This window comes from Ochotona princeps, chromosome 28 (assembly GCF_030435755.1).
Source record: "Ochotona princeps isolate mOchPri1 chromosome 28, mOchPri1.hap1, whole genome shotgun sequence".
In the NCBI taxonomy this organism is placed as follows: Eukaryota; Metazoa; Chordata; class Mammalia; order Lagomorpha; family Ochotonidae; genus Ochotona; species Ochotona princeps.
The window spans coordinates 20,109,068-20,181,156 of record NC_080859.1 but is presented as its reverse complement, the minus strand read 5'-3'; the positions used below and the strand labels follow the sequence as shown (position 1 = coordinate 20,181,156).

The window sequence follows — 72,089 nt, the reverse complement described above, 5'->3', positions numbered from 1 at the left end:
TGATAGATGTGGGTCTATTTTTTTGTTTCTGCAGGCTATCAACCAGTTGTCCCAACAGCATTTATTGAACAGACCTTCCCATTTGCTTGGGTTGTCGTTTGTCTTTTTGTCAAAGATTATTTGGCTCTGTCTGTGTGGGTTCCCTTCTGGTGTTTCTATTCTGCTCCATTGATCTTCCTCTCTATCTTTGTGCCAGTAGCCTGGTAAGATTTTCAGAGTAAATCTCCAGAAACTAGTATGAGGGTTACGCAAGCCGACTTATTAGCAAGAAGGAAACGTTTTAAAGTTGCAAAGACATGATCATTGGTCACATGTGTTTTGCAGAAGTTTTATAGGGGATGGGAGTGAAGAAAGTATCATTCTATGAGGTTTATATATAATCTACATTAAGTCTGCCCCTTTCATATTAATATGGCAATAGTTTTCTCAAAGGGAATGAATTTGTGCGAAGTATAATTATTTTGATAACCTAATAAATTTCACAAAAGTATCTTAGGAAAATCTTATATGTAAAAATCTGATTAATAATTTGTTATATTTACTTGTTACATGACACGCAAGCATTCTTTTTACAATTTCTCCAGTTTTATGTTGTTACTATTTGTCACCTTAGTAATAATAATGTTTAAGGAAGAAAAAGTACTTTAGCCAGACTATGAATATTTAATAGTGTTGTTTGAATTATTTTTAGAGGAATTTACCAACCTGATATAAGTCATGGAGAATTGCATATTTTCCACAGTAGAATATATGAAACAGAGCGATACGTGAATGTGACTAGCAAGAAAATGGTTGCCATGATAAACCAAGGAATAAGAGATGTATAAAAGTAGAAGTTGGGGATTGAAAAAATAAGTCTGTAGATGACAACTATAAGCAAGAAGTTTCATAAAAATCATTATTTTGATTTTAGATTCTGTGTAGTGGCAACATATATCAGACCATATGATAGTTCTGTGAAGAAATGACTTTCAAGTTTCCCTGTGAATTTGGGAAGCCACAAATCACAATAGGATGCAGTATTCAGACTTTTATTGAGTCTGAACTAGCATTTATCGAAATTAAGCAATGTGGTTTGCCCAAGAAAGTACCAAGACATTTCTCTCCTTATAGCTTTAAAAATTGTATTCAGGTTTACAATTGTCTTGCAAATCCATTGTGCGTTTTTTTTAGTGGCCTTGAAAATAAGTTCTGTTTTCCCTGCTTAAAGCTATCTTATTCTCCTCTACTACAGTGGGTTTTTTTCTCCCAGATTTAAGACATTAAATCACATTAACCTTTGGCATCATTATTCCAGCACTTATCATATCCATTATATTTTTAAGTTACCTGCATTTATAAATGTACATTATTGTAACATCATCAGTAAATGTATAGAAAAGAAATTGATGATTACATAGCACTAAATTAGAAATATTGCATATGTGCTCATTACTGCAGGTTATACAGGAAAAAAAAGTTGTTAACATTTATGAGTGCTAATATGGTGCTACCTTCTGAGATGCACTCCTTAATCAATTATCTAAAGCATATTCACTGAAGACTTCTTATTGCCTTATATTACATGGAGTGATGGAATTACAGGGACAAATAAATGTAGACCTAATTGTGAGGAACTTAAAGTTCAGTGATAAAAAGAGACTGATAACTATTTAAAATTCATATATAATTTTTCACAGTAATGTTAGATTATGTAATCCAGATAATAATATAAAATGTGTCATGTTTCTGAACTCTAATTAAATACACTGAGATTCATTATTTTCCGATAGTAAAAAATTTGGGGAATAATTGAACATGTTTAAGGGATGCATGTGACATTTGAATACATGTGTGCAGTGTGTGAGGATGCATTCAGAGAACTAGCACGTCTGTTTATGTCATTTCTGATGGGAATTTTCGGGAAGCTCTTTTCTATTTGCTTAAAATAGATATGGTATGCTAGGTCACGTTTGGGCTAAATTCTCCCGTTTAACTGTGTTGATTATCCAACTTCCCTCGATGTACTCTTCTAACTCAACCAAGACTGCATTCATGTCTGACTTGTATCCAGATGCACATTTCTGATGCTCCACATAAGAGGAAAAAAAGGAGACATTGGCTTTTCTGTGTCTCATTTACTTCATAAAATCCTCCAGATTTATCTGTTTTGCTGCATAAATCTATGCATTTTGGCAGTAGAATTTATTCATTTGAAATTTCTAGAATTGTATATTTGACTTTCTAATGTTTCAAATTTGGTATAGCAATTTTTGTAAGTTAAAAAAAAACCATTTTATTGCTTGACTATTCTGCATACTTTAAATAATGACATTCAGATTTTTCTCAAAAGTAATATCAACTTCACATGATGACAACATTTTATGTCTATCTCTCTTTGATGGTTTACCAACACATTAACTGTTAATTTGAGGGTTTCTTAGAGATATGGAATTCTGTGAGATATAAAATATGAATTAAATAATTCAAATTCTCCTGAATCCTTTACTGATCTTAAGCAGGGTCTCCTGAACTGATGCAGTGGCCACATTTATTACATAGAAGAAAGCAGTATATGCAGAAATCAAATATGTGATCTTATCTTATGGATTTGTTGATTAACTGGTTGAAAAGCCAGCTTAGTAGACCAAGGAAAGAGAAACTTTAATAAATTGCAAAATTACTTTTACTTACTTGCCCTGCTATTGTAAATAATAGTTTCTACAATAGTGAATTTTGCTGTCAGTAATAATGCTTGAAGCAGGTAGTGTATTAGCTCTATTTATGATAAAGAAGCATTAGGCTCAAAGAGTGGCTTGACTAAAGTCATGAGACAAAAGGACGGTAGGAATATTGTTCAAACAAAAATGACATCGGTCCTAATCCACCAATTTCCAGTAAAGAAGAAGAGGTAAGAAGTTAAAGTAAAAGAAAATAGGGGAAAAAGGCATAATATATAATAAAATGACTGATATGGGAGTAGTTGCAAATGCTGCAGGAACAAAAAGTTTCAATCCTTGTTCTTCATGAGAGATGTAATTGTCTTCTGGTATTTCCACAGGCTGAAGGCTATGAGACATGTTAACACCAGTTTCATAGAAGGCTTTATTTTGGTGGGCTTCTCAGATTGGCCACAACTGGAAGTTTTTCTTCTAGTCTTTATTTCGATTTTCTATTCCCTTACGCTCCTGGGCAACATCACCATCATCACGCTGTACCAACTGGATCTTCACCTACACAAGCCCATGTACTTCTTCCTCTGTCACCTCTCATTCGTGGACCTCTGCTACACCACCACTACCGTGCCCCAACTCCTGGTCAATCTTCAGGAACATGACCAGACCATTACCTATGGAGGATGCGTGGCCCAGCTCTTCATCTTCCTCACCGTAGGCTCCGCTGAGAGTGTGATCCTGGTGGTTATGGCCTTCGACCGCTATGCAGCTGTCTGTCGTCCACTCCACTACACAAACATTATGCACCCCTTTCTCTGTCACACAATGGCTCTATCCTCCTGGGTGATGGGCTTCATGAATGCTCTGATTCAAACAGGTCTCATGATGGCCATGCCTCTCTGTAGCCATACACTGAACCACTTCTTCTGTGAGATGCCAGCATTCTTAAAGCTGGCTTGTGAAGACATAGAAGGAACAGAGGTCAAGATGTTTGTGGCTCGAATCATAATCCTGGCTGTTCCTGCAGCATTAATTCTCGTCTCCTATGTACACATTGCTCGGGCAGTGCTCAGAGTCAAGTCAATGGCCGGGCGTAGAAAAGCCTTTGGTACTTGTGGATCCCACCTTCTCGTAGTCTCCCTCTTTTATGGTTCAGGTATCTACACATACCTCCAACCCAAACACCATTACTCAGAGAGTAAGGGGAAATTTGTTGCTCTCTTCTATACTATAATTGCCCCCATTCTCAATCCCCTAATTTATACTTTAAGGAACAAGGATATAAGTGGGGCTTTCTGGAAGGTGATAGGGAGAGGTAGAAACTCATCATAAGAAAGACAAAGTGGGCCAACAGAATTTTGTAATTTTTGTGTTATAACACCCATTCAAAATAGTGTTTCAGTAGAAAACAGCTCTCAGCCATATTTGCTGCTTGCCTCAATCTGAGGTAGAAAGTAGTGATCTATTAGTGATCTCTTACCTAGTAGTACTTCTGAATATTATACAATAGAGAACATTGATTTATATGGTAGGTCTGAATGAATAGAATTATGAAGATATATTTTAACCACATATGCAGAGCATATATTGTATTTAAGGTGAATCTGAAAATGATGGAAGACAATAATCAAAGCTGATCCAAAGTCAGTGACTCCCAGCGTAGTGCCATATTTCAGACTGTCCAATGGCAAGTGGTGTAAGTTCTCCAGTTTTGTTCTCATCAGCATTGTCTTGGCCATGCTTTCTAATGTTGTAGGACCTTTTACTAATATATTTCCCAGTGGTTGCCATTCTCTTATACTTAGGCAAATAAGAAGGACATTGTAAAAGCATTTAGACCATCAGGTATGAATGTCATGTACTCATTGAAGAAGAAAGAGAAAGTAGGTTACAGCACCAAGATTAACACACATCAAAATCCCATTAGCTGTATGAACAGCCATCCGGCTTGGTGTCTTGTGAAAATTTCTTTTAGTGCAAATAAGAGGAGAAAAAAAAAAGAATGAAGCATGAAAATAATGAGTTAACTCAAACTGATATGCAAAATAGTCAGTGAGGAAAAAGTAGCAGAAAATGAGCAGTGGAAGTTTAAGGATACCTAGATGTCAGGGAGATACAAATGAAAACCACATTGAAGTTCCATCTAACTCTAGTGAGATGGGTCTCTATTCAGAACTCTACTAGCAACACCTGCTGGTATGGATGTGGGAAGAAATGTACCCTCCCTCACTGTTGTTGGGAGTGTAGGCTGGTACAACTACTATAGAATTCAGTAAGGAGAGTGCTAAGAAACCTGAAAATTGATATGCTGGATCACCTAGCTATCCCACTTCTGAAAATATATTCAAAGGAAATAAAATATGTGTATGAGAAGTGGATCTGTACCCCTATATTTACAACAGCACAATCTACAATAGAAAAGATATGGAAACAACCCAGATGCCCATCCAAAGGAGTGCATAAAGAAATCATGGTACATCTACTCTATGGAATATTACTCAGCCATTAAAAGGAATGAAATTCTACCATATGCAACAAAATGGTCCCAACTAAAGACCATTATGTTCAGTGAAAGAAGTCAATACCAAAAGGAAAAAAATATCAAGTTCTCTCTGATATCAGGCAACCTTCATGCAATATACAAGATCAACAGCCCTTTAGTACGGTTTTTGCTGCATTTCATGGTTTTTGATATTTTTTTTAAGATTTATTTATTTTATTACAAAGTCAGATATACAGAGAGGAGGAGAAACAGAGAAGAAGATCTTCCATCCGATGATTCACTCCCCAAGTGAGCCGCAACGGGCCGGTGCTGCGTCGATCCGATGCCGGGAACCAGGAACCTCTTCCGGGTCTCCCACGTGGGCGCAGGGTCCCAAAGCTCTGGGCCGTCCTCGACTGCTTTCCCAGACCACAAGCAGGGAGCTGGATAGGAAGTGGAGCTGCCGGGATTAGAACCGGCGCCCATATGGATCCCGGTGTGTTCAAGGCAAGGACTTAGCTGATAGGCCACGCCGCCGGGCCCGATATTTTTGTTTTTATTGTCATTCATTCAAAGAAACGTTTTTGTTTTTCTTACTAATCTCCTCCCTGACTCATTGGTCACACAATAGCATTGTTTGCTTCAAATTTTTAAAATTTTCTTTTTTATTTGTTCAGTGACACATTGGTCAGTCAGTAGCATGTTATTTAACTTCATGCTGTTGTTAACTTTCTATTTTCCTCTCTGTTATTGATTTTGTTTTATGAGTTTCATTTATAGGGATGTATAGTAACTGTGTAGTAGAGACTATCAGATACAGATGTAAAGATGCAATGCGCTCTATGATGGACTGTGACAATCAGTGGATTCTTCAATGACCTCTTTTTGGGAGTGGTGAGATTGGCAGCGATCCATAACTGGAGAACTATTAAGTATCTCAGAGCATGCCCCACATCGGGGACTTTGGGCGGGTGGGAAACTGGGTGGGGCTTCTCCCTCAATATCCCCTTTTACCTCAGATACATGAAGGAAACAATATGGACATAAAAGTCTTACCCACTTCCCTATAGCCCCTGAACCTTTATACCATAATTAACTATGTAAAGAATAAAAATAAATAAATAAATAAATAAATATAAGATGCAATGTGGTACGCATCTCTACATACAAATCAAATATGGATTCCCAATGAAACTGTTGAATGTATCTTGACAGTAGGATGTGGTTTCTTTGCCAGTGTTCATGCCTGCAATATGGAGATACACGTAAAAATAGCAGAATGATGGACTCATGACTGCTTGTGAAGGACTATACTATTTTAATGACGTGGGGGAAATCAATGTGCTGAATGGGGTTTTGAGGAAGGGGGAAGGGAAATCTCGGAGCCTATAGAACTGTGTCATGGAACAAAATGAATTAATTTTTTTAAATGTAAAGGAGGCAGTTATATTATTGCTGTTTGCCAACGACATGATTCTTTGTATAAAGGAAGCTGCCACGAAAATAACCTGTCTAGAAAGGATCTGCCAAGAGGACTTTAGAGAATTCATCAAAACTACAGGACATAAGATCAACTCAGAGGCTGGCATGGTGGTGCAACAGGCTAATCTTCCACCTGTAAGTGCTGGCATTCCATGGGCACTGTTGCTAGTCCCAGATGCTCCACTTCTGATTCAGCTCCCTGTGTGCGGCCTGGGAAAGCAGTGAAGGATGGCCCAAGTCCTTTGGACCTATAGGTAATTCGGAGACCTGAAGGAAGTTTCTGGATCCAGCGTTCGGATCTGTTCAGAACCTGTGGCCATTTGCTGAGTGAACCAATAGTTGAAAGATCTTTTGGTCTCTCCCTTTGTCTGTAAATTTACTTTTTTTTTTTTTTAAATCAGGGCTCACACTACCAATACCAATTTACAGATTCATCACAATCCCCACGAAAATCCCAAAAATGTGCACAAAAACAGAAAAACTATAAAATTTCATATGCACCAAAAAGGCTGAATATCTACAGCAATCCTAAGCAACAAAAAGAAAACCAGAGATATCACAATATCCAATTTCAGAATGGACACTGAATTCAATATTTTATGGATAATATGATACATAAATTATGTATCATAATTTTAGAAAAGTACATGTCAAATAAAACTGTTATTTAAAAAAAATACATCACTCTCTGAACTCCTTGTTTATATTCAAAATTCTGCATACAAAGTACATCAGAATTACACTTAAGGTTCCATCTTTCCATATAGATCCACGTATACACTTGCATACAAATAAAATTTTCCATTAGTCAAATTTCTCTCCCCATTTTTTTTGTTTTGTCCAGAAATAGGAGAGCAGTATCAATTTAGCCCTCCACTTGTTCACATTGGCTAGAATTTGACACTGGATAACTTTGTAACTGGAAACTTAATAACCCCATGTGTCGCAGTGCTCTGCTCTGTGCAATGATAATATCAAGGATAATTACCATGCAAGGCTATTTTGAGATGAGTTGGTTTAATATGCACAGAGTTCTTAGACTAGTGTCTGGCACAAGATACGCACTATAAATTTAATGCATTGTTTTTCTCTAATAGATAGTTAATTTTGGAAGATTTTCCTCTCCATTTGGGAAGTAAAATTATCTATTGTGATTGTAATACAATTTTGTGACTCTGTATTAGTTAAAATAAGATCCTATTTTAATATTTCACCTGGTGGTTTTACACCCTTTGAAGGAATGGATATGTGAAATTCCTACACTGACTGCAACTATTTTAGGTAATGTCTGTTTCAATAGTATGAACTTTCATGGAGCAAAGTATATTTATTTATTTCATTTATTTAGATAAAGAAAGGTACCAAGTAAGTTACTGTGTCACAGTAACAATGCTGCAAGTTAAAGTCACACAGGTCAGGCCTCTGAATGTACTGCGTCATTAACCTGCTAAGCATTGTACAGGTATCAGCATCATCTTTCTATAGGAAACTGAGTCTCTAGAAGGTCTAGAAAATTTCTCTAGATTGCAAATATAGTAGCTTCAGAGCTCTTTCCTGTACACCTTATTATCTACTATGTGTAGGTAACATTAAAGGTTGATTTTTATTTTATTTCATAACATATGCAACAATGCCCATTGTTCAATAAATATGAATTTATTTGTATGCTTCAATTTTACCACAAATAAAAATGGGATAAAAGACAAATGAAATCATAACACAGTAAGGTTTTATGAAATATGAAACATGTGAGAAATTAATATTTTGTTGGTGTCACTGATGTAAATTAGTAAGATTTACAGTATTACACAAGAAGTCTAGAGAAAGAATAAATCTGATATGTGGTGACTGTGGTAGACTTCAAATGAGACATGGAATTTCCTTTGATGGGTGAAGAGATAAAAGGATTTAGATCAAAGTTTGGATTATCAAAGTATGATGGACCCAGGCTGGCTCATCCCTTGAATCAAATGAGAAGGTGGACATTAAACATAGCAGTTTGGTTTAGGAAGAGTATGGGGAATACAAAGAATGGGATCTTCAGGGCAGATATTGCAATGTCACTCAGTTGAGTTTAATTACCACACTGGAGTCCCCAAATCCCCATGCCCTCACCTGATGAACACTTCTCACTTTGTTGCTCAGAAGGGGGCCCTAAATAGTGTCCCCAGGGCAGAGGCACTGAGCTCATCCTTAAGGTCAGAGATGATTTGAGAATGAATCAGTTCTTCCTTGGTTTCAACCAGGGAATGTAAAAGCTGTATCTGGGAGGCTGCTTCCACGTCCTAGGTTATGAGAAACTCAGCAGTCTGTTCTGAGGAACAGATGTCACCCTGGGATCTCCAGGACAGCAGCTCTAATTCAGGCCCTCCACCATCCTAAGAGGAAGTCAGGAACCGCAAGATATAAGCTTTTTTTCTGATTTCTCTACATTCCATGTGTCCAACCAATCTCAAATTTTTTCAGCAGGGGAATTGAAGAAGGTAATTGCAATTTAATGTGGGTGAAACCTAACTGGATGGGCTACTCTGTCTACAAAATTAAAATTATTCCATTAAGTAATTGGCACTGGGTTATTTTATGCTGTGTCCCTAATTTAAGTGCATAGAAAAGCTAAATCCCTGGGAGAGAATGTTTTATCGGTAGAAGAGTTTCTCTCTTTTCCTCCACGCCTCCATATCCACCTACCTTCTCATTGCAGATACGTTCCAAAAATATTTTCATGCACATCTTTTTTGCTTTAACTGCCCAAACTTAAGAAAATTAATGTCTTTATGTAAGTGTGAGGATTAAGATCATTGGGAAGTTTTTTTGCAAAATTAAAATCATATGAAACACAGGCTTGAAAGTTCAGAAAAAGTATAGATATCAGAATCAGAAATGAAAGAACAAAGGCAGGATCAGAGTTGCTGAAGACAAATCAAGGCTTTTTTGCGTGAACAACAGGAAGGATTCTATTTCATTTTTGGAGATACTGGCCTGTTCCAAGAGTCGCGGTTCATATAAGCAACTTGTTAATTCATCTTATAGGTGTGAATTACTTAGACTGGACTCAAACCGTAGTTCTCTTACCATACAATACAATAATTAGGTGAATTAATATTAGATATTTTATAAAAGAGTTTATAGATGATGTTAAGGAAGTATGGAATTTGGATTAGGTAGGATGTGATTTCTAACATGACAGAAATAGAGTCAGATTAAGAATTAGCAATTCTGTATAAGTAAAGCCTGTAATTGGAGAATGGGGGAGTTGTTGCCTGATCAGCTTTTGCAAAGTTGAAATCTCTACAAATCAGTAGGAGAGCTACACTACTGATTTCTTAGCAAGAAGACATTAGGCCACTTCTGTTTGGTGGAACCAGGATTGAAGAGAGGAAAGCATCATTCTATGCCTAGGATTGCAATTTTGAGCTACATTAAATCCATTTTCTTTATATTAAATGACTTTTTAAAAAACCAAATCGATTGGTAAAAAGTATATACATTTTTATGATCTAAATAAAATTTCACAAAACTGAAATTTACTAATGTGACATTGGGGGACTATAAAAAATTGAGTATTTCCAGAAGAGTAATGGCACAATATGATAATAAGTGAAGGGTATTAATAAGAAATTGACTGATTGAATAAATCAAGGAGCAAATGGTGTGTAAAAGTAGAAGTTGGGAGGTGAAAGGAATATAAGAGTGAAAGTCCATGGATGAGAAATGCTGGTAGGGGAAGGAAGAAGGAAGGAATGAAGGCAGGCAGGCAGGCAGGCTTTCTAAAAAACAGTGTTAAGGTTTGCAACTGTCTTTCAGATTCATTGTGCATTTGTTTAGTTGAAGTTTGGGAAGTAAACACAGCTTTTCCTGCTTAATGTTATATTAATCTCTTACCAATTATTAATTAACTATCATTATTACCCATAATGGTTTTTAATTGGTTTATGGCTCACTTATCAACCATATTAAAATCTGTGCATAATTATTCTGCATTTATCATAGTCATTATATTTCTTTTTAAATTATAAAATAATCCTTAGAACATCACCAATGAGTATACAGAGAAGAAATTGATAATGGCTACAAACCATTAAATGAGAAATATTGCAAATATATTGGTTCCTACATTGCTATACATGAATCAATTTTGTTACATTTATGGGCAATTGGCATGGTTCCACCTTTTGAAATGCATTGAATAATTAATTAAAAATATGAATTGAAAACTCTGTACGCTTTCCTCTCTATTTTGTGACAAGGTTACAGTGGTGAATAAAGGTAGACTAGTTGCATGGAACTTAAAGATTAGTGATACATAGAGATAGATAAATACTTAAAATATACATACAATATTCTCTTTGTTTTACAAAGTATGTCAGATTATTTCATTCCAGACAAAACTCTGGAAATATTTCATTTTTCTATTTTATGTTAAATATAGACACATTTGTTAATGATGAGAAATTATGTAAAGAATTTCTTTATTATTGGATCCTTGGAGCTTCTCTTTTCTGCTTGTTCAGAAAACACGTATTGTGTCGGGTTATATTAGGGCTTTTTCCTCCTATTTAACAATGCTTTGGTTTCTGTTTTCCAATTTCTCTCTACTACTCCAAAATTTTCCTAGTCTGTATTATTATAATATCTTCCAGTTGCATCTATTTTGCTTGAAAGTACAGGATTTTACTCCTTTATGGCTAAATAATAGTCTATTATGCATATGTAGCACATTTTATTCATTCATCAATCAATAGGAGTATTGGTTGATTCGATATTTTCAAGATTTATTTGAAAGGCAGTGTGAGACAGAAGGAGAGAAGGAATGATAGAATCATATCATAGGTCTTCCATCTGCTGGATCACTCCAAATGGCTAGCAGCCAAGAGCCAAGAGCTTCATCTATGCTTTCCATGTGGGTGTAAGGCCCCAAGCCTTACCATCTTCTGCTGCTTTCCCAGGCACATTAGCAGGGAGCTATGTAAGAAGCAGAACAACTGGAAATCCAACCACCGTTCATATAGGATCCAGAACTGCAGTTGGTGACTTAAATCATTAAGCTACAATGCTGACCCAATTCCATATCCTGGCTATTGTAAATAATGCTACAATGAGCATGATGTACGTATGTCATTGATATGGTCATTTCTTTTTGATACATACCTATAGTGCAACTGCAAGATTATGTGTCCGTTCACTCTGTGTGGTTTTGCTTGTTTTTGTTTTTTGAGGATCTACATATATACTCTTATCTATAGTGGCTGTATTAATTTGTATTCCCATAAACCATAAGAATATACCCTCTCCAGCATTTGTTACTTTTGACCTTTTTGAAAATAGCCATGCTAACTGGAGATAGATGATGACTCATTGCGCTTTTGATTTGAATTTCTCTAATGACTTCTTAGGTTGTGCTTTTAAAATATATTTGTTGGTCATTTGTATTTCTTTTATAAGAAATGAATTTTCTGAGTCTTTGCTCATTCTTAACTAGCTTTCTAACTTTTAAGTTACTGAGGTTTTGTTTTTATTAAAGATTTATTTATTTTTATTGGAAAGGCTGATCAGATATACAGAGAGGAGGAGAGACAGAAAGAAAAATCTTGCATCCACTGGTTCACTCCCCAAGTCGTGGCAATTGCCAGAGCTGAGCCGATCTAAAATCAGGAGCCAGGAGTCTTTCCTGGGTCTCCCAAGCAAATTCAGAGTTCGAGGGCTTTGGCCCACCCTCTATTGTTTTCCCAGGCCACAATCAGGGAGCTAAATGAGAAGTGGAGCAGCCAGGACATAAACCAACGCCCATACGAGATCCAGTGCTTGAAAGGAGAGATTTAGTCATTGAACCATCATGCCAGATCTTGCTGAGTGTTCTTAATGTATTTTATATTCTGGATATTAACCCTTTGTCATATAGATGAATTTAGATGCCTTTTTACTCTGTTGATTATGGTCTTGGCTTAGTAGAAGGTCTTACTTTCATAAATCCACCCATCAAATTTGGCTTTTGTTGATTACATTTTTGTGATCTAATCCAAAGATCTTTGCCTACATTTATGTCTTGAGGTGTTCCCTTATGTTTTCCTCAGCAATTTCATAGATTACTGTCTTCCTTATGTAGTGTTGATTCATCTTGAGGTGTTTTTATATACATAACAGATTAGGATCTAATTTCATTCTTCTAGTTTTATCTGTATTCCATTTTATAAGCACTATCTATTGAATTGACCATTCTTTCTCCAATAGACATTAATTTATTAATATTTTATGTCATTCAAATTTATTGTATATTTTACATAGTACTTTCTTATTAGTTTATTTTTAATGATTTTATCATTTTACTATTTTTTATATACTTTGCTTTGATAATGTTTAGATTTTCAGTTTCAAATAATATAAACAAACAAGAGAGCAATCTTTTAAACCAATCCCTCTTTGGTAGTTTATCAGTGTATTAACAGTTAATATGCTGGGTTCTTTAAAGAAACGGGATCTCTGGGGAGGCATTATGGCATAGCAGGTTAAGCTTATTCTGCCTTGCCAGCTTCCCATAATGCCAATTCACATTCCAGTTCTGTTTTCAATCCAGCTCCCTGCTAATGTGCGGGGGGAAGCAGAAGGCCGACCAAGTCTTTGGACTTCTGGACTAACGTGGAAGACCTAGAAGCTGTGGGCTCATAGTTCAGGCCATTTGAGCTCTGGATATTGAGAAGTAAACCAACAGACAAAAGATTCTTTTCTCTCTGTATCTCCTCCTCTATGTAACTTGTATCTCAAGTAAATTAAAAATTAATAAACCTGATTTTGAAAAAGAAAGAAAAGAAGCAAGATTTTTTGGTGCTTAAACAGAGTTAAATGTTTCACATTTGTCTAAATCTTTTGCTGTACATGAGTATGACTTGCTAGATGGATGTATAAACCATATACATTGATCAAAAAGATGCAGAGAACTAAGAGGTCCAAGACATGTGACAACATTTGTAGTCCTGTTTAATAGCTGAATGAAGTGAATGCCTATCAGACCAACAAAACATAAACCAGAAAAACATAGAATATTAATAATAGCTATTTATGTTCCAGTTTTTTAGAAATAGTTCCGATGACAGGTCAAGGCTTTAAGGGAGACAGTATACCAGCCCTTCCTTTTGAAAAGAAACATTAGACTCAAAGAGTGACCTGACTAAAGTCATGAGACAAAAGGATGGTAGGAATATTGTTCAAACAAAAATGACATCAGTTCTAATCCACCAATTTCCAGTAAAGAAGAAGAGGTAGGAGAAAATAGGAAGAAATGGTAAAATACATTGTGAAATGACTGATATGGGAGTAGTTGCAAATGCTGCAAGAACAAAAAGTTTCAATCCTTGTTCTTCATGAGAGATGTAATTGTCTTCTGGTATTTCCACAGGCTGAAGGCTATGAGACATGTTAACACCAGTTTCATAGAAGGCTTTATTTTGGTGGGCTTCTCAGATTGGCCACAACTGGAAGTTTTTCTTCTAGTCTTTATTTCGATTTTCTATTCCCTTACGCTCCTGGGCAACATCACCATCATCACGCTGTACCAACTGGATCTTCACCTGCACAAGCCCATGTACTTCTTCCTCTGTCACCTCTCATTCGTGGACCTCTGCTACACCACCACTACCGTGCCCCAACTCCTGGTCAATCTTCAGGAACATGACCGGACCATTACCTATGGAGGATGCGTGGCCCAGCTCTTCATCTTCCTCACCCTGGCGTCCACTGAGTGTGTCCTCCTTGTGATGATGGCTTTCGACCGCTATGCAGCTGTCTGTCGTCCACTCCACTACACAAACATTATGTACCCCTTTCTCTGTCACACAATGGCTCTATCCTCCTGGGCAGTGGGCTTTGTGAATTCTCTGATTCAAACAGGTCTCATGATGGCCATGCCTCTCTGTAGCCATACACTGAACCACTTCTTCTGTGAGATGCCAGCATTCTTAAAGCTGGCTTGTGAAGACATAGAAGGAACAGAGGTCAAGATGTTTTTGTTTCGAATCATAATCCTGATTGTTCCTGCAGCATTAATTCTCGTCTCCTATGTACACATTGCTCGGGCAGTGCTCAGAGTCAAGTCAATGGCCGGGCGTAGAAAAGCCTTTGGTACTTGTGGATCCCACCTTCTCGTAGTCTCCCTCTTTTATGGTTCAGGTATCTACACATACCTCCAACCCAAACACCATTACTCAGAGAGTAAGGGGAAATTTGTTGCTCTCTTCTATACTATAATTGCCCCCATTCTCAATCCTCTAATTTATACTTTAAGGAACAAGGATATAAGTGGGGCTTTCTGGAAGGTGATAGGGAGAGGTAGAAACTCATCATAGGAAAGAAAAGATTAGGGGAACCACACAAATATTCTATTGTTCATGTTATAAAATCTGTCTTTTTTTTCCTTGCAGAGTAGTTGATCAAGGGAAACAGTGCTCAATAGTCCTCAACATTTTATTGTTTCCTTTAGCTTGGGTGTAAGCGTCTCTTAATATTCTATGTCATTGAGTGTTCATGACCCCTATGCAGTAACACATTGATCATTATAGCTTTCTTAATAAATAAGATAAAAAAGGTTTATATAGTCACATGCAGAGTCTATACTACATTTGAGCTAAGTCTGAAAATGATGAAAGACAATTTAAATTAGCCATCATTATTCCAAAGTCAGTGACTCCCAGCATAGAGCTACATCTGGTGTCAACCAGATGATGGAAAATCTCTCCATCTCTCCTTCTCTCTGTAAATATGTCTTTCCAAGAAAAATAAGCAAATCTTTAAAAAAATACAAATACTTGAGAGTGAATAACACAAGAGAAAGAAGTGGTGGGACAAGGACTAACGAGCCAGGCACAAGAGCCCAGGGCAACTCCCTGGGTCCATTTTTATTCTGTGTGTGAAAATCAAACGTGGTATAAATATGAGGGTCTGAGATTAGTTGCAGGTCACAGCAACAATTATTAGCCAACACATTCATTGATTAATTATTTAGTTGGTGTCCCCCTAGGTGCCAGGCAGTCTGGTGCTAAGTGAAGGACGCCCTCATTAACACAAGCCTATGATCCCCTACCTCCATGGTCTTTATGGCAATCAGGCCTCAATGCCAGCATTCCAAACATCTATCCCTTTCCATGGTATGCACCTTACCAGAAGAAGGCATGCCTCCACCCTGATCTTATGCCCATAAATAACCATGAGAGTTAAGGACTTGGTCTCCATTAATAAGGTGAGGTCACCTATCCCGCCTATTGTAGCTACTCAACTCAGGCCTTATTGGAGCTTAAATCAAACTGGGGCTAAAGCTAAAAATCCCTACAAAGAGTAACAGGGAACAAGGAAAATGTTAATGATAGAAAAATGGTGCCAGAATTTAATAGTTTCTAAGAACAAGTGTCAACACACTGGAAGTTTGAGATGTTACCAGTGTCATTCCATTCCACTCACTTCATGTTTTCATGTCAATGTTCAATTAACCCTATTAATCAATTCTTACTATATCAAAAACACTTTAGAGTCAAATATTCATCTTTTGGTACAACAAAAAAGTAATATTTGTCTTACACTTAGGAAAATTTCCTGTAGAATTTACCATTTATTCTTTCAATAGCATTCTGAAACTTTGTGATGCTCTGTTTACTATCTATTCACGATGAAGCTGACATTCAACGTAATATTTTCCTTATCCTAGTTTACATAGCAAATGTGTGTTTAGGCTTTGATTTGACTTTCTGTATTCCTAAATCTAATCTTCAGTTAAAGATTTTGCCAATTCCTTGTTTCTGAGAATGAGTTTTTAATCAAGAGAAAATTCAGTTGGAAAGAAAGTTGTGGCCATAATGATCATCCCAATTGCTTTTTTGGATGATTCTATCCAGAGTAGTAAACATTCTTGAGTAAAATATTATTTCATCACAGGACATACTTTCTTCCTTGCATAAAGCTAATTCCTGTTACAACAGTTCCTGCACATCGAATCCTTGTTTTAGGAGCACCAAGCATACCAGACACTAATTCTCTTTATTTCATTTGATATGAAATGTGGGTATTATTCTAATTCTCTCTCATCTCAGGGTCAGAGCAAAAGAACTTTTTTTCTCCTACATGAACAACATATTATGGTACACAAATTAATGAATATTCATTAACCTAATGGAGAAATGATAATGTTGGCATAAACAGCATGGAGTATAATTATTTTTAGTAATGTTTTATGCTTACCTTTATAATGCAGAGAATGTTGGCACCCTGTTACATTAAATGGAATATATTCTAAAAACCCTGGTTCAATTAGACATACACAACCAGTTTTGGGGGAATTTGTTTATTTTTTGCGATATTTGGGTTGCAAATACCATCTCCAAGGGACTGCATGCTGCCTGCATTGCTTTGACTATATACTTCATGTCACTGGCTAACTGATCATCCGAGAGAGTGACTGCTCAGATCCCTTCAAATCGAGTTTGTTCCAGTCTCTCAATTATTCGCCCTGGCGTGGAAAAGTTGACTCCTTGTATAAGTAGAACTATTTTTGTTAAGAGTAGAATAACACCTTGATGCCCGTTTCCTATTTCCCATGCTGGACTAAACAACCAAATCTGCTGGTGCATGCATGAAAGAGTAAGTGCAGGCTGGTACAGCTTTGCCACAGCATCAGCCCAGGGACAAGTCCTGTCAGGCTAGATGGGAGAACCACATGAAAAGTACAAGACCCAGAGCTGGGAGGGGGTCCAGTAGGGAAATTATGGGCGCCTCTCTAATGGGTTGTAGCTCCCACTGGTAAACATGAGAACCAGGGCTTGGGGTGGGCCTGGCTAGACAGCAGTGGCATCCGCTGGCATAAGTGTGGGCTGGATAATGGAGCTGATTAGGTTGAGTCGTGTTCCAGTGCTCACTGATGTATACTAGATGTAAGGCAGAGTGGACCAGTCTGCTGCACATACCAGCATGCACAGGAAACAGGCATGTCTGGCAGGGGGACTGGAGGGTTGATCTAATTAGACTGCAGTTCCTGCTAATGTACATAAGAGCAGAGTGTGTAGTGGACAAGGTTAGGCTAGGCCTCAGTATCCATTGGTTTGTGTATAAGATGGAACTGGGGTCAAAACTGACCAGATGACTATAACCACCAGGGTGTGTATAGGTTGGTATGAGCGACAGACTGAGCCAGATCCTACACTGGCTGGCACACACAGGAATCAGGTTGGGACCACATCTGGCAAGGTTTCCTTGGGGACCTCCATAACTGGACCAGTGGACTCAGAACTCCAACCATGGTGAAAATTGCAGGTCCTATGGTCTGACCATGGAGTTCATGTGTCAGAACTGGATCTCCACAGTTGCTGAGGCCTGTACAATGGATAGCATGCCCAGATCAGATACTGAAGGAGGACATGACAACCAGTTCACTGAGACCTGCAGAGGATGTCTAGTACCACGGAGGGCAGAACAAATTGGACAACTCTCCCTGTCAAGCTTTAACAGTGAGTATCTAGGCTAATTGAGATTAAGGTGGACTATGTCAGTCAACGGACCTTGAAGGATTTTCTCTACCTAGGAACAACGATACCAGCAGCAACTCAGAACTATTAAAACCACTTGAACAGTATCCTCAGAACATGCTCCACAATGGGGACTTTAAGATGACATTGGGTGGCCTCCCCCCATTCCCAATTTGCCCAGCTACTCAGTAATCCATGCCAAGCATAAGCTCCTAACCTCAATACTAGCGTGGATAGCACGTACCCCAGTTGGCATGGGGAATGAGGAACAGTGGCATTTGTGGAGACAGAGACTGGAGTCCTGCATATTTTAGGATGTTTAACAATATGTCTGGTCTCTACTCACAAGATGCCAAATGCAATGTTACCATGTCACCTCCCAGTTTAGACAGACAATAGAGTCTTTTCTCCTACCTCTCGTCTCCTCCTCCCATTCAAGAGGAATTACTGCACTTAAGTATCCAACCTGAACATCCACTACAATCCAATTGATTGATAGTAGTAGAAAACTAGACACAGTTCAAATGGACATCAATAGAAAGGGTACACTGGAATACAATGAAAAAAAAATGAAGAATTTCAGCAACTCAGGCCAATCATACTGCAAAACTTATAAAAATGTACCTCATGATTTCACTTTATAAGAACTGAAAAATTAAGCAAGACCAGAGATATATTGTCTAGTGACACACTTACATTTACAAAGTAAAACCATAAAGACATGCAAAAGGAAGGTTACAAGGAACTTCAGGATAGTGGTTACCCTGAGAACACTGTGACAGACACACAGAGACATGAGACAATCAAAGGGTTTTTTTTTCCCAAAGATTCATTTATTTTTATTGGAAAGTCAGATATACAGAGAGGAGAAGAGATAGAGAGGAAGATCTTCTGTCCACTGATTCACTCCCCAAGAGGCTGCAATGGCCAGAGCTGAGCCTATCCAAAGGCAGGAACCAGGAGCTTCTTCTGGGTTTCCCATGTGGGTGCAGGGTCCCAAGGCGTAAGCATGAAGCTGAATGGGAAGTGGGACTGTCAGAATACAAGACTGCACCCTGGGAAGAAGCCCAGGTGGCCAGAGACAACGGTAACCAAAGGGCTGTGTAGGACATTTGCATCACCTGTGGGAATGCAAACGGAGGAATGAGAGGTCAGCTACGTGCAAGAGTCCAATCAGGAGGCAGGAAAGCCTGCATAGACTAGGACACACTGGGTGTAGGTGTTCAGGATGAGCTCCTGCACTGGCCAGAGGCCTGAATGGAGGTATCCTGCTGGCCTATACACACAGGCAAAAAAAGAAGGAGGAGAAGAGGAAAAGAAGGAGAAATGTGTATTGACCTGCAACCTGGAATTATCGATAGCACCAGACAGGTCTGAGACAAAGGAGATAAATTTCATGTTCTTCTAAGAAACACACAACACCCAGCAGCAGCTTCAGCCATTGCCAGAGACACTGGCATACAACAGAAGCCCCAGCTTGAGTCCCAGCTGTTCAGTTTCAACTTGAGCTCCCTGTTTGTGACCTGAGAAAACAGCCAAGGCTCCCATGGGAAACCAAAAAGAAGTTCCTGGCTTCAGATGGGTTCAGCTCCAACCATTGTGACCATTTGGGGGAGGAACTACTGGATAATTCACTATGTCTCTCTTCTCGGTGAATGTGCCCTTCAAATAAAAATGAAACAAATCTTTAAAAACATGCCCAGGAGGGGCTGGCATGGTGATGTGGTGGGTACAGGCACCGCCTGAGATGCCAGCACCTCGCATGAGCTGTGGTTGGTGTCCACGTTGCTCTGCTTCCAATCCAGTTGCCTGTTAACGATTTGTGAAAGCAGCAGCACATGGCCCAAGTGCCTGGTCTGGGATCAGACTTCTGGCTCCGTAGATTCTACCTTGTCCAGCCCTTTCTATTGCAGCCATCTGGAAAGCAAACCAACGGTTTCCCTCTCTGTAACCTCGCTGTTTCTTTCTCTGTATTTCTTTCAAATACGTAAATCCAAAGGCTTTTATGAGCTGTTATCACTCTCCTTTCACTTCATTTTAATATCAAAATTTGAAGAAAGAAAAACACAAGCCCAACGTGAAACTTGCAGCTCCCCACGGGAATGAGGCACGGTGCCTCCTCCTGCCCATCCACCTTTCAGATTCTCGCAAACCTCACCTTTGTCCTGACCATTCCTCTACATCCGTATGACTGTCACCTGTGCAAGGTGCATTTGAAGAAAAGCTACGTCAGGGCCGGTCGCTTTCACACTCAGACAACAGCCTGACTCAGGTGCACCAAAGGCTGCGTCCACCAGGGCTGGGCAGGTGAGTGGCTCCTGAGGCTACACTGGATGTCGGGGGTCTGCACCAGCTTCCAGCTTTGGGGACCACCAGCCGCCGGCAGTTGGGGGGGAGAGGGATGGGGTGCTGGTCTTGCCCACTCAACTTCCTCCTCCTGATCATCCTCTAGCTTGACTCAACAAATCAGTCCCACTCCAGAACCTCCCAGGCCCATAGAAGGAGCTGAGCCTTTCCTCCGAGCCTGGTGGCCAGAACGGCAGAGGTGCCTGCTTCATGGGCCAGCCTCTCGTCTCTGTTAACCCTCAGTCCTATCATGCTCTTTGCTAACCATGAGCACGGAAGACTCCCTTTTCTTGGTGGAGGCTGTCAAACTAAGGGCAGTTTGTGGAGAAAATTCATGCAAGTGACTGCTGTGGTCCTGCATCCTAGGCCCAATGAATCAAACTGTAAAAACCCAGGCCTTGCCAGCCCTGGACACAAAAACAACTGTAGGGCAAAGCTGCTCAACTGCCGTGCCCTTTACACTTAAGTCTGTATAATTCTTGTTGCTGTAGAGGTGAGTGGCTGTCCTGTGTATCTCGGTTTTCATTTGAATTTCAGATGACAGCATTGTTAATCTAATATCACATTTATCTGGGAGTGCTGTATTTCATCTGAGAACCCTGCCTGTAGTTTTACTTGCTAAAATACAACCTTAATTTTGGATATTGACCCTCTCTGTAGCAAGCCCCACTTCTGCCACTACAGATAGGACAACCGTATCAACTTCGGAGATACTAGGTGCTGTTGTAACCATACCGCACATACCTTTTGCTTTCCGTTTCTGAACCTTCCTCTGATTGTGGAAGGCTGGGGGCTGAGGATTCTCTTCTGCTTCTTTATGTATTTATTTACCAGGGTGATGGAGAGGGGGTGTGAGGAGGAGAGACAGAGTTCTTTGATCCGCCAAATGGTTCACTTCCCGAATAGCCACAACAGATGGAGCTGGAGTGGCTGGAAGCCAAGAGCTTCTTCTGTTTCCCATACAGGTTGCAGAGACCCAAGGATTTGGGACATCTTCTGTTTCTTTTCAAGGCACATTTGTAGGGAGCTGTAACAGAAATGAAGCAGCTGAGATAAGAACTGATGCCTCTATGGGATATAGGCCTTACAGGCAACAACTTCACCCATCTTCCTGGCCTTAATGGGGCTTGTCCTGCCACAACACTATCCTCCCCTTGCTGTTGCTTCTTCTGTCCTCCCATCTGGGAAAACCGTGGTTGAGATAGCTTTGGTACAATAAGCTTGTGCCTTCTAATGGCCTTGGATTCGTGAAGGCTGTGCCTCTTCGGGATTGACAAGATTACCTCTCTTCAGTCCTTTGAACGTACTAGAACAGTCCCAATAGAACTTGAAAGTTAACTAGGGAGAGCTTTGGCAGTTCAATTTATATCAATAAGCCCATGACTCAGCGGGGGAAATAATGATACTGGGAAATAATGAAAAATAAATAAATAAATCCGCTCAGGGACTCGCCTTGGTCTCTTGAAGTCAGTTGTTACTGTAATTCCCTGTTGTGGGCCCTGGCCATTGACAGTGGAGAGCAGGAGCCCCAGGAACAATGCAACAAGCCATTACAGAAAATGCTTTGTCTGATTCATGATATCTGTTAATGTATGTGCTGTAAATGTGTCCATGCTGTATGTTGTGTCTATGTAGTTAAATAGATAAGATAATGAGGTTGCTGGGTTAAATTAAAAACAAGATACATTTAAATTTGTTAACATCACATATGTTTGTCCTGGGTTTGTTGGCCTGGGATCCAATGCGGGTGTTCTGTGTGTCATGTATAACAATTTGGCTATGAAATGTGATGGTCCTTATCTAAGTCTGTTAGTTTTCATAAGTAGTCTGAGTGAAATTAATCGGATGATTGTGAATGAGATAATTTTTTTTAAGTTTTTCATGTCAATTTTTCTCAGATTTAGTTTCAAAATGTAGCTCTTACCTTGTTCTTGCCTTTTGAATATTTAGGCTTTTTTTTTTTTTGAAAGACAGAGTTATAGAGAGAAAGGAAAAGCGAGAAAGAGGTCTACCATCTGCTGATTCATTCTCCAGACAGCCGTAGTGACTGGGTCGAGGCCAGGCCATGTCTGGAATGAGGAGCTTCTTTCAAAGCTCCTTCACAGGATTCAGGCACCCAGGGACTTGGACCATCTTCCACTGCTGTCCCAGGGAGCTGGATTAGCAATGGAGCAACCAGGACACAACCGCGCCTACACGAGACATCAGTGCTTCCCGCCATGGCTTCCCCCACTGCACCGCAGCAGGCCCCAGGATTATTATCTTAGGATTGAAATTCTTGCCAAAAATAACACTCTCTGTTTAGTGAAGAGACAGCACCTGACAAACCCAAACTGAGAATAAATGAGAATTCTGAATAGGTCTCAAGATCAAAAGAGACACAGAAAGGTTGAGAAACTGTCAGAGATGGAAAAGTAACTGAGAAAATATATCAATTAGATCCAATGTGAGTGAGAAAGCTCTAGAAATCTGACAAGTCCTTTTGTTAATTATGTCGTACCAATGCAAATAGTCTGATCTTGGAAAGTACAATGATTAAGTAATATGTTAACCTTCAGAAGGGCATATCACACTGTTTTTATAACTTTTATGTAACTCTGAAATATTTTCAAAATAACAATGGAGGCTGGTCCTGTAGTATACCAGGTTGATAAACTGCTTGTGGTGGTACTGGCATCCCATATTAAAGCTATGGTCTGAATCCCAGATGCTCCATTCCATTCCAACTTCCCACTAATGTACCTGAGAGGGAATGGAGAAAAATTCAAGCACTTGGGCCCCCATCATCCATGTGGGACACCAGGATGGAGTCCTTGGCTCCTGAATTCAGCCTGGCCAAGGGCTAGCTATTGTGGCCGTCGGAGGAGTAACCCACCACATGGAAGCATGGAAGACTGATCACTGTCTTGCTCTTATTCTCTCTTTCTCTTCTCTATCACTCTGCCTTTCAAATAAACAAATAAATAAATCTTAAAAAATAAATAGTAAATTAGTGTATATGTACACAAAAGCACATATATACATACAGTGATATTTCAAAATGTTCATAAAATGGAATGTTAGAAGATAATAATGATAACAAAATGGACTAGTGAAAGATCAATTTATTCTACAAAAAAATTTGAAAACCATGTGTAGTTTTTACATCAGATGCATTTCCCATTAACTTTTTGACCACGTCTTACATGTGTTAAGAACCTTTTTTGCTACATAATTACTCTCAAAGATTTCCGCTTGAGATTTATGTTTGACTGCCAACTCTCCAGCATGCCAGAGTTTAACCTCTAGAGATTTTCTGATTAGCTGCACTTTGAAAAAAGTGTGATCTTTCCATTTTAAGTTTCTTGTTGATCGCGTTCATTACCAAAGGAAGAGAACTTTTTTTTCTCTTAAGTTTCCTTTGAACCCTCCCGGGAGAAGGAGCTCAACAAACACCGGTTAATAAGGCCTGATTACAATGATCCCTCAGCCTTTGCTATCTCCGCTAACCCCATTCCAGGGTGGCACAAAGGGACTGCCTGTTCACAAAGAGTCATCACTCCAACAAGTGCCGCAGGCACAGGAGCCCTCAGTGGACTCCGCAAGTACACTTCTCCAATATGGGAAGCAGGACCTTCAACCTCAGGCTCTCATCCCAGTGTCTAGGAAGATATCTTTCTCTGCTTCTGTTCTACTTTTGTTTCAATATCTGAATCTGTACAGTTTGATTTCCAAGGGTTTAGACTTTCAGAGGGAATAGAAATGATTCTTGAAAGAGCCTTGAAAGTAATAACTCCCTTGGTGGCAAATCAACACTCAGCTTCATTTCCCAGCACAAAGGATTAATTAATCCCAGAAGTTAAGACTTGTTGAGGTGATCACAATAGCATACCTAGACACTAGTAATTCCAATGGGTGCTTACTCAAGTGTTAGACAGTGTTTGCTATGAGAATTCATATATGTAGGTTACTCAACTGTTGCTGAACAAATCCCCAAAACTGGAGATAACCCCAACCTGGTTCTATACGCCTCTCTGACAGAGAAAGCCAATCATTGACATTGAGGAGGTAGAAGAAAATAGGTAATTATTGCGAAGCACAAAGCAAGGAGCTGAGCAGCTATTGTTTCATTCTCAGGCTCCCTGAAGAATTAGGAGTGTGGGTTTTTACAGGTTGAAATTGGGCCTGAGAGGTATGTGATCAGCTTATGTCCTAGTTCCTGGTTGGTCATTAGAGTTCCTGACCTTTCTTTAATTGTTTGGTGATGCTGTGCTCTCTAGCAAATTTATGATGAATTGATGAGCTCCAATTGGTCTGGGGGCTATGTGAATGTGGCAGTTACATTCTGCCCAGATCTGGAATTCCCCTATCCAATCTCCCTTGAACAATATCGGCAACTGGTGTTCCTATCTATTGGAAAAGTAGGTGATTCATTGAGTCCAGTGATCAGAACATTTTAAGGCCAGATGGATCACTCCCACAAGTCACTGAATTCCTTTTGATATAGGGGAGAATACCTTGTGCTAAAGGCTCGGTCCTGCTTTTCTATTATAGGAATTTGGTTTAAAAACTCTATCGTCTGTCATTATGGTAATAAAATGTAAGACTCCCTGAAGAATCCCCACAGAGTAAATCTCACGTACAAGCCTGCTCTGGCCAGTGGAGCCAGTAGCGTAAACAGAGAGAGGGTCTGGGGATGAAGCACTGCCAGGAGACTGGTAATGGTTAGAGGTCTCTCTCGTCTCTCTCCTTTTCTTTAGTACTACTTCCCTTCATCTTATGTATCTTACCTCACCTACCCTCCCCTCCCCCGCCCTCCCCACCCATCCATTCCATTTTTCCTTACCTTCCGTCTTCCCTGCCCTTGCCGTCCGTCTTATCTTCCCCCCACTTCCCGTCAGTCTTCCCTCCCCTTCCTGTCCGTATTCTCTTCCCTTCCCGTCCGTCTTCCCTTTCCTTCCCATCCGTCTTCCCTTTCCTTCCTGTCCATCTTCCCTTCCCTTCCCTGCCTGTCCGTCTTCCCCTCCCTTCCCTTCCGTCTTCCCTTCCTTCTCTTTCTGTCCGTCTTCCCTTCCTTTCCCTTCCTGTCCGTCTTCCCTACCCTTCCCTTCCTGTCCGTCTTCCCTTCCCTTCCCTTCCTGTGCATCTTCCCTTCCCTGCCCTTCCGTATTCCCTTCCTTCTCTTCCTGTCTGTCTTCCCTTCACTTCCTTTCCTGTCCGTTTTCCCTTCCCCTCCGTTCCGTATTCCCTTCATTCTCTTCCTGTCTGTCTTCCCTTCACTTTCCTTCCTGTCCGTCTTCCCTTCACTTCCCTTCCTGTCCATCTTCACTTCCCTTCTCTTGCTGCCCATCTTCCCTTCTGTCTTCCCTTCTGTCTTCCCTTCTGTCTTCCCTTCTGTCTTCCCTTCTGTCTTCCCTTCTGTCTTCCCTTCCCTTCCCTTCCCTTCCCTTCCCTTCCCTTCCCTTCCCTTCCCTTCCCTTCCCTTCCCTTCCCTTCCCTTCCCTTCCCTTCCATATTCAATTCCTTCTCTTCCTGTCCGTCTTCCCTTCCCTCCCTTCCGTCTTCCCTTCCTTCTCTTTCTGTCCGTCTTCCCTTCCCTTCCTGCCCATCTTCACTTCTCTTCCGTATTCCCTGCTTGCCTGTCCATCTTCCCTTCCCTTCCGTATTCCCTGCTTGCCTGTCCATCTTCCCTTCCCTTCCGTATTCACTTCCCTTCGCTTTCCTTCCTGTCCATATTCCCTTCCCTTCCCATCCGTCTTCCCATCGTTTCTGTCTTACCTTCCCTTCCCTTTCGTATTCCCTTCCTTTCGTGTCCGTTTTCCCTTCCCTTCTGTATTCACTTCCCTTCCTGTCTGTCTTCACTTCCCTTACATCTTCCCTTCCCTTCCTGTATGTCTTCCCATCCCTTCCCTTCCGTATTCCCTTCCTTCTCTTCCTATCCATCTTCCCTTCCCTTCCATATTCCCTTCCTTTCGTGTCCTTTTTCCCTTCCCTTCCGTATTCACTTCCCTTCCTGTCTGTCTTCCCTTCCCTTCCTCTCCTGTGCATCTTCCCTTCCCTTACGTCTTCCCTTCTCTTCCTGTCCGTCTTCCCTTTCCTTCCCTTCTTTTTTTCCTTCCCTCAGCTTTCCATCCGTCTTCCCTTCCATCCCCTTCCCGCCCATCTTTCCTTTCTTTCTGTCCGTCTTTCCTTCCCTTCCCTTCCCTTCCCATTCATCTTCCCTTTCCTTCCCTCCCTTCCCACCTGTCTTCCCTTCCCTTCCATTTTTTGTAGTTTGAAAATTTTTCTGTGTTTCTGCTGTAGCTGCAAGCCCAGTTCCTGTTACTGCTCAGCTGAACAAGCACCATTATTTCCTAGTCCCCAGCACAATCCTGTTTTCTGGGCTATTCGTTTCTATTTAGCAACTACTTTTTGTATGTAATTTTGAAAGGAGTCATTGTATTTCTTTATTGTTTTTAAGAATTTTACATTTGAAAGTCGGAGTGTCAGAGTAAGGGGAACAGACTGAGAGGGAAAGAGATCTTCATTCCTTCACTTCACTCTCCAAATGAGCACAATAGTCAGACCTGGAACAGGCTCAGGTCGGGAGCCAGTAACTCCATTCAGGACTTCCGAGTGGATGGCTGGCTAGTGGCCCAGGCACTTCAGCAACCTACCGTTGCTTTCCCAGGTGTGTTAACAGAGTTCTATCAGAAGTGGAGCTTCTGGGACTCGAATGGGCCCTCTGATTTGTCATTGTTGCTACCTGGTCTAATTGCTTTACCATGACACAAGCTCCCTCTAGCAGGATATAAAAATGGAACTCATACTGCTTTAATGCAAACGGAGTTGCCAGTTGGAGAGGCTACAGGTAATATAATCAATGTAGATCTCTAATGCAGAATTTGTGATGCAAATGACAGGGGACCTTGTCCCCAGCTCCTTCCATCAGTTTCAAATACATGAGGAATCAGGAACAGGAGCTAAATCAACAGCAGGAGCAGTAAGATTAGCAAGATTTTCTCTGTCCAACATGGTTGCTCCCTGGCAGTCCTATGCCCTCCACTTCCAAGCATACACCATTAGCTGTTGTTTTTTTTTTTAAAGATTTATTTGTTTTTATTACAAAGTCAGATGTACAGAGAGGAGGAGAGACACAGAGGAAGATCTTCCATCCGATGATTCACTCCCCAGGTGACCGCGACGGTCGGTGCTGTGCCGATCCGAAGCCGGGAACCAGGAACCTCTTCCGGGTCACCCTCGCGGATGCAGGATCCCAAGGCTTTGGGCTGTCCTCGACTGCTTTCCCAGACCACAAGCAGGGAGCTGGATGGGAAGTGGAGCAGCCGGGATTAGAACTGGCACCCGTATGGGATCTCGGCGAGTTCAAGGCAAGGACTTTTAGCCGCTAGGCCACGCCGCCGGGCCCCATTAGCTGTTTTTATATCATGGTCTTCATTTCCCGGTTCATTTCACAGTTCCTATTAGACATGACTTTCTCTTACCATTCTCAGCACTTACAAGATGTACAGCCTTGAAGCCCTGATAACTTAAACCATGGAGTCATAAGGGCTGTGTGTAAAACAACAGTTCACTGTATGTGCTAAATAAATATGATTTACTGTTACAGGCATCATTATAATCCCTCCCACTTTGCTAATAGTGTATTGGCCAATTTTTAAACAAAACTACTGAATGATGGATCAGAAACTGAAAGTTCTGTTCTTTGTAACCATTTCCTTCAAATCTGAATACTCACACATGCACCAACACAAATCCCATTCTGTGGAAAAACTTAAAAGCAAATCTATGACAACTACTCTGATCCGTTTATTCATGCAGTGCGTGTGGCCAAGATATGGCTGCAACATATATATGGAAAGTTCTTTGACTTCCCAGGAAGAAATCTTTAAGATATTTCAACACATACCCTCAACTCACATTCTTGATCTGCCATGTTTGGTTTCTTTTGAGGATACAAATATTCCATATTGAAAATAACTTTTATTTGTCAAGACATTCTTACCTGCTAAAGGTTTTTAATTTGTTCCTTTACTTATTCTAATGTACCAGAGCAGTAAACTAACATCCCACTCAGGAAGTTATTTCAATTCTATTTGAGTTTTCAAGGAAAGAAGAAATATCTGTATATTCAAACAATGAGCAGAAGTGTGAGCATTGTCATTACAGAGTTCAAATAATAGAAATTTATGTACAGATATCAAGTAAACTTTCACATGGACCAAGTATTCAAAGACAGTATCTGATCACACAGATATGCAAAAATGAAATTCTTGGCTTATTACAAGCAGAAAAAAAATTGGCTGTCTAAACTGGAAGCAAGTATTTTTAAAGGAATAAACAGAGTTTTTACAGAGCAGGCAAGGGGCTGGCAAATTGAACTTGGATGCAGTGGAAAAATCGGGACAGAATTTAAGAGCAACCATACCGCACAGATGGTGTCCCTGCACCACTTATGTATATCTTAGCAAACTCAAAAGGAAAGGAATTAACAGGACTAATTAGGGTCAAGTGCACAGAGAATGGCTTCTGATTTGCAGCCCAATACTACAGAGGATGAATAACTCTCCCACAAGGAGATCTGGTTTCTCTCGGGGAGAAGAACGAATGTTGAAAAGTCAGACAAATCCGTAGGTGTCCATTCTCGAGTGGCCTTAGTTAAGAAATATAGAAAGTTATCTGACCACTCCGTAAGCTGGAGGGTTGTTGAGAGAATCAGATATAGATCATATAAAATAATACAATGCCTCCTTTTCCTAGTAATTTAGCACTGAAGGAAGTTACTGAGCACTTGGGATACAGACCACAGCGAAAACAAGTGGGGAGTGGACCCGTGAATGGAAGCCTTTGTGTGCTTCTGTGTCAGTCTGAACTTCAACGAGATACATGCTGAATGTTTGTTTGGAAAGCACAGAGGGAGAGAGTTATCTACCATTCGATGTTAACCGAGGCAGAGCAAGGCTGAAGCTGGAGTTACAAGCTCAGTCGGCCTCCCTGGATGGCAGGAGCTGAACACTTAGGACTTGCTGGGTACGTCAGAGAAGGCAGCTGGAATCGGGAGTCAGGACCGTCTCAAAGGTTGTCTAACGCGGGGTGTCGGAACACCAGGCAGAGTCCAAGCTGCTACACTTTCATGTGCCCCATACATGTGTATTATAAACTTCCAAGTAATAACAAATAGAAATAAAATCAGCTTACTTTCTTGAAGTCATTAAGATCGGTTGAGGAGTGGACATGAACAAGAGGAGCAAAGTACGTTGGTTGGAACCCCAAGTGGTCAGACTCGGCCACTTACCAGCTGTGTGTGTGTGTGTGTGTGTGTGTGTGTGTGTGTGTGTGCGCGCGCATGCGCTAGCAATCTTACTTGAAAGGCAAAGAGACAGAAAAGCAGTCTTCCATTTACAGGTTCACTCTAATGGCTGAAGCAGCTGGGTGAGGTCAACGTGAGAAGCCCAGGAATTAGTCTGGCTCTCCCAGCTGGTGGCAAGGATCCACGTACCCGAGCTGTCACCTTGTGATTCCAGGATGAGCACTCTCAGCAAACTGGACTGGAAGCAGAGTAGCTGGGACTCGAACAAACAGGCATCTCAAGCCGTGACTTCACCCTGGAGCCAAGTATCCCCACCACATGTTCAGCCAGGCATGATGATTCAGCTTTGGCTGCCTCCCTCCTCAGCATTGCCCAACTCCAAAATGCCTGTCCTTTGTATTCCTTTTACACCACGAGTAACTATTGAAAAACAGTGAAACACATTAACAGCAGTGCTGAACCAAGCTCAGTGGGATTCCGGTGAGTTTTGTGTGTGATTTATTTGCACACAAATAAATGCACCTGCTGAGGTGGATGTGCACACACTAGGACCCTTCGTAAGAGGAGGAGTATTGTTAGGCTCAGGAATCCACTCCTCCAGTGGCCACCTACCCTACCTTTTGGAGAATTTGGCCCTTTTAAGCAATGACTGCCTTTAGCCCAGGGTGTGTGTGTGCGTGTTTGCACTCTTGGCTGAGAATATAAAAGTCCAACATAATACATTTCTGAACACTTCTGTTACTTCATCACGGTTGAAAATTAAGGATTTGGGTTAGTCTTTATGCGTTAGATGCTGTCTCCATCTGCTGGCAGAATGTGGTATTGCAGGTCTGTCATATTCTCCGATTACTTTTTAACTTTTATGTATTTATTTTGCTTGAGAGATCCCTGCCCCCCAACTGAACCACTGGACTCTGAACTCCAACCATGGAAAGAATTGCAAAATCTGTGGACTGATCATGGAGTGCATGTTTCAGAACTAGACATCCTCAGTGCCTAAGAAGGAGCAGTAGATGGAATACCCAGATGCACATGGAGGATTTGGCAGTCCACCGGAACCTGCAGAGAACATCCGGGGCTATAGCAGAGGAAGGAGGCCAGAACAAATTGGACAACCACCCCAGCCAAGCACTGACAGCAAATATCTGAGAGAATGGAGACTCTAAGGTGGACTGTGTCAGCCAGTGGACCTTGGAAGGATGTCCTCATCCTTGGATCAGCGAGATCAACAGCATTTTAGAACTATTGAAGACACTTACACAGAACCCTCGGAGCATGCTCCATGTGAGGGCCCTTCGGATGACGTCACGCGGCTGCTCTCAACCCTCTAGGCATGAGGCGATTAGGAGTCTGGGTGCGGCCTCTCCCCTTATCTTCCTTCTTCCCCCAGATACGGGAACAAGAAAAAGAAAAGTTGGAAACAATGGTCTCACCCACTTCCCCCTAATCCTCAATCCTTTCCTCCTTGATCAATTATGTAAACATCATCAAAAATAAAAATTTAAACAAGCAAACAAGTAAAAAAGAGCTTCATGGTTATTGTATTTGAGGCAGGAAAAGGTATGTTTTTAAGTTGCTGTAGTGAATTTAGTGAGAAAAACATTGGAGGAAATACAGCCTCTGCAACCTGTGGTTATTTTCTTCAGAATTCCTATAAATGTGATATTCCATGTTTTTGTAAAATATGTCCTTATCCTTTTAGTTACTGTTTCTTTCAGGGAAAATTACATTAATGAATGCCTTTACTGTTAGGTACAATTTCTGATAAACGTAGCACATTTGCATAAGTATAATATTAGAGTGAACTTACATTCAGTATAAATGCCAGTAACATATTCGAAAACTTCCCCTAAACATCTTCTTTCTACTATGTGACATTTTTCAGTAAAATATGAAGCAACTCTATTTGCCATCACTCTAGAGAAAACTCAACTAATCCCTAACTTTCATGGGCTCCTGTTACTGACAGGAAAGGCACCAAGAAAACTAATTCATCAGTGCTTTGCTTTGGAGATTGGTCAATAGAGGGCACTCTAACCCCAAGCAATCCATTCATAGGTTACTATGCTCATGGCTGAAGCAGTTCATGGAGTCAGGGCCTGAGGAGGAGGCCCAGAGGAGGGCAGTCGAGGGCAGTGAGAACATCTGACTACCAGCCCTGAAGTGCAGGAAGCCTGACAATGGGGGCTGATGCTGAAAAGCAAAATCACGAGAGAAAGCAGTTGGGGTTGTTGCAAATGTCACCTTCCAACTTCTAAGTACCATAACTCTGCCGATTCCGCAAGCATAGCTCATCACTCATAGCTTTTTCTGAGATGGCGAACCTGGCTTAAAAGCACAAAAGTTGGACTCTTTGCATCATTTTTCATCTCTTCATACCCAGGCAAATACATTTGACCCTAAAATGTTTTACTGTTGATAAAGCTTATACTAAATGTCGTTCCTGGAAGTCGTTGTCAACCCATAACTCACATAAAAACATTCTCCACAATGATGAATGGAGTGGGAGTTGGGGGCGTTTTGAGCCAAGACATTTTTCCATGACATTTCGAGTGTATCCTCACACTCCTCTATGCCAGTGGCTCCTAATGAAGACAGGTGTTTCTTTAATCAATAAAATAGAGCAGTGTTTCTCAGCATTTAAAAAAAAAATCTCAGGATTACTCATACTCTCAAAAATTAAGGAACCTATCAAAGCTTTGCTGCTATGGTTTGTATGTCTGCATTTTGTGGAGCGCATGCAAAGGGTTTTAAGGATCCTGGCTGTAACAGCACTCAGAAAATCACCAGGTCGGGGATATATCGAACACCTGCTGCGTGTGCATTGCAGTCCTGGAGGCTGGGCTGAAGGCCAGAGCGCAGGCAGAGGAAGAGGTGGGAATGAGTCTGCCAGGAGGGCGCGGGAGGACACAGGTCAGGCACGCACTCCACACACAGCACTCAGACACTTTCTCTGGTCTTCTCACTTTACCCTTAGTACTTGCAGGCAGTGCCTTTCAGGCGTTTTGCAACCAAAAATGAAACCATACGGTATTTTTGCTTTAACAACAAACAATATTTTTTAAGATCAGTATTTATTAAGATAAAATTAGTTTCGAGTGTCCCAGAGTGCATTTGCTAACTTCCTGTCACGTCTCAGCAAATCTTGCCACCTTCCTCCTCCGAGCTCTGGTAAAGGTTAAATAGTCAGGGTGAGATTGTTTCATCACCATTCAGTACTTGCAGAATCAGTAGATTCTGGCGATTGTCAACGCGTGAAACGTTCCTCACGGTGTTTCTCATGCTTCCCAGGAATTCTCAGCACTAGCCTAGTGAGGATCTCTTTTGCCAAGAGGCTTGCTTCCCACAATCTCCTGGAGGAGCTCCTGGCTCTCCACACAATGGATGACTCAGGCCGCTCTCCCGTGCCTCCCAGCTCAAGCCAACTGGGTACAGAGTCAGAGCTGACTTGGAGACTATCCACCTTCAATAGCCCATGCCAGAGGCTTGCATCCAAGTCATCCCAGTTGGAGCAAGTGGTAACCAGAAGCTTTGCTAAAGATCCAACAACTGTGAGAGCAAGCATGAGGGTGGAGTTTCAGGATTAAGCTTCTGGAAAAAAAAAAATGAAATCCAGTTGGCCACACAAAACATATAATATGATGGCCAAGTAGCTGGATGAATTGATAAATGGCTAAATATACGTACATACAGTTTATTTGAAAAACTAAACTGAAAGAGTTAAAAACAAAAAGACTAAAACCTCCAGAAAATATGGAGTGGTAAAATGTAGGGGCCTGATGCCATGGCTCTGTGGCTAAATCCTCACCTTGCAAGTGCACCTGTTCAAATCCCAGGTGCTGCACTTCCAATCTAGCTCCCTGATTGTGACCTGGGCAAGCAATACTGGATAATCAAAAGCCCTGGGACCCTGCACCCGCGTGGGAGACCTGGAAGAAGTTCCTGGCTCCTGGCTTTGGATCAGCTCAGCTCTGGCCATTGCAGCCACTGGGAAGTGAACCAACAGACAGCGAATCTTTCTCTTTGTCTCTCCTCTCTGTTTTTATTGAATGCTGCTTTTTGTTCTATGAATGAAGATGGGTATACAAGGATATTTTGAAATCACTTCAAAGTAATACACACGCACACACACCCTACACAACTCAAACATAAAGGGAGAAGTTCCTGGAAGGCATTTTTTTGAAGGCTTAGAAACAATCTTTCCTTTGTTCTAAAACAGAGCAAGGCAAAAGGCTAAACCAAATGTAAGAACTGCCTGAGCTGAAACCTAAGCTGCATAAGGCCCAGGGTCTTTGGACACTGGGTTTTCTGAAGTATTTCAAGGGCATGGAACAGCATATTGGAAACAGTGCGTAGTAAGCCTCTGTTGAGTATCCAGAGTAACAGCCTAGTAGCTAAAGTCCTCGCCTTGCATGCGCCGGGATCCCATATGGGTGCCCGTTCATACCTCAGCTGGTTCATCTCCCTTCCAGCTCCCTACTTCTGGTCTGGAAAAATAGTAGAGGACTCCCTTGGGTCCTTGCACCCATGTGGGAGACCCTGAAAAGGTTTCTGGATCCTGACTTTGGATCAGCTCAGCCCCGATCATTGCAGCCACTTGGGGAGTGAACCAGCGGATGGAAGATGTTTCTCATCTTCTTTCTGTAAATCTGACTTTCCAAAAAAAAAAAATAATTAGATCATTAAAAAATAAAGAATTTGATAAAAGAAAGGGATGGAGGGAGGGACCGAGCGAGTGAAGGGACAGAGACAGAAGGAGAGAGAGGAGCAAGCCATTTGTGAGTTGCAAGGAGGAGCTGAAGATTTGAGTCACCTTTTGGTATGCTGAACTTTTTGGAGATTCAATCCAAAGGTGAGTTCCGTCTTCCATATTGCACTCACTTCAATCACCCACCCACCAGGCTTGCAAAACATTGACTCTGCGCAAGAGCATGTGGCCAAGAATGAAGAAATGAGCCATAGTGGTGGGCCACAGGCCAGACTTGGACTCAAAAGATCAGACTGGGAAAAGAACCAAATGAATGAGTTGTAAAAACTAAATTTAGTCAGAAATGGCAGAAAAAAATTAAAATGGTAACAAAAAAAAAGGGGGGAAACACAAAACCAAACCAAACCCTGCCTCCTTTGAAATGTTCATTTCAAGATGTGGTAGCAAATAAATGATATTGTTAAACATAATTGAGCAAATTATGGTAAATATTATTTGACAGAATTAATGCCAATCTTATTTAAGTGAACACTGAGTCATTGCCTTCTACAACTCATTTTAAAACGAGATGTATATCCTGGGCACATGCCAACGGCGAGCAGCAGCCATGTGGGTTGGCTGCCCTCAGGCTGCAGGAGCCTGGCCCTGTGCTCCCGGGAGCCTGGGGGTGTGGGCTTGTGGAGGGACAGCTGATGGTGCTGACGGGGGACCAAGGGAGACCTGGGATTTCAGGGAGAGGGAGGTTGGAGCAAGCCTGAGGACCTCCCCATGTGCGTGGTCCATGGATTGATCAGGGAGCAGAGGAAGGAGATGTGTGGGAGGAAAGACCACTGAGCGAATACTTGGCAGGCAAGGATTGATTTCTGAGGGCCTGTATTGACAAAGCCACCGTACTTGCACATAGCTAGGGGGCTGAGAACGGGCGGTTTGGAGGGCGGAAGCTGCAGGACTTTCACGGACCCGGGTGGCCATTGCCCATCCCCAGGTAACGAGGCGAGTGGGAGGCTGGCTGGATGGGCCTTCTCCCCTTATCATCCTCCTCAGTACAGAAGAAAAATGAACATGTGGAAACAATGGTCTCACCCACTTTCTCCTAACCCTCAGGCCTTCCTACCCTAATCAACTATGTAAACATCATCAAAAAATAGTTAAAATTTTAAAAAGCACAAGTATAGAAATCAAATACTGTATATTTTATGGATCTTTCTAGAAACATTTAGTAGACTCAGGTGGAACTGGAAACAAGCATAATTGGAACTGGGAATTTAAGACAGGACACAGAAACCATGCCTCTAAGACAGTACAGACACCATCCTTACTGGATTCTCTGGATGCCTGATTACACATAGTCATATAGTCTCATACCTCTGGTTTTGGGGCAGACAAAATCACCAACTGAACATAATTCCAGCCTCGTTTGTATCAGTAGGCTCTTTTTGACAAATGCTGTGTACTTTTATGTTCAGGTTGCACACTGATCTGTTTCTTCCTCTGGTGTCTGAAATACCTTCATATTTAAAAGGTATATACACTCCAGTGGTAGTGTCACGGCCGGGAGAAAAGGAGCCAGTAGCTGGCAGGCATTCTGCGCTTTGTTAATGCAAGATTTGCATAAACTATTTACCGCTATGCCAATATAGTTGCTTATTCTTTTTATTGATTTATCTTTTTTTTAAAGATAGGTGGAAAAGGCAGTCAACAATCAGGCTGGGACACGCCACCCGTTTCCAAGCAGAGGAGCTGGATTGCCAGGGAAAGGGCATCTGGGGACTTTCTGGAATGGGAGTGACTAAGCACATATTTGATACGGGAGGAAAACATTTGGGGGGTCTTCCATGGACTGGATCACTGCACTCACAGGAAGGCATGGGACCCAAGATGAAGCAGTTTAGTGGGGGAAAACCAGAGGGCATGTTTTAGTCAGGCCCAGGCACCCAGTTATGTGGGAGACAGCACAGCCTGTTGCCCCCTGGCACTCACAAAAGCTGGCCTAGGGGACATGCTGGGCTCACCTAGGCCACAGTACTCATCCACGAGTAACAGAACAGGGAGTGGGCTACATCAGGCTGGGCAGCAGCCCCAATAAGAATGTCAATGAACTGGATCTGGGAGTAGACTCTATAGGGAAATTGTGGACTCACTTCTGTAGGACTGCAGCACCTGGGGGGCTGTGACAGGCTGAGCCAGCTTGGACCACAGAACTCACCTGACACGGAAGCTGGGGCTGGGAGGAGGCTGGGGAGGGCCAGGCCTCAGCATCTGCCTGCCCATGCAGGGGCCAGGACTGCGTGCAGGCCATGCCAAGAAGGGCCATTATCCCTGTTGGCATGTGTGAAATCTAGGGCTAGGTGCAGGCCTATAGGGTAAGTTGGGGAATTCCCCTACTAGGCCATAACTCCTGCTGGCAAGTACAAGAGCTAGGTCTGGGGTCAGGCCAGGCTTGGCCAGGCCACAGTAACCCCTGGCATGCATGATGGTCAGACAGGGTGTGGCTAGATGAGGCTGCAGCTCTCACCAATGAGAGCTAAGCCATGGATGGGCCTTGCTAGACTAGGTCAAATCATCTGCCAGCATGTGCAAGGCCAGGGGCTGGGAATGGGCTATCCCTCAGCAAAGGTTAACACATGCAAAAACCAAGGCTGGGACTGGGCCTCTTGGGGTTATTGGCTGCTGCCTTCCCTAGGCCTGCTGGTATATGTGAAGACCAGGTCTATGATGTGCTGACTGGACCATGCTACAGTACCCACTGGTTCATGTGAAGTATGGGGTTAGGGTAGAATTCACCAACCATCTGCATCAACTGGTATAAGCACTGCAGGTGACAGACCCAACCTGACCCTACACTGCCTGGTGACACAAGAGTCAAGCCTGAGGTCACCCCAGACGAGGTTTCTTGGGAGACTGCCCAGTTGAATCATGGGACTCGTATCCCAGCAACAGGGAAAATCACAGGAAGTGTCGTCTGGCCTTGGAGTACATACATTGGGACTGGGCCCTCACAGTGGCTAATGCCTGTGCAGTGGACAGCATGTCCAGTTCATCTAGGCCTGCAGGAATCATCATTTCCCTCATCGGAGGGAAGCAATTGCCTTGCCCAAGCTTTGCAGCATGTTCCAGGATCTATGCATGCATTAAGGTAGAGTTTGTCAACCAACAGCCCTTGGAAAGACCTCAATCCCGGAGCAACGGAACCGACGTCTCCTAAGTATCCAAACCTCTCCAGAAACCCCCGCGGAACACTCTTCCCCACATCCTGTTCTCTAGGGTGGCCCTGAAGATCCATTCCTCTAGCCCTGGCTGCTAAGGTAGTTTGACAGCAAGGGGTGGCTCCCTCTCCCCCCTGCCCTGCACACACAGCAGGGATAAGGTTGTCCCACCCACCGCTCTCCCTAACTGACCCTCCCCACCCTAATCACAAGCTAACACGTGTCTCTCTCAATTATGTAAACAATACAGAAAAGAAAATTAAAAGAAATTTTAAGATGTATATAAGTTATAAAACTTCCTAGCATTTTAAAACTCTAAAGGTAAAAATGCTTTATCGAATCCTGATTCTATGGGAGGGATTATACTTTCAAACATGATACCGGTAAATAGTTAACCTTTTAAAATTAGCAAATGAGTAACAAGACAGAATTTAAGACTATCTGCCAGGAACTTAAGAATGCATACATCTTGGATAGTAGAATATCAGTAAAACAAAAATTATTAAACCCAGACCAGTTTCCGATATGCTATGCCAGTCATAGTTAAAGGCAATCCCAAGTAAAAACAGATAAATGATGGATAAACATTAGGAAAAAGGCTCATCAATTATAGGAGCGATTCTCCTGGATTTTCTTTTAAAATGTCATGACAGACTGGCATGACACATACAGTTCTTGAATAGCAATATTTGGTATTGTAATTTTCTCCAATGTTAAGATAATGTAAACCAAATCAATTCTTCAAGGAGGTAATGTTCATTGGTAGCCAAAAAATTTTAGAAAAACCTTCAGTTTTATTCTGCCAAATTAAAAAATGCTTTGATACAAAGTATAATCAAAATAACACATATTTATTAGACATTAAAAAGATCAAAGACAGAATTTAGCACATGAAAATATGAATTTCAGAGACCGACTTCTTTTTACAAATGAACTTTGGACATCTGAATAAAAAGTTATATTCCTTACTTAGACTCTTCACAAACATCACTCCGAGATACAGATTTAAACAACCACTGACTCAGAGGCAAATCTTACAATATATATGACAGGTGTGAAATGAAATGAACACATGTAAATATACAATTACAAAGAGGACTTACATCCTACTTAAACCCTATTGCTTCATGGATTCAACAGGAGTTATGAAATATAACCTACTCAGATAAGATCAAGTTAAAAATAAGTAAATGCCAACAGAGAAATATCTGTATGACAGAAAGATATGAACATTTCCAACAAATCCATCAAGTTGAAAGATAAGTTTTAAGAGTAGGAAAAAGAGCAGAGTATGACCTTCCAAAGATACATAAAAGCTCTAGAATTAAGTCCATTCTCAGTACTATGAGGAATTTTTGATAAAATTTATTATTTTCACTCATTAGTTCATAAAAATTAAAAAAAAACCTTTTATCAAGTACTCTTGGTTTCACGAGGCAGGTACTCATTTGTTGTTGAGGGAAACTGTAAATTGACAGTCATTTTGGAAGCTAGCTAGATGTACTTCTTGAAATAAAGGCACAAGCAGACACCAAGAAAAAACATTTACACATAAACTTACACTTAACACTTCCTTCTCCCTCCTCTGCTTCAATGAAACTAAAAACTGGAAGATCAACTACCAAAATAATGCTGTCATACTACGTAAGACGATGCCAATAAAAACAACATACTTAACACGTATACTTTCATTTGAAAAAGAGCTGAAAATTCAGTTCATGGTTTGTGAAAATACAACTTCAACTCACAATCCTTATCATTTTAAGTTATTAGCTTCAAAAACTTTATGATTTGATAGTGGGCTGTTTCTGTATTTTTGTAGTACTTAGAACAGAGAAATATTTTTGGTTTTTAAAGATTTAGTTATTTTTCTTGGAAAGGCAAGTATGCTGAGCATATTAGAAAGATCTTTCATCTGCTAATTCGCTCCCCAAGTGGCTGCAACAGCCGAAGCGAAGCCAGGAGCCAGGAACTTCCTCTGGGTTTCCCACGTGGGTGAAGGGTCTGAAGTCTTTGGGCCATTCTCTCCTGCTTTCCCAGGCCACAGCAGTGAGCTGAATTGGTGCCCAAATGGGATCCTGGTGCATGTGAGGTGAGAATTCAGCCACTAGGCTGTTGTGACTCATTGATTCTTAAAGCTAGAAGATACACTGAACCTGTTCTAGCACAATCCTCTCGCAGGGGAGGGACCAGGATAAAACTGGCTGATAACCAGGGGCAAACCCGCTCCTTCTGTACCCGCCTAGAGCTTTCGCCTCCTCCACAGGCTTTCTAAAGGAAGCTGTTTTTAGATCAACAATGTGAGAGGCACTTGCGCAAGGCAAGCTGCTATACAAAGTTGAACAGATACGTACCATGGGAAATTCCTCATTCTGTTAAAGGTTGTCCTTCAAGGGTTTTGCTTTTTCTTTGATGAACTTTTCATTTAGGAAGAAACATGAGTCATGTTTTCATCAAAACCAGCAAGGATAGGAGCGCCATCATGTCCTTCATTATCAGAGAGGTATTCTTATATATTATTTTATATACTGCTCTTATTTGACATCATCAGTCTAGTTCAGCAATACTTTACACTAAATATGCAGTATCTTGTATAGACAGCAGATAAACAAACATTGGTTGGTAATAGAAACTCAGTAAGTCTTCGAGCGGACGTAAGGAGACTGAGCTCATGAGGCACCTGGGTGCATCCTGCAGCTCTTCACAACAAAATGGAAATGGAATTATATTTCAAGAATGTATTCAGCATTTAATATGGAGAATCAGCAGTACTAGCAACTTTCTTCCATAATGAAACTAGCAGAACACAAGTTAAAATGAAACCATTTAATATATTTTGATTTGCATCCTTATTTAAGTTTCTTTTTATAACAAAGCACTTTTGATATAATTTAAAACACACATGCTTTGATTGAAGAGTGACTGCAAATGAATCCAATTTTCTTCCACTTGTGAAGACAACCTTGTCATTTCTTCTAGCAGCAGTGGCTCTGAAGGAAGTATTTTAAGGTGTAACTGAAAATAATAACAAATACTGTTTAAGAAAATAAAAATTTTATCTAAATTCTAGGTTCCTTTTCTATAAAAAAGAAAAAACCCTACAAAATACTGGCTTATCACAAAATAAAATCAAACTTTTCTATCCTGACTTTCTTTACGGTACTCTCTCTCTGAGCACTGCTCTTCTCACGCATGACAATCCTGGGGCAGATCGGGAACCAACGACTGGTTCTAACACAGATCTCTCATTTCTACAAGTAGCTCCTCTCCATAGATCCCATTAGTAAACAAAGGCAGGGGGCCCCTTGGCTCTATTTTCTAAAAATGCACGTAAACTTTAGTTAAATCATTTTTAAACATTTGAATCAGCTGAAAACCCATTTTAAATGGGGTACAAGAACCATTGGCTTATCACATCATCCACTTCCTTCAACAGTTCTTTCAACTATTGCAGAGCCTTAAAACATGACTTCTACATACCAACCTTTAAGTCCAATGTTGTATGTTCAACCCTTCAACAGTGATACACGTAAACATTTTAAGTTCAACAGTAGGAAAAATAACCATAAAGACCGATTTTCTCATTATGATTAGAGAAAAACCTTAGAACACAGCTACTTTTAAAGAGAAGTCAATGGATCAACATATTAAATAAACGGAAAACACAGAGTAACTAGGGAGAGTCAACATTTTACTGTTTGGTTAAAGAATGTGTTAAAGGTTGGTTAAAGGTGTGGTCCAGTGGTCACTTGCCAATTCGGAGGTATCTGAATGTAAATTTTCGTAAAATTAAAAATTCAGTCTCTTAGTCACACCAGCTATATTTCAAATATCCAACAGACAGAACGGCAATGGCTAACCTACTGGACAGCACAGATAGGGGATACAGCAAATGTTACCTTAGCACCAAGTTTTACTGGACAGCGCTGCTACAGACACAGGAAGGACAAAAGCACTCTTACATCACTTACCTTTAGAAACAATGCAAGGTATGCCTGGGCTAACTCAAAGTCACGCTTTCTGTCCAACATGACTCCGATCATCTTTAAGAAGCTCTGCATAACTTCTACAGACCCACCACCATCTACAGATAAGCTCCGCAGCTCTGTCTCGATTCCTGACGGGCCCATTTCTTTCAAAAGGTTGATAGCAGCGTCATCTACATTAAGTTTGAAAAAGAATTCAGTTATTGCCTGCAGTCACTTCACTTAGGAAATTACTTCACCTCTCATATCCCAAACAAGTTATATTTAAGTGCTGTTTAGTTTTTTCATGTTAAGTAACAACACAACACAAGAATAAAGCACTGCTATTTTAAACCACCTTCTTGCTTTTAAAACAATACAGAAATGTACGAGAATGAGAGGGAAATACTCCACTCGTTTAAACAAGATTTTTAAAGAGATAATGAAGGGGCTGGAACTGTGGCACAACAGGCTAGGCACTGACATCTCATATGGGAACCAGTTCATGTCCTGGATACCCAACTTCCCTGCTTGTGGCCTGGCAAAAGCAGTGATGGTTCAGGGTCTTGGGCTCCGGCACCCACGTGGGTGTCCAGAGGTAGCACCTGGCTCCTAGCTTTGGTTTGGTTTAACTCCAGCTGTTGTGGACATTTGGGTAGTGAGCCAGTGGATGAAGAATCTCTGTCTCTCCTTCTAATAAAATAAATACTTGGTCTTCCAAATATTCCATCATCCCCCTAAGTGCCAATAACAGCTGGGGTTGGCCAGGCCAAAGCCAGGACCTAGAAATTCCACCTCTAGCATTCCACATGGATGCCAGGACTGCTAGCTCATTAGAAGGAAGCATGACTGGAAGTACAGAACAGCCATGATGGACCAGTCACTCCAATATGGGATGTGGGAGTCCCAAACAGTGAATATAACCATACTGCTTGCCCTATTTCCCTTATTCTTATCAAAATTAAACACTGCCATTTTATATGCATCCTAAAAAAAAAGAAAAAAGTCAAGATGAACATGAAACAGATAATGTTTATCAAGTTCCCATGCATTGTGCCCATGTCCCCTCATCTTTGTGCTCCAACATCTCCATCTATGGTAACTGGTGTCATGGCTACCAACAGGTCCACCTGCTTGGCTGGCCACCCACAAGTCTGTCATTACAACAGTTAGGCTCTGGACCTAAGAATTAGCCTCTTATGAACTAGGGGACATGGCAGCACGTGGTGACTTGGGGGTGTTTCGGATGTGTAGCTGTGTGTGGTTAAGTGTCCAAGGACTTGTACGGGTGTGTGTCCAACTGCTGTCACAACATGAAAGCAGGTATCTCCTGTGGCCCACAGTAAATGGTGGCAGGCTTCTTGTGCATTTCTCACTGCTCATCATTGTGAGTTAGACTGCAATCTTTAAGATATTCAACAATTACACTTAAATATTTCCTTATAAGACATTTTATATGAAATTATGTTATCTCTGCTGTAATGTAAAATATATTGAAAATATTTGAAAATAAGGATAAAAGGCTTGAAATTAAATTACCAAATTTACTTAATTCATGTCAGTCACATAAATGTTGCCAATAAAAGTGTTCATCTCCAAATTACATTTTTCCACACAGAAAATGACAGGTTTTTAAGTTTTGTCACATTAATACTGCCCGAGTTAATGTTACCCATTTAACACAAATGCTAAAATTACTAAAGCAAGACCTCAGAGCTGTCAGCTTTTACTATCTTCTTTTAGCTACTGAGAAATCTGTTTCTTTTCTTTAATTTTACTGGTAAAACAGAACTGAGATAGACATTTTTTACAATTTGACTTACATTTGCTATTTGCCAGTCCTTCTTCAAGTTTCAAGCAGAAATCTGATTTTTGAGCCAAAACTCCAAGATTCACCACTTTGGACTTAAACAGAAAGCAAATACACATTAGTCAAAAAATGCAAAGGTCTATATTAAAAACTATCATTAATTTAACCTATACCTTTAAAACCGGGTCTTGGTGATGAACAGACAGACACATGCCTCATATGCCTCTACGATCTGCCTTAGTTCTTACCTGCTGGGTATCATGACTTTGCTCAAGTGCAGCATATTTGGGTACAAGGCCAGGAACTGTTGGAATAAAAAATGGTGCTGATGTGGGTACTTTGGGTGGTTCCGTAGGTTTGTTCTTTTTCTGATTAAGAGAAAAGCAAGAAAGGAAAAGGAATGGTTAAGCAATTATTCTAATATTAGTGCCCATTTTTAATTCCAAATCAATTTTGAAGCATATTAAAAAGTAAGAAAAGGCATAAACTTTTCCAGAATAACATTAAAATCACATCTCATCGGACCAACACCACCGATTCCTTAGCCAGGGCTCGCCAGTGCAGATGCAGCCAGCAGCATCCTTGCTGAGACAGAGGGAAACAACAGGGACAGCAAAAGCCTAGGGAAAACAGCTCCTGGCTCATCTGCCTGAGGAAACAATGTTTAGGTAAAAACAAAATTTCAAATTTCTTTTGTAATGAATACAACTTCAAGCAAAATAGCATTTTTGTTTGTTTGCACAACTGTTTAATGTAAGGCAGCTTACAAGTTATTTTTCTCTAAAGAAAATGTGCAGCCAGAAACCATCTGGAGCCAGAAGTAACTGCTGTTTTTTCTTGCAAAGCATGGACCCATGGACCCAATTTTTCCTTTTTACTGGAAATTTTATTTTATTTTTATATTTTATATTTTATCTATTTTATCTTATTTTATTTTAGCAAGGCAGGAAGACAGATTCCATTATTGGTCACTCCCCACGTGCCAGGGCCAAGTCAGGTCAAAGCCAAGAGCCCGTGGGCTCCCAAGTGGGTTGGAGGGATCTGACTACAGCCAGGAGTTGAATCTAGGCACTGCAAAATGGGCTACAACCTTCTCAAATGAAATTCTTAATAACTGGACCAAATGTTGTACCCTTCATGCTTTAAAAAAAGCAACAATTTCAAATATTTTTGAAATTCTATTAAGACAATTCCCATTTGTCCAGATTTAACTGCTATGAATATATGCACCACCCTCTCTGCAGCATTTGATAAAGGAGCACCTACCTGTGGCCATTTCATAAGGGAGTCTCACAGTTTTAGAGATTTTATATTTGGAAGAAAGTCTGGGGTATTTCTGGCCTTACGGTGCCATGTTATAATCCTACCCAAAGAAAATGGCACAGAGCAAGCACAGCCCTTTTATAACGAAAGTCGCAGCTGTTTCCTAACTTACTGTTCTTGAGTTAGTAGGGCATCAGTGACCAGAAGTTCTGGAAGCAAACAATAGTGCCCTAGAAATTACTCAAATAAAACTGCAAAATGTTAAGTACTGTGCTATCAGAAGATTATCTGAAATTTTCTATGTTAATCTCCCTCTTTCTTTCAATTGTTTTGGAAACTAAAGAAGTAAATTAGTAGGTTGGGTAGTAAAACTCCTACGATTTTGAGAGTCACAGACTACACTTCTGCCACAACTAAATGTCTGCTGAATGGTCTCAAAGGTGACATACAGATAATTTTTGTGAAATCATATTAGATGAAATACCTTTAACTAAGTGGAATTGGCTTTGATATTTTGGACATTAATTTTTACTGCTAATATCTTCCACGTAGAGGAATCTATCTCAATTAAAAACAAAACAAAACAAGACAACAGTGCTTTCAGAGTAAGTTCATAGGGCCAATATTAAGTGTACTATGGTATTACCTTAATAATATCAAGATTCAGAAGGTTTTTCCAGCGTGACTCAGGGAGAAGTGATAATGTCACCAGCTGCTCATTCAACTGCTCAGGTGACTCATACTCTATCATTTCATCACTTGCTTCTATCGTTTCTTCTGATACTTCCAAATCTTAAAAAAAATTTCAGAAAAGCAAATGAGGTATTTCATAATCCACGTAAACTTTGTAAATTCTACCCATTTTTTCATAATACACATCACTTTGTAAACTTATTCCCTGTTTTCCGTTATTCCTCATACTAACGCTAAGCCCCACATCCAGACTCAAAACAGTCTTCACTCATACACTATACACTATTTGGTATCTTACACTTACAACCTCAGCTCTGTTTTGGTAAAAATTAAAAATATTTCATATCAGTTAAAGAGTACTTTAATCAGGGACTGGTGTTGTGCTGTTACAAGTAGAGCTTTAATTTACAACACTAATAGCCCTTGTGGGCCTGGTATTGAGTTCTGTCTAGCTTTCCGCTAACGGCCCAAGAAGGGCAGCAGATGGCCTAAGTGTTTGAGCTCCTTCTACCCATGTGGGAGACCCGGAAGAAGCTCCTGGCTCCTGCCTTAGTCTTGCAAAACCCTGGCTATTACAGTCATCTTGGAAGTGAATCAATGGATGGAAAGTCTCCCTCTCTCTGTAACTGTCAAATGAGTAAGTTTTGGAGGGCCTGGTGTAATGGATAATTGGCTAACCCTACCTCTTAAAGCACCAGTATCCCATGAGGGTGCTGGTTTGTGTCCCAGCTGTTCCACTTGCCATCCAGTTCAGACTGTGGCCTGGAAAAGCAGTGGAAGATGGCCCAAAGCCTTGGGCTCCTGCACCTGCACAGGAAACCTGGAAGAAGCTCCTAGCTTTGGATTGGCTCAGCTTTGGCTGTTGCAGCCACTTGGGGAAATGAACCAGTAGATGAAAGATCTTTCTGTCTCTTCTTCTCTTTGCAAATCTGACTTTCCAATAAAAAGAAATGAATCTTTAAAAGTAATTACTCTAATTCAATGCACTAATCTTGCTTTTAGTAGGAACACTCTGTACTAGTTTATAACATTATACCTCAAAATGTTTGCTGTGCTGTGATTACCTTGGGTTTGACAAGTACCAGGAAGCATCACTACTGAAGGAATATAATCACTAGGAAGTGGCCGTAACGAAACAACTGAATACAGAGAAATATTGGACCTGAGAAATAAAAATAAAAGCTGTGAAAAACAATTTCTTCAGTGAAATCTTCACACTTACTACCATCTTGAATTTGCATGCGTACTACAGTCTCTTTTTAAGAAAAGACTTCAAAGATAGAACTTATCAACTTGAACATGTCTTATTTCATGGATGCCATAACAGGGCTGCATTAAAAATAAAACGGCACTTCTATTTTCTTATGCAGTTCAAAAAGATATTTATTCAAGAGAGATTACCAGTGAAGAAATAGACAAACATACTGATTTGACAAAAACCAACTTTCACTTTTTGGAAGGACTATCTTTCTAACCTTTTCAATCCACTCACCCTTTTTGCAAATGAAGACCAGAAAAGAGATAAAATCAATCTTGTGGTTTCAATGTCGAAGCACAAGCAGCTGTCTTTCACAGACTTAAAGTGAATTAACTAGCTAGGTTAACTATGCATATTTCCATTTTATAAATTAAAACAACAACTCTAGCTAGTATGATTCTCTGACAACAGTCATGCTCTTCCAGACCCCCAAACAGAAGAACTGGACAAAAGAACTTACCACAGATAAATTCCAAGATGGTCCACATGGGAAGTTGCTAGGAAGTCTCCAGTCGGAGACATAGTAACATTGAGTGGAGCAGAGTCCAACAAAAAGCAGTCTATAAGGCTGTAAAAATAATGAACATGTTGTACTATGTGAAATATATACACACGCATATATATGTATTTTATGTGTGTATATATATTTTGTCGTCCTACTGCCCTTGGAAAAACACACAAAGAGCAGAGCTCTGCTTTACAAATACTCAATAAGCCACTCTTTCATTATAAATGAACAGAGACAGTACCTAAGCAAGAAACATAAACCAATGCTCAAACATTCAAATGTTTCTCATGTAAATGGCTCCTCAGAAAGAGTAGGTGAGCGGAACAATAGAAAATGTAAATTCTTATTAGAAATATTTAATTTATAGTCATCCCTCTCCAAAAAATGCGATTTCAATTTTCAGTAAAACCAACTAGAATGGTAGTGGAAAATGACAGATAAATTAAAAAATGACAATTTCAACCCTGTTTTCCTGAGAATTCTATGACTATAAAAACAATTTTCAGTACCCTGAAAAAAACCTTTTTAGGAAACAGTTCAGAGCCTATGCAACTATCTCATCTTAGGAGCAATTCCAGATGGATACACCTTGTATGTTACTGCACTCAGAGATTTATTCACAGACAGATGCACGATGTAATAAGTACTTCTTCAAATATTTCTCATGCCATATAATGATGAACTGCTTACTGAAGAAATGGACACGACAAAGGTTGTCACACTACACTTCAAAGAAAAATCAGGTAATCTAGGATTGTAGGAAAAAATCCTAACTCTAACTTCCTTAGCACCCATCCTGAATCTTAAGAAAGTCTATTCCTCTTTAGAAGATACGATATACTGTAAACAATGGTGACTACCACAGCTCCTGCGGCAACTTATTCTTTCATGCTACTTTCCCCTCTCTCATTTACGAAACAATCCACTGTGAGAAAACTGATTCCTTGGAAACTCTGTTTCCTCATCTGTGAAACAGAACTAACTGTATAAATACTATCATTACCCATTAGCACACATCATAAAAGCATATGCAGGACCCAGCAGCACACAGTAAACACAAGTTAAGCAGCAAGGAGGTGGTCGCTTCGGTTATTTGATATACTTTTCAAGCTCTCACATTTGCTTCAAATTTCAAATAACTGTATTTTCTCTAGCAAAAATAACATTCATGGGGTTGACACAGTGGTACAGCAAGCACACCTGTATGAGTAATGGTTTGAGTCCTGGCTGCTCCACTACCAATCCAGCTCCCTGCAAATGCACCAGGGAAAGTAACAGCAGACAATGCAAGTCCTTGGGCCCCTGCACCCACACGGAGACCTGGAAAGGCCCAGCTCCTGGCTCTGGCCTGGCCCAGCTCCAGCTGCTGCAGCCATTTCAAGTGTGAATTAACTGACAGAAGTTATCTCTCTACAGTTCTACTTTTTTTTCAAATAAATAAATCTTTTTTTAAAAAATTGTCCAATCATTATATAGACTTTTATTATATTATAGCAACCTGCTGTGGCTTGCTTCTTCTTCTCCCATTGCAGCTAACCTCATTCTTTTGTATTTCTCTAATATGGTTTGTTGACCTAAAAACAAATTAACACAATTGGAAACTCATGACTTCTGACTGAAATGTGAAATTCAGCAAAAAGACCAATACTGAGTCAAAAGTTAATGGCTCTGAATGCTACTTTTGTTAACCTTATATTCTTAACATTTGTTTATTTTTATTACAAAGGCAGATCAGAGTTAATGGAGATAAGGACAGAAAGATCTTCCATCTGCTGTTTTACTTTCCAAATGGTCGCAACAGCCAGAGCTGAGTCAATCCAAACCCAGGAGCAAGGAACTTCTTCCACGTGGGTAAGGGTCCCAAGGCTTTGGCCCATCCTTTACTGCTTTTACAGGCTGCAAGCACATAGCTGGATGGGAAGTGGAGCACCTGACACAAACCAAGCCCAGACAGGATTCTGGCACTTGAAAGGATTGTCACTGAGCCATCGCACTGGGCACTAATTCTTTCATTCCAAGGACAAATAATTAAGAACAAACCTTTGCCAATGTTAATGAACATTAACTTTTTCTACCTAACATGAAATCCATTAAAAAGGAAAATGAAAAGTGAATTGTCAGTTCTACAAGTTACTTAAAGCAATCTGATTTATATGATGTTCATTTTTAGAAAATAGCAAAGTGTCAGGCCCCCAGTGGTACCACTGTGGCTAAAGTCCTTGCCTTGCATGCACCAGGATCCTGTATGGACACTGGTTCATGTCCTGGACACTCCACTTCCCTTCAAGCTCCCTGTTTGTGGCCCGGTAAAGCAGAAGAGGATGGCCCAAAGCCTTGGGACCCTGCACCCACGTGGGAGACCCGGCAGAGGCTCCTGGTTCCTGACTTTGGATTGGAGCAGCTCTGGGACAACGTTTTGGCCATGTGGGGAGTGAACCAGCAGATGGAAGATCTTTCTCTCTGCAATCTGACTTTCTAATAAAAATTAATAAATCTTTTTTAAAAAAAATAACAAAAGTCCAAGAATGAACAGACTACTAATACTTCTAATAGTGTCACTTGAAAAGTTTGTATTTAAGGATGTAACAACTTTAGGTGAACTTCCTGAAGCTAAAACTAAACTTTGCTTTATTCACATTTTAAATGAAACAGACAGACACATGTAGACAAATGTCCCTAATCGTGACAGCAAGACTCATTAGTGACAATCTTTTAGCTGTACTTATTCCAAAACTGGTCTACAAGGTGAATACATAGGTATGCCTCAGGCCCACGATCAGCATGAAAGGAAGTGAGGCCATTATGGGGTTTCCCTTGTAAAGTTCAAACTATTTCACATATGGGTTTATCCAATTCCTGAGAAAGGGCTAATTAGTAGCAAGTTTCAACCTACCTAACAGCTTTCTGATCACTGTTGGGTTTTACCCAAACCTTAAATACGTATTTTCACAACTGTAAGGTATTTAAAATAGCTTCTAGAAGAAAGCCTGGCTGGAAGGTACTAAATTGCAGCTATAGAAGTAAGTTCTGGGTTTCTAAAACACAACAGAGTGCCTTTAGGTAATGCTAACATGCTGCATTACATACAGTCTACTAACACAAAAAAGACAGCTAGGGTGGGGTGGAGGGGATGTTTAAAAAACAAACAAACAAAAAACCCTGCCTGGCACAGTAGCCTAGTGGCTAAAATCCTCACCTTATATGTGCCAGGATCCCATATGGACACTGGTTTAAGTCCCGGCTGCTCCATTTCCCATCCAGCTTCCGGCTTGTTGCCTGGGAAAGCAGTGTGGGGAATGGCCCAAAGCCTTGAAACCCTGCACCCGCTTGGGAGATCAAGAGGAAGTTCAGATCAGCTTAGTTCTGGCCGTAGTCGCCACTTAGAGTGAACAAGTGGATGGAAGATCTTTCTCTTTGTAAATCTGCCTTTCCAATAAATAAGTAAGTCTTCAAAACAAAACAAAAATACTGGGAAATAGGATTTTGGATGTTTTCTGCCCTACTGAGACCGAGCTGCCTGCTCTTTGTTCTCTTGCACTAGCTCTGGGGTCTTGGGGGGGCTTGTACCAGGGGCTGTTAGAGTGGGCCTGGGGAATCACGCATGCAAATTTCAGCCCCAAGTGTGTGGGTGGTGGGGAGGGAGGAAGGAATGACCCCATGCTGGTGTGGTATGCAGGTGCACTGGGCCTGGGGTCTCACAGACCAGCACCCTTACTAGGGGACCCATCTGTGAGCTTATGTCCCTGGTGGGCAGGCAGAGCTGCAGGCCGGCATGCCACCCCTCAGAAGACTAGGTTTGGGAAGAACAGACTGGGGAAGAAAGCATTCCTGGGTATAGGGACTGCATTCCTGGGTGTAGGGAAGTGGGTATGGTGATGTGTGGGAGGCAGGATTGCTGAGGGAATATATTATAAGTGAGGAAGGACTTCTGGGGAACTTCCACCTACAAGGCCACTGTACTTGCAGGGAAGTGAGGGGGCCGAGACTGAATGGTTTGGAGGGAAGCTGGAGGACATTTCTGGGTCAGACTGACACACTAGTCCATGTGGGAGAGCTGAGCTTGGCTAGTTAGCATTGACCACCGCTGACTACCAGTTCGTAACACCCACTGGCAGACACGAGAATCAGGAAGAGTGCAGGCCAGGCCAGGTTGGACTGCACCATCAGCTAGTTCAAATTATGGCTGTGACTATGGGTAGTCTAGCCTGTGCCAGGTTGTAGTACCCTGAACAGGGTATAGTTGAGGTGAGGTGGGCCATGCAGTCTGGGCTCCAGCATCCAGCAGCCCATGTAAGATCCAGTTAGGGGGAAGAGGTGATCCCAGTAGGGGTAGCAGGGGCTCCCCATTTGGGTCACTGCCCTCACTAGTAGGAAGTGGCACTGGGGGCAGGCCAAGCTGGGAAGGGATACATCATCCACTGGCCTGCATGTAAGCTGCATTGGGGAGAGAGTCAGGGCAACCAAATGACTGTATCTACTGGTGCAGACATGAGCTAGAATAGGTGCTGACTGGTTGAGCTTTGCGGCAGCATCAACTGCCAAGTGTTGGGAATGGGGGCAAGTCCTGTCAAGCTAGACCACACCTGGAAAGTGCAAGATCTCAGGCTGAGAGTTGGCCTAGAAGGGAAACTACGGGATGCACAGAATCAGGGCTAGGGGTGGACCTGGCCAGACAGGCAGTAGTACCCAAGAGCATAAGTGTGGGTTGGACAGTGGAGTCGGCTGGGCTGAGCTTGGCTCTAACACCCACTGGTGTCTACAAAAGCCAAATGAGATGCAGGATAGACTGTACCAGTCTGTTGCACATACACTGGCATGTGCAGGAACCAGGGCTGGGGAGGGGCCTGCTGGGGGATCACTGGGAGGGTCACTCCTATGGGCCATAGCTCCTACTGGTGTATGTGAGGGTCAAGTGTGTGGTGGGCAGGGTTGGCTGGGCCATAGCATCCATTGGTTTACCTGGCAGATGGGGCTGGGGACAGAACTGACCCAACAACTGCAACCACCAGTGTGTGTGTTGGCTGATGTGGGTGACAGACTGAACTGGACCCTGCATTGGCTGCATACATGAGTCAAGTCTGGGGTCACCCCTGGCAAGGCTCAGAACTCCAATCACAGGGAATATCACAGTCATGTATGGACTGACTGTGGAATGCATAGGTCAGAACGCATAGGGCCCCCTCAGCTGCTGAAGACAGTGCAGTGGATGGCATGCCCAGATGTACTTGGGGGATACGGTAGTTAATTGGGGCCTACAGAGGACATTTAGTACCACAGCAGAGGATGGAGGGCAAAACAAATTGGACAGCTCTCCTGGCCAAGCTCTGACAGCAAGTATCCGGGTGAATGTAGACTCTGAGGTGGACTACGTCAGCCAATAGACCTTGGATTTCCTTTCTTGAGCAACGAAATCAACAGGATTTCAGAACTATCAATACCACTTGAGGAGTGCCCTCAGAACATAATCGCCATCTGGAATTCTGGGATGACACAGGGTCACTGTCCCCTATCTCTAAGTACTGATGCAATTAGGATGCTGGGAGTGACTTCTCCTTTACTCTCCCCCTCCCCGCATACAGAGGGAGAAAAAAAGAAAATTGGAAACAATGATCTTGCCCACTTTCCCCTGTTCCTTGGCCCTTGCCACCCTATCAGTGATTCACATGGGCATGCACGCTTCTGAAGTACGTAATCAAAAATAAACAGAAAAAAGCAAGTATACTTGCCTTAGACATTACACAAAGTATACGTATAATAAACATCAATCGCATAATACCCCATAAATGTGTACATAGTTCACATTTGCATTAAAATATTTTAGTACAAAAATAAAAATAAGTCTGCATTCATGTATCTCCTGCATGAGATAAAATATATACCATACAAAAAGGGAAGTAGTTAGGTATTTCTTGCTTTGTTAATTATATTTCACACAAACAAAAGCAAATTCAAAACAGAAGTCCATAGTCTTAAAAGTCAGCGCATAATCCATTCCTACAGATGAAAAAGTCATACACGTTAAGATAATGAGCTATGTTATGCTGCGGGTTCCTAACTCAAAAGCACACTCACCATCCAGATGGAAGATCCCAAGTCCGGATAGAACAATCCATGGAAGCAGTTATTAACCAACGGCCATCAGGACTGAAAGCCTTTAAACCAGAAAACAGATACGGTTATGTATGAGTGGATGTATTTGAATGGTGTGTTTCTTTGTATTTAACACTTTAATAAAGGATGCAAAGCATAAAGACTGATTTAGGATACATGAAAAAAATTAAACACTTTCAAAATAAATTTAAATAATGAAGTACTTTTATCATCTAAAACAAAGAGATTAAATAATAACTCCTCTTTTGAAGGACATCAATGTGAGGATAAAAATCACACCAGGTTGAGGAACTTGGAATCCCTGCCCCTCACACACATGGGGGACCTGGGACGAGTTCTTGGCTGCTGGCTTTGGCCTGGTGGCAGCGTAGCCCCACACACTGCAGGTATCTGAGGACTGAACTACCACATGAGATCTCTCTCTCCCTAGGCTTCAGATAAGGAATCAAGAACACATTCTTCAAGAAATATTTTGGGGCCCGGCACTGTGGCCTAGCAGCTAAAGTCCTTGCCTTGAATGCGCCGGGAACCCATATGGGCGCCAGTTCTAATCCCGGCAGCTCCACTTCCCATCCAGCCCCCTGCTTGTGGCCTGGGAAAGCAGTTGAGGACGGCTCAAAGCATTGGGACCCTGCACCCGCGTGGGAGACCTGGAAGAGGTTCCTGGTTTCCGGCTTCGGATTGGCACAGCACCGGCCATTGCGGTCACTTGGGGAGTGTGGAAGATCTTCCTCTCTGTCTCTCCTCCTCTCTGTACATCTGGCTTTGTAATAAAAATAAATAAATCTTAAAAAAAAAAAAAGAAATATTTTGAAAATTAGACTCCCAATTATTTATTTTGAAAAATCTATGACAATCTTATTAAAAATAAATTACTTGAAAACTTTTAACCCAAATAAGTACCACTGAATCCAGTTTTCAAAAAGCTAGAATTTATTTTACCATGTCATTGATTTGACCTTGGTGTCCAGCAAACTCTCTGACCAGCTTCCTGGTTTCTATGTCCAGCACGCTGATGGAGAAGTCATCCAATGCGAGACCAAGAATACCACTAGCAAGAGAAACGCACCAATTTTAACAAACAAAAAATATTCTAAAACTTGAATTTTTGTCAACCCCAAGTACACTTTTGGAGAAATTAAGCCACATGTTTTACTTTAAACAGTCTGACTTTTTTTCCAATTTCATAAGACTTTAAATTGTATCAAAACACACACACATGCATAGAAATCCATTGTCAAGAAAGCAAAAAGTTACCTGTCCCTATGTAGTAGCATCATATTTGGAGATGAGTCAAGGTTCACAGAATGGATTAAATTTTTATTTTTAAAGTTCCAGAATTTGAGTAATCCTTCACTGCCAGCTGTTACTGTCAACTGGTTTAGCCCATCCACCGCAATGCCTCTAACAGATCCCTCGTGAGCTGTAAATACACGATGAAAGAAGAAATTAGAATGAACACGGCCTATCTGAACAGCATACAGACTGGATCCTTCATTCAAACACCCACATTTCTACCATTTCTATCCCCTGAGATACTGAAATGAATCAGGATTTCAAAAGTTAGGAATTCTTACTTATTTTAATTCTTAATTATTTTATTGCTCAGGTACAACAGAGAAATAAGGTGACATCATGAAGAACGTTTCAGAAAACAGGTAAGATTTTTCCGTTTAAAGCAGGGAAGAATACAAAAATTTAATTGGTAGTCTATCTGTTTTCCCCTTATGTATCCATCATTTTTTTGAGTTTTTAAACATATTAATAAAAGATGTGACAACACCTGTGCCACATGGAGAAAAATAATAGCCCAACTAAAGTTGAATTTCCTACAAACAGTAAGAAGGGGAAGCATCATGGAGCTGTAAGTTAGGCAGCTTGCCACGATGTCAGTATCCACATCAGAGACCTAGTTTTGAAAGAGTAACCGAGCTGCTCTGCTTCCAGTCCAGCTCCCTGCGAAAGCGCCTGAAGCAATGTACAGATGTCCGGGTGCTCAGGAGCCTGCCACCAAACCGGGAGACATGAACAGAGCTGCAGGGACCTGTCCCAGCCCTGGCCACTGCGGGCACTGCAGCAGCCAGCCAGCAGGAGGAAGCTCTCTCAATGATAAAATAAAGTAAAATTTCAATACCTTGGTCCTTGCCAAAACTACCTCGATGTAAACCAGACTGCATGTTGTACACATCGACAGCTCCTGATGACAGACCAATCACGGCAAAGTTTCCGCAGGAAGTGATATCCACTGCCTTTGGGGAGAGAAAGTTAAACACAGGTGATGCAGAAAGTAATGTTCGGTTGTACTCTTTACTTTTTTTAATTTCTAAAATTTATTCTCATTTATTTTAAAGGCAGAAAAGCAGGCAAATTATGAATAAGACATTGCATATAAAACATCTGAGGTACATAGAGTTTCTATAATAAAATGTTAATCATCAAAATAGCAGTATTCTAACAAAAAGATGTACTGCCACGTGTCAGCAGGATGCCACCTACAAAAAAATCAGAAGACTGCATTTTTATCTAAATAAATCATTGACTTGAGACCTAAAAAAAGAAAATATCTAATTTTTTAACATAAAGTTGCTATATCACTATTAAGAAATATTCACTCAGCATTACAAGTATATTTCACATGAATATACTTTTCTTAACAACTGAAGCGTATTCCTTCAAAGCCAGTTTCATAGGATTTTATGCCCTATATTTTTACGGGGCCAGTGTTGTGACACAGTGGGTTATGACACCACTTAAAACAACTAGCTCAGTACTGGTTCAAGTCCCAGCTACCAAATACATAGATCTTAACGAGAACACAAACAGTATTAGTGGGACAAAGGATCCCTTGGACTTCATGGAAAGAAAAAACTCACACACTAAAAATATTACTAACAAAAACAGTCCTAAATCACACCCTGATGAGGGATATGGATCCAAAACATACAGAGCTACCACAACTCAATAATAATATTAGGGAGTAACTTCAAACAACAAGTTCTCTCAACCGGCATTAGCATCAGTGAATTTAGATGTTAGCAAGATTATCCTAGCATAGCTCTGGGTTTTTGTTTGTTTTTAAAGATTTACTTGAAAGGCAGAGTTAGAGAAAGGAAGGAAGAGAGAGGTCTTGCATCTGCTGGCTCACTCCCAAATGACAGCAAGTCAGCTGGGCCAGGCCCAAACCAGGCGTTCTGTCTGGGTCTCTCAGTCTAGTTTAGGGAACCACGGACTTGGGCCATCCTCTTCTCTTTCCCAGCTGCATTAGCAGGGAACTGGACTGGAAGAGGAGCAGCCAGGACTAGAGCCCCAGAACCCATGGGGTTGGCCAGCAGTGCAAGTGGTGGCTTAACCTGTTATGTCACAACGCCAGCTCCCACAGAGCAGTTTAAAGGAGAAAAGTATACGGATAACAAACTCACTTACTGTTGCAGTAATGTCATTTTTCTTCAACTCTTTTGGCTTGAGAAAGTAAGCACCTATTGTAGATCTTTGATAATTCCAGGTTGAGCAAGATAGCCTACCTTGATGGCAAGCTATGATACCATCCCAATCACTTTCACGGGCTTCCTCTAAAACATAATCAAAATCATAAATTAAACTGCTTCCTATTCTCATTCATTCATCTACTACTTGTTGACCTAATATTGCAAGTTATCATCGCACTTATTTCCTGTGACTGTCACCCAACAGTCTCACCTTCTATGTGCATTTCTCTGAGTGCAGTGCCACTTCAATGACAGAGCACTTAGTCTCAGTGTACTTAGATCCAATCTACCAAGAGCTCTACTGTCCCCAGCTAAGGCTGGCTCCAGGCTTATTCTTCTACATTAGCTATCCTTCATTATCCGAGGAACAAACAGAATAAACATAGGGGACAGGAAGTCAAATTATTCAAAATCAGCTATTACACAGAAGAGCAAATCCTGAATCTAATAATTTCTCTTACATGATCTTCATCCAAGATTAGCATGCACTTGAGGTTACCTTCTGAACATGCATTAATATCAGCAAACACATTTTTAAAAAAGGAGGAAACTAAAATGTGCAGAATGACAAAAGGGAAGTAGTTTACCAGCTGCAAACTTTGTGATGGGTGGAAGCCTCACTGACATGGTATTCTGAAGTCCTTTACGTTTGACTCTCTTTTTATTTATTAACCCTGGGATTGGTGACAAAAAAAAAAACAGAGTATCCTGCTTAGTGAAAAATGTACAGAAAACATATCAAACAACCAGCACTCACTGACACATAACGAAAAGTTCAAGATATTCCCATTTAAGACAGGAGGAAATGAATGGTGCCACTATTTAGAAACTATAATCTAATATTATGTAATACTCTGAAGTTCTTGGCCTATATTGCTACATAATAAAAATAAGGTATAATCAAAAACAGGAAAAACAATAATTGAAGATGATGATATAACGCCTATACACTAACATGAATCCAAACATTTAATTATTAGAATTAGCAACAATCTCAATTAGGCCACTACAAAATTAATATAAAAAATACACCAAAACAGAAATAAAATGAAAATGATTATAGTGACATTAGTAGATATATGTATACATACACACACACATATAATGTAACTGAAAATAATCATAAGACAAATTGAAGGAGAACTTTATAAGACTTCATTGAGGTATATAAAGGACAGCTCAGTGAGCATTATCATATTCTGAGATATGATGATTCTTCAAGATCAAATCTCTCCAATTTAATTCCAAAATTAATTATTTTAGAAACTGATTTAAAAAATTATGCTTACATGCATCTGAAGGCACATACCTTCACAATCAGGACATTTACATAAAAGGCCGCACACCATCATTAATGACTACAAAAGACTTCTGTTCAAAAATATTCAATCAGATGTTAAAAAAAAAGCCTCAATTGCCTAACTGGCCTGCCAAACACCAGGATCCCATATAAGCACTGGTTCGTGTCCTGGCTGCTCCACTTCTCATCCAGCTCCATGCTTGTGGTCTGGGAAAGTGCAGAGGACGACCAAAGTCTTGGGACCCTGCACCTGCGTGGGAGACCTGGAAGAAGCTCCTGGTTCATCTATAGGCTGAGCTCTTGTCATTGGCAGCCATTTGGGGGAGTGAACCAAGAGACAGACAAGCTTTCTGCGTCTGTTTCTCTCTGTAAACTCGCCTTTCAAATGAAAATAAGCAAATCTTAAACAAAAAAAAAATGCACATTCTAAAGCTGGAAACAATGAGATGGTCAGGGAGACTCCAACAAGCTCACCAAAGCAAAACCATGGTCTCTGCTTCCTCTGATACTTTTTAAGCCAGCTGGTTCGGACCTTTAAATCTGCACCCTATCGATGGATCAAGCTGGATAATACCCTTTGGTTGGCAACAGTGTTCCAAAAAAAGCAACCACTTCTATAGGAACTTTCTTTTGTTAGGGATCCTACTAGTACCTCCTTTGGAAACACATTATTTCGGGTTTGTACAAAAGAAGAAATATATCAATGACAGTTCCTTCAACTGTCAAATAATTCTGAAATGCTTCTTTTGTGACAGGGAGCTAATTTTCTATCTTGCAAATAACCCACCATGTCCCAAGCTCTTGTTGAATTTTTCATGTACTGTGGAAAATGACTGAAGAGTTCCATCTTGACCTGTAGACACAGAAAATTTCAAATTGGGCTTCAAAACAATGCACTATGTGAACCACAGACCCTACAGATTGTATAAATGCTAAAGTTATAATTTGAGACACTGTACACAGAATGCCAATTAATAAGAACAAAAGCCAAATGAAAATGAAGTATTAGCACTTTTGAGTAAATAAACAGAATAATAGTCACATTTTCAGAATTTGTGGATTAGTAAATCAGACATGCCAAATGAAGACAATAGTTGAAACAATCACCTTAGTTGAAACAGAATTCCAAGTCACCCAGAGAAAAGTCAAACACAATGAGCACTCAGTTCTTAATGCTTGCTAAACAGTTAAATTGCATAAAGGAGAAACTCACTTGCACTTAGAATTTGTTGTCCGTTTTGTCCATAATATCTAATCTTAGTAATAGGAGCACTGTGTCCCATTCTGAATTTCAAAAGTCGGCCCTCACCTGTAGGACCATCAAATATCCATATCTGCCAAGAAATATAATAGTAAGGTTCTTGTTGTGTTTGCTACATAATCTGTAAGCAGTCAGAGAGCCTGGCACTGGGCAGAGAGCAAGGTAGTGATTCTGGATGTCTGGAGGATGAGAGTGGAGGCTGGGAAGGAAATACATTACTTTTTTTCTCAATTCATCGCAATTACGTCACCTGCTGTGCTTTTGTGTCATAATCCCATTATGTCATCCCACATTTTTTTCATCTTCTAGGCTCAAGGTTGCCACATAACACAAGCTTGTCATAACCCAAAGCATGAATCAGAGAGTGTAGCAAGATGACAACAATAATCTTAATACCCTGAGAGCATTGTCAGCACCATTTGTAATCAACAGTGGCTCTCTATGAAGAAACGTCAGGCCAGCAATCGCTGTAGAATGCGCATTCCTCATTTGATTGATAAGTTTTTTGTCTTCTAGATCCCACAGTCCAATATGGCCACATGGGCTTCCAGCTGCCATCACTGGATGACCATCTGTTATTGAAATACGACACAAAGAAAAACACACATCTTAAAACTAAAAATCCTGCTACCCTTTAAATATAGAAATACAAAATTATGAATGATAGATCAATAATCCATCCATGTTCTTTAACCTTCTTCTGTACCAGGATCTTATAAGTTTTTATTAATCTACAAAAAATATTTAAATAAATTTCCATTGCCTTTTAAGTATTCCTAACTTCTAATAAGTGAGATAAAAATTACCTGTGCGGAATGAAATTGAAGTGATGGGTCCCCAGTCCTGACGAAACTTCATCAATGTTTCATCAAACTTAATGTTGTGAATGATAACCTGACCCGACATAAGACCAATTGCAATAACATCCACAGCTGGTGCCTGAAAATTAAATTATTCCATTTTTAATTTTCTTCAAAAAAAAACTAGCTTCCATAACCCTGACCATTTTACCTTATTATGAATTACCAAAATACAGTCTTACTAAGGTTGGTAACATAAAATAAATAAAACCAAAGGCTACTGAGCACCAAAAACCAGAAGGACTTTTTCTAAATTACTTCACAGGTTCACTCCTGCCAGTCCATACCCTCACCTAACCCCTGAAGCACTGCTAATAGTAAGAATGTTAAACAGAAAATAAAGCTCATGTGGGAACTCACTAGAGATCACTGACTACATGCAAATCAAATAAGAACTATCAGAACACATAAGAAGGCTTAACATGTGCCTGATAGCATAAAAGGTCAACTCTAAAGGAAGTAAAAAATTATTTTCCAAGGGAAAACAAACAAAACAGACTAGGTTAAAAGAGAAAGTTTTACTGTTAATCTATTTCAGCTCTAATACTGTGGTTATTATGATTATTCTTATAATTAAAATGTTCCATAACACAAACGGTTTTTACATACAGGCTCTGAATTTCTGCACTGTAACACAGGTCAACATTCATTACTTCACAGACGGAGTCTGACTAAATATCTTATTAATACAGCACTAAGGCACCGTGGTGAAAACCACCATGTCCCTCTTCAAGCAAGGTTAAGGCTGACGGCTGTCAAAGAGGACGACAGAATGCGTGTGTATGAAGAAAGAATATGCAACCAACAGCCGTGCCAGATCCTTTATAAACATGCTTTGTTGGCTCAAAAATAAAAAGCAGCCATTCCTATAACAGTCACTACTGATTGGTTCCAATTTATTTCAAACCACAACTCCCAATATACCAACAGATTTCTCTGTATGGCCTACAATATCCTTTGCCTCAATGGACAACTCCCACTCTGCACAAGGCAACAGACTGTAAGCTGGAAAGAGAGTACAGTTTCACAGCAATCAGTTTCAGAGCCGAACTCCACGCAGAAAGGATCCCACAGCATGTACAAAGCTGCCATCACTTGCTTTCAACCACATTTCCAAACACTATTTCCTCACGGTAATTGTTATAAAGGTATATCAGGCTACATTTTCTAGCCTAAAAACACAGTCTAGTCCCTGAAATTAAAACCATCTTCCTACTGTTTCTTCTTTTAAAAAAAAACCAATAAAATACGAACCTGCTGAAGAGCTGTCACTCCAACTTTCCATCCTGGAAATGTATACAGAAGTTTACTACGTGAAGAAAAATCATTGAAAGATTTTAATTTTTTGAGGAAAACAAAATTAAGATTATTGTTCCAAATGAAATCGCAAGTTATATTTATGTATTCAATTCTTAGTCTGTCACACTCTAAGAACAATTACCAGCTTACTTAATATCAAAACAGTCCCATTAGATAATTACCATTATCAAATTTTTGAGAAAATTATGCTAAATAATTAAACTAATTATATGTTCAATAGTAATGGAAGCCAAATTGTAGTTTCCAAGTCATCTCTGTAACAAATAGCTAAGAAGCAAAAGATGAATAACAACTATTATATACTACAGACAATAAAAAAAAAGATCTTAGAATACAGGCATAACTCATTTTTCTCTTCAAGTTTCCAGAAACACCATCACTAAAAGAACTACACTAGATTTTAACACAATTCTGTTAGCATATTGTATGACTGTATCAGCAAAACAGTGATGCTGCTCTCAATTTCAGACTACAGCATAAATGATACATATAGTAAAAATAGCTGAAATCATTATAAAAATAGTAAGGTATTAAATCTATTTATCTATTTTTGAGAGGTGGACAGAGGAATTTTCATCCGCTGGCATATTTCCTTATTTATTTATATTACTTGGAAGTCAGAGTTACAGAAAGAAAGGGAGAGTTGGAGATCTTCCCTCTGTTGGTGTACTCCCCAAATGACAACAGCCAGAGCTAGGCTTGTGTAAAGCCAGGAGCCAGGAGCTTCCTCTGGGTCTCCCACTCAGGAACAGGGACCCAAGGCCGTGGGTCGTCCCTTGTGCCTTCCCAGGCCATCAGCAATGAGCTGTGTCAGAAGTGGAACATCCTGGATTTGATACAGCACCCACATGGGATGCTGGCGCTATAGGCTGAGAACTAGCTAGCCTGCTATGCCACAGCACTGGGCCCCAATTCATTCCTCAAAAGCCCACAACAGGCAGGACTGGGCCAGGCCAAAGCCAAGAACCTCAATCTCAATTGGATAGTGCACCTCTTAGAACACACTTTTTTTTTAAGATTTATTTTGTTTTTATTGGAAAGTCAGATATATAGAGGAGAAGAGACAGAGAGGAAGAGCTTCCATCTGCTGACTCACTCCCCAAGCAGCCGCAACAACCAGTGCTGAGCTGATCTGAAGCCAGGAGCCTGCAGCCTCTTTGAGGTTCCCATGTGGGTGCAGGCTCCCAAGGCTTTGAGTGGCCCTTGACTGCTTTCCCAGGCCACAAGCAGGGAGCTGGATGGGAAGTGGAGCTGCCGGGCTGCTGGGACAAGAACCAGCACCCGTATGAGATCCCCGCATACACAAGGCAAGGACTTTAGCAGCTAGGCTACTGCACTGGGCCCAGAATGTGCTTTTTTTTGTAAGTTTGTTTTTATTGGAAAAGCAGACTTACAGAGAAGGAGAGACACAGAGAGAAAGCTCTTCCATGCTTTACTTCAGCCCCCAAATGGGCACAACAACCAGAGCTGAGCTAGTCCAAGCCAGGAGCAGGGAGCTGGACAGGAAGTAGAGCAGCTGGGACACAGAGCAACACCCATCTGGAATCCTGATGTTCCTAAAGGGAGGATCTGTCACTGAGCTGTCCTGCAGGGGCCCTTCATTTCAATTTAAATAGGTTTAAATTTAAATATGCTGTTTTGTTTTGTTTTTTAATGCTCCACAGTAGCCCAGGCTGCCATCTCCCTGGATAAATAGGCAGAAGTATCCAAAATCAATCCAGCCATAAACCCAAATCTCCAGCTTTAAACACAACAGAGTGGATACTTGTCTTCTTGTTTCATGACCAAAGCGCTTCTGCCAGGAAAACCATTCTTCTATAAGTGCTGGCACTAATACAACAGTCTAGTTTTGCTTAACTTCTCTCCCCTCTCCTAAACTTCACAGAAAACAGTTGCTATTGATGACAATCTCAGGATTACTTCACCGCAGCCTTCTCTGAAGCTACTGGGTTCTTTCCAGTCACCGGGCCATTAACATGTATTTTTCAATAAGCGTTTATGAGACTGCTGACCACGTGCCAAGACAACATGCCAATGTGCACAGATGTCATGTCATGAGCAACAACTTCAAAAACACTCAGGTTTATTAACAACTGTTCACATAATCATCAGAGCGAGGAAGACAAGAGACGTAGTGGTAGGTATTAGGAAGCAATAGGTGAGGACAGGGTGACGATCACGTAAGGCATTATCTAAGTAGAGTACTTACTTTGATTTTACATTCCACAGCTGAAGGCTGCCTTGTTCACTGCCCAGAAGTATTTTATTTAAGTAGGTACTTGGATGCAATATTGCAGAAATTTTAAATACTGAGTTATCAAAAGTCAATTGCAAGTATTCTTCTATAAAAGGGAAAGTTATAAATAACATTAGTTTTTTCTTTATAAAAATATTTCACACACCATGTCGGTTTATCAAAAAGTATTGTGCTAACATATTTTAAAAATTTATACACTAATCTATAAACATTCCTTGAGAAATAAACATCATTAGGAGAAACTTGTAATTTACACCACTAAAAAATTTCTCAAAATTCTAAAATACTCTAATATTCTAAATAATACGCTAATATTCTAAAACATTCTAAAATAAATTTGTTAAATGGTTTTTAGAAAAGAGTAAAAGGTTCTAGGGATCAGTACTAATAATTTTATAATCAACAAATAATAAATGTATTTATAATCAAGAATCAACAAATGTTCCAAGTAAAACTCTTCCAGAGTGAAAACCCAAGCATCTAAAAAGCTTGGTAGGCCACACACAAACAGCAGAGGCAAGCCTCGGTGGAGCTAAGCGTTTCTCAGTTTCCTAGAACGCCTACTACAAGAAAATAATGTCTAATCATTGAGTAGTGGATGGGTTAGCCAGATATACACAAGTATTTTTTGCAATCTTTGGTTAAAATTACTATGCTTCAATTTTTTTCCTTCACAATTCATCCATGGTTCAAATAATTTCTCACCAACTTTTGCAGTGAATAATCATCAAAGAAGACATCTCATTTTACTTTCACACCACTCGGCACATTGATGGACCCTCCCCAGCATGAGTGTGCCCCAGCTCAGGAGACACACATGTAAGAGAAAGTACAATCAACTTTAAGTGTGAACAGCTATTTAACTTAAAAGTCACAACACAGGGTTCCCTGAAGACCTTCCTGCAATTTGCTCTTTAACATCGACAGAAACAACCTGGGCATCAGCATTAAGAGAACACTGTTAGTCATACCATTTAATTTCATAAAACGCCTTTAACATCTAACTGCATGGAGGATAATTCTGAAATTCTGTTCCCTCTCCGGGCAAGGAAGAAAGGTACTAATTTAAACAACATGGGAAAAAATTGCCAAGAAGGCAACTGCTAGACTATTTACCAGAAACAAACATACTGTATCAATAACACAGTTAAGAGGCAACACGAGCTCGAAACGTGATTAAAGAACTTAAGATATTCAATTCCAGTGGACACAAACTTTTACTGCGGAAAACAGTCAGGTGATAAATTCTTCATGATTAAAGAGTCACAGTCCCCAAAACATAGCTCAGTGCCACTGCATACTACAGTCTTCTTTACTGAAAGGCGAATTACTTGAACATAAATTAAAATCCACTCCACAGGGATAATGTAACAAATCACTACAATCAGAGAACGGAAATGGAAAAGTGCAAGTTACACACAATAAATAAACTATAAGTAACTAACTAGCTGACCCAAATCGCCTATTTTTTAAAACTGCTCTTACGCAAGGATTCCTCAAAGTTTGTGGGAAAATGGAATTAAAATCTAAGCTTGTTTGCACCAAAAAAAACAAAAAAACAAAAAAACAAAAAAAAAAAACCCAACTTTTTAAATCCTCACAGTCTTTTCATAATACTCAATCTCCATGAACTCCCTGGAGTCTTTCTCAATATTTAGGATCTATTCTTAAGCCATTCTGACACAAGATCCCTGGCATGAAAGTTACACTTATACAGATTTTTAATTTTACCTTATACAGTACAAAACAAACTAATAAATAAATCAGTTAATTCTTACCTTCTGAATATATATGCCAAATAATAAGAACGCTGTCAGTATCGACCGAGATAATGTGATCTCCAAAGGGTTGCAAAAGATGGATTTCTGCCTTATGACCCTTAAAGGTATGTACTATCTGCAAAATCAAGACAGAACAATTTCTTACTACTCATTCATCACGTAGTAGTGTTCACATCGTCCAAAGAAACTTCTAAACCTGAAAGGTGGCCCAACTTTTGCTTACCCAGGTGAGATGAACAGAGAGCCAAGACGCAGAGCCCACCTCCCCTCAACCACGTCAGTAAGCAGAGCAGAGAATTCAGACCCAAGGGAGGCTGGAGACAAGGCACACACACATCTGGGTCTCATCCAGTTAGACCAGCACAACTCCGAGTGCCCTGGGACAGAGCTATGCTTCAGCAGCCTGAGCTCTCTAGGCCATCACTGGCTGGCTTTAGGATGAGGGAATGTACCTGACCCATCCCTAGGACGCTCTGCTTTGACACAAATCATCTCACAGAGGCCGATCCTCACACCACCCTCTTCCATGTTCTTGGTTTTCACCAGGCTCCAGGACACAATTTCCTCAGCCTGGGCCTTCTGGTCCTTGCCGTGGTAACTGCCTCCCACAGCTGACAGCCCCATGCTGGCTCTGTTCTCCTCACCCTGACCTACAGTTCCTTTATTAAAGTCTCTTAGAAATCACTGAACATCGCCCCGTTCCCTGCCTCTCATAGACATTCCAGCGAAAACTAACTACAACATAAAAATCAGAAAACTTTTTTTCCACTTCCCTGAAAATCCAGATTTTTATGAAAGAGTAAGTTTTTCCTTCACCACCGGCACTGACTGGAGGGCTGTGCAAACAACCTTTGCTCCGAGTAAAGCGGTGATGCTGTCGTCTGACTACCTAGGAATTCCCACTCCCCCCTTCCCTTTCAGTCCGTACCACGAAAGCCAGGCCACCTCTCCAGCTCATTGTTCCAAGGCAAGCTTATAAATGAGCACTTAGTTCTTAAAACTTATAGCTGAGCCGTTCACGAAGAAGTCAATCTATAAATCAGCAGCATAAATAGCAATGCCTTGAGAAAACACTTTCAATACACATCATCCTACCCTATTAAATATACAAAACAGAAAGTTCTGGAAACAGAACCTGACGGGACATAAATACTTGGAAGCTGTCTACATATTCTGACATTTATTCCTCTTAAAGAAAATTAAAGTCTCCTGAGAATCTAATCAGTTTTATTTTTCTCCAGAAAACCAAGTAAACACTAGTAGGGAAAAAAATACCACTCTACGAGTGCCCCAGGTAGACTGGCAACACTGAAGATCCCCGCACTATCATAACTACTGACTAGGGAGAGCAAGCGCGAGCAGTTCAACAACACAAACCTCTTTATTACGGGCAAACGCAGAGAACACATTCCCGTAGGCCGCAAACACCAGCCTCTCGTCAGCCGCCAGACAGCAGATGTCCTGCGGGACAGAGTTGCCTACAAGAAAACATAAAAAAACAAGGATTTCTAAGACCACGGAACCTCCACTAGTCATTTCTCAGAATTTGTGGGGGACTGGTTCCAGAACCCTGACCCCACAAAATACTAAAATTTGAGGATGCTTATATAATCTCTAGGTTATCTGTAATACTGGATACAATGTAAATAACTACTATACTACATTAACAAAGTGTATACATGCTCAACAAGATTTTCCGGAGGGGGAGGGGCTGGTTTATTTTAAATGTCCAGTTGATTGAGTGCACAATGTGGAACTCAAGCACAGAGGGCAAGCCAGAGGTTGACTGGGGAGAATCACCATTTAATATACAAAATTCTCACAAACGCTCATCTATGTTTCAAGGAAAAGCTTTCAAAACCATCAAGTTCAATACTAATTTCAGGGATGTTTTAAAAGCAAATCAGAGCTTAGAATCCCTAGCTTCTACACTCTGGGCAAACCCCTAAAAGTCTACACAGTACTCCACAGGCCAGGTTTGAATAACTGAAGACAACAGAGTTTCTACGCAACCTTCTACAAGACAAACAAGCTTATCATCTGGAGCCATTTCCCACATAACATGACCTCTTGATTCCTAGCGAGATCCCAAATGCTCTTCTCCTTTCATTTCTTCTTTTGGAGCCAGGACAATTGACCTTAAATCTTTCATGTTACATATTATATTGTGAGATTTCATTTTCATAATGCTATTGTCTTAGGTTCATCATCCATTTCCGTATCTGAGTCTTGGTATCTTTCCACTATGAAGAAAACTTCATAGAAATGTATTTATCAATTAAACACGATCCTGTGCCGGACTTTACTGTTACTGCTATACAAGTTTGTCAGACACATACTGGACTGGTTCTACTTTTTATAAGTCTTCAATTTATCTCTCTCTCTCTCTCTTTCTCTCTTCCTCTCTCTCTCTCTCTATATATAGATATTAATTAAAAAAAGGATAGTAAGAATATATGGAATACACGAACTCCAAAGACAGTCCATACTTACTCACGGCAACCAGTTTGAGTTTCTGGACCTGTTGACAAAGAAAAAATACATACATAAATTTTCATAAATGAAAAGTTACAATGAACATTAAAAGGTGAACAGTAAGATAAAGCTCCCAAATACGTTTGTCAGGCTTCCTTAAAGACACTCATTGATTTGACTTTCATTATTAGAAAAGCTTCTATTTTCACCTACTGTACCAAGCTCAGTGATGGAAGGGACAAACACCTCCTGTAATGGGCCAATGAGTAAGTCTTTCAGGCTTGGTAGTAAATGTACTCTCCTGTAATTCTTCAGCTCTGCCATTAGGGTGACACATTAAACAAAAATGCCACATACATTAAACAAATGCGCAGAGTTATAGTCCCAATATCTTTCATCTATGGATACTGAAATGTTACTTTCATAAAGTCTCCATATGCTCTGACATTTTTACCACGAGACTCAAAAATGTCAAATCCTGGGGCTGCCACCATGTTGTATCAGCTAACCCTCTGCCTGTGGCCCTGGCACCCCATATGGGCTCCAGTTCAAGTTCTGGATGCTTTAGTTCAACCCAGCTCTTTATTTGCACTGAGAAAACAGCAGAGTCCCTGGACCCTGCACCCACATGGGAGACTCAGAAGAGGCTCCTGGCTCTCAGCTAAACACTGGCCCAGCTCTTGCCTCCGCAGCCATCTAGAGAGTGAACCAGCAGGTGGAAAATTCTTTCTCTCTTTCTCTCCTCTCTCAATTCTTTCAAATAAATAAAATTTTTCTTCAAAATAGATAAAGTCCTTTTTAAAAAAGCCAAATCCATCTACAAATTCTGGTCACAGCTTGTACACTACAATTTTCAAACCCCTATCTATGGTTACTAATCCAGTAGCCATATTGCATAGGGAGTGTTAATTACAACTTTCTGTCTCAAATTCCTCATCTGTTAAAAAAAAAAACAGGGCTGAAATAGGTACCTAACTTATGAAATGGTTTGTAATAACTCAATGAGTAAATTGGTCTCAAATAATTAAAACGGGGCCAGACGTTTTATGGGTTCAGGAATCCTAAATGGTTTAAAGTGAGACAGTCATGGTCACAGCAAAGAACATGTGAAGACCACATTAATGAACATGGTGCATCTGGTTTCAGAAGCCGTGGCCCAATGCATTGTTGGTCTCAGGAGTGTACAAAATTAGAGAACAGTAAGTATTCCAACCTATGATAGAATAATTACATCTTTTTTATTTTATCTTTTATAATGATTACACGGTTGATCAGGGTAGGAAAGATAGAGGTTTAGGGAAAACTGGGTCAATTCACTGTTTCCAATTTTACGATTTCTTCTTGTTTCTGGGGGAAAGAGAGAGACAAAGGGGGAACCACTCATGACTTTCCACACATCCCAGTACCCAGGGATGAGGAACCACCAGCTCCCATCAACCCAGCCTCCATGTGTACATGTGCCCTAGTGGCGTGGGCAGTTCTGAAGTGCTGTCCATTCTGACAGGAGGATGACGTCACCCTCCCAATGTCCACTGGCTGACACAGTAAGCCTCAACCCTCCATTCATTGAGACTTTTTGCTGTCATCATTCGACTGGGATGTGTAATTAAATCTTAGAAATATTACCGGTACTCAAATTACAGAAGGCCTTAAAAAACATTTTTATGATATCCGAACTTCAATTCATATCAGAAAACTCTCAAATTCGATATTATTATTTTTTAACTTTATTTTTTGATGATGTTTACGGAGTGATTAAGGTGGCAAAGATTCAGAATAAAGGAAAAGTAGGTGTGGTCACTGTTTTCAAATTAAGAAAATTTCTTAAATTGCTATAAACGGTGAAAACACATTCTGTGCTAAGCAAAGGCTTCCCCTGCACGCACAGCACAGAACTGTGTGTGTATGTGTGTGGGGGGGATATACAGTGTCAGGAAAAGCAGGATTAAGACATCAAGAGCTCTATAAATACGACACAGTGGAGATACACTTCAGGCCAGAAACATTAAAGAGCAAAACCAGAACATCCAGAACAAATGTGGGGAACGGTTACCACCACCCTACAAAACCAGTGATGGGAGTCTAACCATGCTTTCTTTATTCCCCAATTTTCCTCCACAGTAACTGAGACTTCCTCTCCAACCGGCTGCCAATCTGCAACTCTGCTTGTTAATAATGCATTTCATTTTCATAGTCCTTGCGAGGCAGGTGAGCCAACTGCATGCTTCCCAGGGGCAAAAAAAAGCTGCATGAATTAACATTAGCTGTTCTCACCCTCCTCTTCTTCAAAGGTCGCTGCCCTCACTAAAAGCCTAGAGTGTTCTGCAGACAAGCAAAAGGCGTGATCAACCAAAGCTCCCTTCAGCCGACGAGACAGTAAAGGGAAAATACCATCACGGAACCGGAAGCAAGTTAAATTTTCTGAGATTCATTCTGCTAGTTTATCAGGGGGTTCGGGGGGGGGGGGGGAGGCTCCAGAAAGCTCACACCGAGCTTGCAAAGCAACTGCTGCCAGGACTGAAGAATCCGTGGCCCCCCGTGCAGGAAGCTCGAGCCTGGAAAACGAACACAAAAGCAGCAGAATCCTGTCGATAATCTTCTCTGCTCTGGCTCTCCCAACGTGTTTTTTAGTTTGCCTGTCTACCTCGGCTTGGGTCCAGAGCGGCGCCGTAACAGCCAGGGCAAGGCTCATCTCTCCCGGGAAGCCCGCCGAGGCTGAACGCAGCACGTGGACAGAGCCAGGAGGGATGGACAGAGCCAGGAGGGATGGACAGAGCCAGGAGGGATGGACAAACCCAGCGCCTTCCCCGGCCGGCCGGCGGGGCTCGGGCAGCACGTGGACGGCACGGGAGAGGCGGCACTCACGTCGTACGTGTGGAAGCTCTTGCCCACGCAGGTCGTCACGTAGAAACGGCGCTTCAGGGAGTTGAACCGCACCACGTGCGCTATGTCGCTGCTGAACAGCCCCAAGGCCCGGAAGCCCGCGAAGAGCGCGCTGGCCGTGCGGCCCTGGGCGCCACGCTCCATGGCCGCGGTCACCGCGGTCCGACCCGCAGGCTCCCCGCGCCGAACCACCGGCTCTGCGCGCTTCCGGTGTCGGCGGCCGAGGGGGAACTTCCCTCGGTGCAACCAAAAAAAGGACTCCCTCCGCAGCGCTCAGGGAAGGCGCGATTTGCGTTCCGCCGGCTGCTTTCTCCCACCTGTGACCTTCAAGGTCTGTGAGCTGAAGATGCTGAAGAAAACTCCAGGGACTTTCTGACTGAACCCTGGGTGCAGATGGCAGCTGAAGACACCATCTAGCCAAGTCCTGATTTTTGCGGCCGTTTTCGGAGTGAAGGAGTAGATGGAAGGTCTCTCCCTGTCTGTAACTCTGCCGTTAAAATGAGTAAAATAAAATAATAGTGGGTCACATCTCGTAAGTAGGACTACAAAATGTGTGAAAATAGGAGACTAACACTTGGCAACAGTCAGAAGTTATGATTAACTTTTACGTAATCGTATTTTTAATGACCCTTATCTTTTGGAAATAGATACTAACCTTGTTACAGATAAAATTGCATATTTGGATATTTGTGTAAAAAAGTTGGGGATGATTAGGTGTTTAGCTTCTCCTTAGGACACCAGCATAACATATTGGAATTAATTGGGGTCCTGCTCCTCTGTTTAGGATCCAGCTACTTACTATGGTGTGTTCTTGCTAAGCAAGTGGGAGATACCGGTAAGATCTCTCTCTCTCTCTCTCTCTGCTTTTCATATAAGCTGTTAAAGCTATTATTTGACTTGGACATAAGGCCTAATTATAGATGCAATAAAATTGATAATTGTTGAAGCTAGAGAACTGATGAGAAGTCACACCACTTAGTCTTCAGTGTAAGACTAAAAATCTCAGTAAGAAATTGTGTGATTTTTCACTGAGTTTTTTTTTAATAAAAGTGACTGGAATAGTAAAGTGTTAACTTTTACTGGTAAGCCTCAAAACAAGGGCAAATGATTCTGATGACCAGAGTTTAATATTTTTTAAAACTTCCCAAATTATAGGTAATGAAATTGTTGCGTGCACAATCTAAAACAAATACT

General features: G+C 40.9%; 3 protein-coding genes across 3 annotated transcripts; 2 read left to right on the top strand and 1 right to left on the bottom strand.

Annotated features, from left to right (window-relative positions):
• The first annotated feature begins 3,050 nt into the window (after positions 1 to 3,050).
• LOC101534061 (olfactory receptor 2Y1-like) lies at positions 3,051 to 3,986 on the top strand. The gene has a single exon (XM_004586278.2). The coding sequence runs from the start codon at positions 3,051 to 3,053 to the stop codon at positions 3,984 to 3,986; it is 936 nt and encodes a 311-aa protein (XP_004586335.2).
• Positions 3,987 to 14,018: 10,032 nt separating this feature from the next.
• On the top strand, positions 14,019 to 14,954 carry LOC131478184 (olfactory receptor 2Y1-like). Its single transcript, XM_058656309.1, has one exon. The coding sequence runs from the start codon at positions 14,019 to 14,021 to the stop codon at positions 14,952 to 14,954; it is 936 nt and encodes a 311-aa protein (XP_058512292.1).
• Positions 14,955 to 40,476: 25,522 nt separating this feature from the next.
• WDR36 (WD repeat domain 36) lies at positions 40,477 to 71,078 on the bottom strand. The gene is made up of 23 exons (XM_058656308.1): positions 70,878 to 71,078; positions 68,031 to 68,058; positions 66,915 to 67,015; positions 65,535 to 65,652; positions 63,709 to 63,841; positions 61,434 to 61,488; positions 60,126 to 60,258; positions 59,716 to 59,891; positions 59,272 to 59,392; positions 58,846 to 58,911; positions 57,346 to 57,432; positions 56,697 to 56,842; positions 55,408 to 55,522; positions 54,531 to 54,696; positions 54,216 to 54,324; positions 53,235 to 53,314; positions 47,115 to 47,222; positions 46,461 to 46,558; positions 45,350 to 45,495; positions 43,689 to 43,808; positions 43,454 to 43,535; positions 41,637 to 41,824; positions 40,477 to 40,680 (listed from the first exon to the last, which is right to left on the bottom strand). Exons 1-23 carry the CDS (start codon positions 71,037 to 71,039, stop codon positions 40,531 to 40,533), a joined length of 2,688 nt encoding a protein of 895 aa, XP_058512291.1. The 5' UTR covers positions 71,040 to 71,078; the 3' UTR covers positions 40,477 to 40,530.
• Between the last annotated feature and the right edge of the window lie 1,011 nt (positions 71,079 to 72,089).

What these genes read in the sequence shown, in the direction of transcription:
- WDR36 (XM_058656308.1), bottom strand. Translation starts at nt 71,039, where the DNA reads ATGGAGCGTGGCGCCCAGGGCCGCACGGCCAGCGCGCTCTTCGCGGGC. An exon ending in TGGGATCTTCCATCTGGATG is followed by an intron (nt 47,223 to 53,234) that starts GTGAGTGTGCTT and finishes TTATTTTTACAG; the next exon opens with CCTTATAGACTGCTTTTTGT. An exon ending in AAAGTCATGATACCCAGCAG is followed by an intron (nt 43,536 to 43,688) that starts GTAAGAACTAAG and finishes TTTCTGTTTAAG; the next exon opens with TCCAAAGTGGTGAATCTTGG.
- LOC131478184 (XM_058656309.1), top strand. Translation starts at nt 14,019, where the DNA reads ATGAGACATGTTAACACCAGTTTCATAGAAGGCTTTATTTTGGTGGGC.
- LOC101534061 (XM_004586278.2), top strand. Translation starts at nt 3,051, where the DNA reads ATGAGACATGTTAACACCAGTTTCATAGAAGGCTTTATTTTGGTGGGC.